Source organism: Lactuca virosa, chromosome 3, assembly GCF_052849685.1.
Source record: "Lactuca virosa cultivar CGN04683 chromosome 3, Lactuca_virosa_CGN04683_v6, whole genome shotgun sequence".
Lineage (NCBI taxonomy): Eukaryota > Viridiplantae > Streptophyta > Magnoliopsida > Asterales > Asteraceae > Lactuca > Lactuca virosa.
Genome location: NC_136428.1, coordinates 61,676,070 through 61,748,158, shown reverse-complemented (window position 1 = coordinate 61,748,158; position 72,089 = coordinate 61,676,070). Strand labels below are relative to the sequence as shown.

The 72,089-nt window shown below is 37.6% G+C and overlaps 1 protein-coding gene across 1 annotated transcript; it reads left to right on the top strand.

Moving 5' to 3' along the window:
• Positions 1–61,826: 61,826 nt before the first annotated feature.
• On the top strand, positions 61,827–65,121 carry LOC145163582 (uncharacterized). The gene is made up of 6 exons (XM_079082406.1): positions 61,827–62,825; positions 62,892–63,016; positions 63,889–64,088; positions 64,350–64,493; positions 64,581–64,793; positions 64,895–65,121. Exons 1-6 carry the CDS (start codon positions 61,827–61,829, stop codon positions 65,119–65,121), a joined length of 1,908 nt encoding a protein of 635 aa, XP_078938532.1.
• The last annotated feature ends 6,968 nt before the right edge of the window (positions 65,122–72,089 follow it).

Here is a 72,089-nt window from a genome sequence, read left to right as displayed (position 1 = left end):
ATTGATTTCTAGAAGTCCAACTGATTTCTGGATACATGTCAAAGCTAGTGGGAGCATAAGTGTTATGCTAATAATTATCATGTTAGTGGGAGCATGATTATTATGTTAGGTGTTGCGAGTTAGCAATGTTAATTATAGAAAACAAAAGTTTCAATTTGCAAAATGTGCTTTGCAGGGTTTGAAAAGTTATCTTGCTATAATTAAGGGAGAGGAAATTATACTTCATTTCAATTCTAAAAGCTTAGATTGAGATTTTAATCATCTTTAGTGAAGGATATATATATAAATTTTATGTATAAGGAAATTCTATATATATTGTGTTCTCAAAATTCGATTATGATTACGACATCCCTCTTCATAGTCGTTGAAAACATGGCAAATAAAAAATATTGTAGCAAAAGACTGATCTAGGATCATGTCTTTATGTGAGACATCATGAATTGTGTCCCATATGCGTCGGATATAGGATCAATTACATGTGCTAGAATATTTATCCTTTCTAAAATTTCCAAATGCCTAGGGCATTAAGAGGGGAAAAGGTCTAGAATTGGATATGACTAAAATGATTAAGCAATTGTCGAGGACAATCTGAGGTTTACCAAAGATTGGTTGCTCATGGACAATTGGAAGTATAGTGTTAATTTTGGAAGGACCATATTGACATATTTTGAAAGGAGGCAACTCTTGTTTAGAAGTGATAGTCAAAATGGAATATGGAAATGTTTCCATAAGTGGAAGTTATTTATTAAATCTGTGTAATATTAGAAAACTTAATACAGGAAGGATGTTCAAAGGAATGTACTTTGAATGTGAGACTTCGTTTCCATGGAATTGCTCTCCATTGGAATACTTTGTAAATGTCTGTTGCCAAGTCTTTGTGACTTTTGTGCATAGTCATTACAAGAGGATCAATGCATATAAGTTTAGAATCTAATAGACTTCAGTAAATGGCAAAGAATCTTGTATTCTTACATTTGCGGTAAGGATTTTGGATTGTGAAATGAGCATCATTGGAATCATGTTTAATTGGTCTATTTGACAAAGTAAGGATCATAGGCAAACATAGTGAGCATACTTGGAGTATGACATAACTATCGTTTGGACAAACATAGTGTGCATGCTTGGAGCATGGCATGACTATTGTTTTGATTCAAGTATAAAGTTGATTATTCGAAACATTATACAATGAATAATGAGTAATCAATATGGTGTTTAAATAAAATGTGTTTTATTTACTCTCAAAGGTGCTTGGGGCCATATAGGATTATTATTATTCTTGTGTTTCACTTTGCATGTTTTGACTTCCCGAATAACTAGGTTATTCAAATTCTCCACAGTCAGTCATATGTTGGAAGTAGATACGAATCAATACTGTCATGAAGTTGGCTTGTAGATGTCTAAGGTGTTGGACATAGCAAGAGTTGCTACAACATTCATGAGTGCTCCTGGAATGAGATTCGAGTATTGGATTAAACCCACGCTCATTTGACTCACTTCATGGATTTTATCACGAGTGATCATGAGACGATAATATTTTATATTCTTCAAACCAAGATATATGACTTGCAGTCTACAAGTCGGTTACACATTGATTATGTGAAAACGCACCAGCAACTTGGTGTTATAAAACGCATTTTTGTGTGTGATTTGATAAGTATATAGAGCAAGCATATGAGTCGAAGTTTATCCATTCCTTTTACCCTTGGAGGGATAAAAGCGATATCTGTGGGCCCCTCGATGATTTGGTGATGACAAACGTAAGTGCTCGGCTGGGGCTGGACTGATTTGATTTGTTCAATTAGTCAGTCGTCATAAATCAGAAATCGGGAAACAACAGATTGACAGAGAGAATGATTATAATCCATGTCTCAGTCTATATGATATCTAGAATGGAGGAATATATGATCTCTTATATAATGGACGCGTCATTGATTTGTTAAGAGTTCGACAACAGCTTTTAAGAGCTACGATTGTAGTCGGCTTTTGGAGTCATACTTGCAATAATAGTTTTAGACTTATCCAAGTGGGAGACTGTTGGATTAGTGTCTAAGTCCATAACTATAATTGGTATGTACTTGACCCGATTTGGCATGGTCCATTTGGGTTGCATGGCTTCGGAACGATTTGGATAGACTTTTGTGAGAAAAGGATATTTATGATTTATTAATATATCATAAGTTCTAATATATTAATATGAAATCATATTATCTAATTAGTATTGATCAAGAATTAATTTGGAATTAATTATGTGATCAAAAGACACTAATTAAATATATGGGGATTGATTGTGTAAATCATTCATTCTTATATATGTGAGTTTATGATCCATAGTTCTCCATGTTGGGCTAAACCCATGGAGTAACCCATGGATACTCCATGGAGGTTTTAACCCATGGAGCATGAAGAATATGGAAAGACATGAGTTACACGATGCCGAATGACGTAAAAAGTGAGTTTTTGATAAACTACTTTTTAGCCTTAGTGATCTAAACGAAAGTAGTAGTGTTCGTTAAACCGAGAGTATGTATAAAAAGAACGCCCAAATATGACTTCGTATGAGGAAGTTATGATTTTTCTAAGTTTTAGCTTAGCAGTAGACAACTAAAAACTCGAATTTTAGATCGAGTGATTTTTATTCGACACGACCTAAACGAGAATCGAAGGTCTCATCAATAGTAGTACAACGGTAAAAAGACAGACGAAAACGGACGTCGGATGAAGAAGTTATGAATTTTTAACGGATTTCCTGTCCCAATCGGTTAAAAATAATAATATAAAAATTAAAGTCAAAATTAGTCAACGAAGTCTAAACGAAAGTTGTAGAGCGTAATTTTACCTACGCGTTCATATAAAGAACGTCAAAAATGGAGCTCGTATGCGAAAGTTATAAATTTTAGAAGATTTTGGCACAAAATTCGAGAAATTTATAAGCTTCACGCGGAAAAGCCACGTCACCCTCGCCGCATGCGTGCCACGTGTCCGAATTGCTGAGTCACCCGAGGCCACCTGGCGAGGTGTGTCGCTTCTTCTCGAGTCCGAGGTTCGGTCCAATCGGAGGCTGCCCCGTGTCCGATCTCGGTGTGTCATCAGACGCGTGTCCGAATCCGGAGAGCCGTCCGAAGCCGCCTCACCTCGCACCGACGCGTGCCCTCCTGACGTGTCCGACCCTCGCACGTGCGCGCCACCTCTCCCCTCGCATCTGCTGCCGCATGTTCGCTTCTCATCCCTCAGATCCGAAGCTCGCACCCTATAAAAGGGAGGGCTGCGAGACTTTCCGAGTAATTTTGGGATTTTGCCCTTTTTCACCCCTAAACTCATATTTTTACTATTTCGACTTCCCCCGAAGCCCCGAGATCATTTCCAACACCTGAAATACGCCCCGAAGTGCCCGGAGACCCGGAAAATTTTATCTTTTCGGTTTCGAAGCCCGACCCTCGCAGAGCCCGGTTTCTCAATAAAACTCCCGGTTTTATTAGAAACGATCGTTTTAGGAAACGAAGTGCTGCCCGATTATCATTAAATCAAGTGAGTGTATAGTTACTTTCATCTTACACATATATATGAAGTATTTTATATAAAATACGTGCTATGTGAATATATATTGTTTGTTTATTTGAGATAGATGTTGAAGGAATGATTTATACAGGTTTTTAAATAATTTAAACTGTATATGAATTTTTATCTACAAAAAATGTTGGGTAAAACATGGGTAGATGAAATAGTGGGTGTGTGATGAAAGGTGAGTTGGATAAATGAGATGATCAGTGATGTAGATCATGAGTTGAGGGCGAGTGGTGAAATATGAGAGAATCACTTACCCAAACGCGGGCCCCGTCATTCAGCAGAGTATGAATGACAACCATGGACTATTCTAGATGATCTGTGGAACACTAGCAGGCTCGCAACCTGTAAGTGTGTGAACTATATGTTCATCAGCTGTACTCTAAAAACCCATTGGCATGTATTGCAGGGGGGGATTCCTGTGAATAATACTGTCGATAAATAAGAGCTATGGACTTAGCACATGTTGTATAAACCCTGGCAGCTATGGACTTAGTGCCTGTTGTATAAACCCCGGGCGACGATGTGACTTCGTGCCTATTCCTTAGGATGAATCCTTAGGAGTGAGTGATAGTTGAATCTTAGGGTAAATCCTTAAGAAATAAATAAGATATTGGGGTTGGGGTAAATTGGTTGATTGTTTGATGTTTAAGTATAATAAATTTATTTATTGTGGGTTGAAAACCCTATATGCTCACCAGGCTTCCAAGCCTGATTCACTCAGCTTTTTATATTACATGTAGTGGACCCCGAGCATAGTCGGATGATGATGATGAGTGATTTTAGATTATATGCCAGTAGTTGTAAATAATTGTTGTAAGGCTTATAATGTATTGTTTATGCTTTTGATCTGTATCGGAACATGACATCCCGAGGTTTTGATATGAAATAAAAATATATATTTCTTAAAGAAAGGTTTTGATAAAATTTTATCATGTTTGGTTTTGGGAACAAATTCCGCAACATCTTTTAAAAGAATTACTCTGATTTTATTTTAAAAAGCATAAAATAAATCGGTCTTTTCTGGCCGAGAAATTAGGGGATGTCACAGTTGGTATCAGAGCATTAGTTTAAGCGAACTAGGAATTTGTAGGATTTCTAGACTTAAACTTAGAATGCTAAGTGATGATTGTGAGATGAGTGTCTACCATATTTTAGACACGAGCACTAGTCTATTTTAGGAAAGATGCCTAAAATGCTTTTATGTGCTAAATGCTATATGTTTGCCATATATGCCATTATTTGTTCGGATCTATGGTCTGTTGCCGACCGGATCTGGAAACCTTATGTGTGTAGGATTCTAAACATATGACTACGATATTAGAACTAATATATAAACGTTTCGGAGTAATAACGAAGATTTAACGTCTATCGAAAATAAAGATCTAAATTCACCTACGATTGGTGTATAGATCGAAATGGCGAGTACTCAAAGTGGATTCGGAAACGATAATCCGCAGCCTGAGCCAATCACGATGGCTAGGGTATAGGCAATGGTGCGTACGATGTTGGATCAACAGATGGAAGAGACAAAACGTTTACTTCAACAAAGTAAGGATGAACTTACTGTGCCAGTACGTCAGGCATCTGCTCTTGAGGCAACTATCTGGGTTGCTAAGTCTATTGAAGAAATGATCAAAGACAGGACCGCCAACAAGGTTGAAGTTGGCAAGAAGAGGAAATTTGAGGAGTCTTCAAGGTCCAACAAGAGCAACATATTCTCAAAGTCTGGCAAAAGAGGAGGTAAAGCAAAATGGTGTGAGAAGTGAAAAAAGAAGCACTTCGGGAAATGTAGCGAAAAGGTGACCTGCTTCAAGTGTGGAGAAATTGGACATTAAGCCAATGAGTGTACGATTCCCAAGGGGGTGTGTTACGGATGTAAGGAAGAAGGCCATATTTCTAAGGACTGTCTGAAGAAAAATGAAGTAACAAGGCCAAGCGCACCGCCAACGCCAAGGGAATTTCAGAATATCCTTGACGAAGCACATAACAAACGCTAGGAATTAGAAGTAAAGACTTGATACCCGAAGATTAAGTTATGAAGTAGTAATGTGAATAGTAACAAGTGGTTTAGCCTATTAGAGGCATAATATAGGGTAAACTTGAACCTCTGTGTAATCATTTCAAGGAAATAATATAAACCCTGGTTTTGTCATCTGATGAATTGAATGATTATGTGAAATTCTTGTATGGTGATTTGGAGAACTGAGAGACAATACTTGGGAGGAGTATGAGTAGGTGTGAATGGTAGTAGAGGCCTATACTACCGGAAGCACAGGACTCGTACTTAGATCAGGGAAAGTCACAAGGTTACCAAGGAGCTAGTAATTGATTCCGTCTTATTCTAGTCTGTCGTTACCATCGTTTCGGTAATTCAATGACGAGCTTCAATCTCAATTCAATGGCGAGCTTCAATCTCAATTCAATGACCTCGTTTTCTCATCTGTTAGGATCATCGACCAAAATTCCAATGCTAATCCCTGAATATTATGATCAGTGGGCTGATCGTATGCAGGATTATCTAAATGGTCTTGATGAAGAATTATGGTCATGTATTACTGGAAATGTCAATGTTCCAGTGAATGTTCAAGCAATTGGATCATCTTCTGCAAGTTCTGGTGTTGAAAATCAAACTGATCGTCTGAAGAAACTGGAGAAGAGATGTATGAGGGAATTGCGAGGAGCTTTACCTCAAATTGTGTACAATTACGTAAGGAGTTGTACAACTGCTAAGGAATTCTGGAACAATCTGAAAGATAAGTTTCAAGGAAGTGAGAAGACGAAAATCAATTCAGTCAAACAGTGTTTGGCCGAGCTGAAAGATTTCAGACAAAAAGAAGGTGAAACAATTGAAGTTTACTATGATCCTCTGAACGAGTTAATCTATCGATGCAACCGCTATGGAATTACCAGGACTTCAATGGAATTCAATCTCATCTTTGTGACGGGTCTTCGAAAAGATTGGAGAAGCGTGAGTATGATGGTGAAGAATCAACAAAGTTTTGATACATCAACTCACAATGATTTGTACAATCAGTTGAAGACACACGAAATTGAGGTTAATGAAACAGCTGAGGAATTGAAGCTAAATTTGGGAGGTCCATTGGCACTTGTGTCCAAGATATCTGAGAAAGAACCTGAAAATGGTGATTCAGAGGAAGAAGAGGGATTCATCATGAATTCGGATGATGAGGCAATAGCATTTTACTCGAATAATCGTGTTAAGAAGTTTTTCAAAAATCCGTTCAATCCGAAGGCTAAGCTTGCTGAGGTAAAAGGAAGTGATGTGAGTAAAACTGTTGTTGAGGAGAAAAAGAAGGTTGAGAAGAAATATTTGAAGGTGTCTGAAGGAAAGAGTGAGAAGAAACTGAAAGGTGATGCTGGAATAGATTGTCATTATTGCAATGGAGCCAATCATCTTGCGAATGATTGTATGCTTCGGAAGAAGGATGAGAGGAAGAATAAAGTAAAAGATGAGGATTATTATGCAGAGAGGCTTGAGGAGGTTCGTGCGAAAGCTAAGAATTTGTCACTGGTCGCAAAGGGTGAACAGGAGGAGGATGGAACTTATCAAATCTGGTCATCCGGATCAGACGATGAAGAAATGAGGAATCCAACACATGGAGCAATGTATGCGAAGATGGTGGAGGACTCAGATGAAGAGGAATTCGAAGTGAAAGGAAGATGCTTCGTATCCAAGGCAGCAGACAAATCTCCAATGACAACAAAGGTACATAATATTCTCGAATCTTTTAATATTCCTACACATGCTTATGACTCTGAACTAATATCTTTTGATGAGACTGTTACTTATTTTGATTCAATTGTTGTGTCTGCTAGCAATGAGGCCAACAAGTTGTCCATGGAGTTATTAGAGACCAAAAAGAGATTAGACATGAAAATAAGTAAACTTGATTGTTTGGAATTACATATAACGAATATTATGTGTGATAGGGATACTTTATCAAATGAAGTCAAACTTTTACTAGCACAAAGAAACATATACTGTAATTCTGCTAAGAGACTTTATGGCAAATTAACTGATTTACATCATTCATGTGAAATAAGTAAAGAGCAACATAGAAAATTACTACCTTTTCTAGCATACGAAAGAGCTAAGGTAGATAATATTTCGTATGATTGTGAGAAGATAATAGCTGAATTTCACAAAGTTCCTGATGACAGATATAAATATGGAATTGTCAAAATTGATGAATGTCTTGATACGAATGAATTAGTTAACATAGTGAATGATACTCTGACTAAATCTGAACAAATTCAAATTTTGAAAAAGACTGAGAATTCAACATCTGATTCTCAATCTAATTTTGCCGATATTGAAGATAATTCTAACAATATTAGTGAAATTAGTGATCTTGAGGATGTTGATTGTTCCCAATTGTCTATTGTTAATGTTGCATCAACATTTAAAGGGAAAGAAAAAGTTAAGGACTTGATGGTTACGAAAGAAACTGATATACCCTCAACTTCGAAAGTTTGTGATTTGGACTTCGTGGATATCAGAGATAGTCAAACTGATGATAGCGGCGATGAAAATGAAGAGAAAATTTCAAAGAAAAAGAAATCTTCAAAGGAAGAAGAAATTCCTCGAATTGTGGTTGATCAAGTGTATGGTGATACACAAAAGTTCGAAAAAGTAATGAATGAACAAGGTGTTCACTATCTTGAAATGAATACTATGGTTTATCCAAATTTCAAGTGTACAGATGATGTCATTTTTCCAAATCAAGTATTCGTAACTACGGGAAATTTTGAGAATATCAAACCAGAATTAAAGAAGTTAGTTGAAGAAGATAATTTGAAAACAAATGATGAAGGTTTGTTTGCAAATCAAAGCACAGTTGAAAACAATCTAACAAAGAATTCGTATGTTTTTCAACGTCAAAAACCACAAAGAAAATGGGTGGAAAAATCAAAAATTGAAAAAGAGATTTCAAAACAAGTTGTAATGGAAAATGAAAATGTTGTCAAATTAAACTCCAAGGAATTCAAAGATCAAATTGACAAATTTTCGAAGGAAAATAACATTTCAAAAAGACAAGCTAGGAAGAAAATATTTTGGCAGATTATTGAGTCTCAAAAGATGTCAGATGAAATGACAAAAACAGATTCAGCAACTTTTTCAAACAAAAAGAAAAATCCCGCTCAAACAAATAAATACTTGTCTGAATCACAATCACCCAAAAATGTTTTCAAAGCTAAAAATTCCTCTTTTTCAACAAATAATCAACCTTCATCACAATCAAATCATTCAAGGTCTGAAGTGAATAAACAACCAAAGTTTTCGAAAGTTTCAGAAACTAATCTTCCAAGAAAATTTTCAAATAAATCAAAGACAACTCAAAAATTATCTCAACGTCAACATTTTAAATCAATTGTTGATACATCTTATGCTCACTCTTTTCTAACCAATCCAAAAGTTGATTTTGTTCCTCAAAAGCCAAATTTTCCTAATCATACGAAGAAACAAACTTTGAAAATTTCACATGAAAAAGGGATAACTTCAAGGAAGTACATTGATCATTGGCTTGAAGGCAAAGGAAAAATGTATCAATCGAGTACATTTTCAAAGGAGCAAATTCACGAAGCCTATGAGAAGTATGTGAATACTTCATCAAACGACAGTTCATCTTCTAAGGATTGAAACATATCAGTCAAAGCATGGAAACCAGTAATGAAAGCAAAGAATGTACAATCACAAACTCAGAATACGAAGGGTAATGTCTGTGAACATCCGAAACCATCAAAATCTTATGTTTTGGTTCCTATAAATGATGATGTGAACTTAATTGATATTCTCAAAACCAAAGTTTGTGATTGGATTAAAAGTTCTTCATTACATTCGAAATTGAAGTCGAATTTCCAAGGACCCAAAAAGCCTTCGGTACCTAAATTTTTTCACTGATTGTAGGTACTATGTGACGAGAAATATGATAATAAATGGTACATTGATAGTGGTTGCTCTCGTCACATGACTGGAAAGAAGGAGAATTTACGTGATTTTCGAAGCCTAAAGAATGCTGGAGTAGTGAAGTTTGGTAACAATAAAAAATGTCAAGTCAAAGGATATGGGAAGATCACGAACGGACAATTCGCAGTGAATCGTGTTGCTTATGTTGAAGGTCTTCAACATAACTTGATAAGTGTTTCACAACTTGTTGTGGGCACTGGCAATCAAGTTCTTTTTAATGAAGAAGGAAGCATTATTTCGAATGTCAACACTAAAGAAGTTTTGCTTAAATCAAAAAGGAAAGGTGACATGTTCACTTTGGACATCAATCCGATAGTAGGCAAACCTACTATATGTCTTCTTTCGAAAGCATCATCAGACTTAAGTTGGCTTTGGCATCGACGACTTTCTCATCTCAACTTTCGAAACATTAACAAACTTGTTGTACAAGATCTGGTAAGAGGTTTACCTGTACTTAAATTTGATAATGATTCTTTATGTGCAACTTGTGAAGTTGGCAAACAACATAAACAAGGTCATCCGATTACTATAGATTCAAAAATTGTCGCACCTCTGGAGCTCTTACATATTGATTTGTGTGGTCCATCAACAGTTTCAACACTCAAGAAGAAATGGTACATTTTAGTAATTGTTGATGAATTTTCAAGATTTACGTGGGTTTATTTTCTCAGGCTTAAATTCGACGTTGCACAAATCATGATTGACTTTATCAAAAAGATGGAAACAACATTGAAGAGGATTGTTCGAAAAATTAAGAGTGATCATGGAACTGAATTTAAGAACATTGTTCTTGATTCATTTTTGGTGGACCAAGGGATTTCGCATAATTTCTCATCTCCATACACACCACAACAAAATGGTGTCGTTGAACGAAGAAATAGATCTCTATGCGAAGCAGCAAGGACTATGCTGGCATATGCGAATCTTCCACAATACCTTTGGGCTGAAGCAGTATCCACCGCATGTTTTACTCAAAACAGATCTTTCATCCATCGTCGTTTTAACATCACTCCATATGAAATTCTCAACAATCGAAAACCTAACGTCAAATTTTTCCATGTTTTCGGATGCAGGTGCTTCATTATGAATCTCAAGGATAATCTTACAAAATTTCAAGCTAAAGCAGATGAAGGGATTTTCTTGAGATATTCACATAATTCAGTTGCATATCGTGTGTTGAACAAAAGAACACGAAAAGTTGAAGAAACTTTTAATCTTACATTCGATGATTACTATATTAAACAAACTGAAACGCATTTTGAAAATCATCCTATTCTAAAAGAAATACAAGATGAATCTGAACCTTCACAAACATTGAATATTGATTATGATTTAATTTTTGGTATTTCAGATCATGCTGTTGATGCTGAAATTAATGCAAAAGATAATCATCTCTCTGAATTAACGAAGTTTACTGATGATTCAACATCCACTTCTCAAGAAATAGGTGAAAGTATGCAAAATAATTCAGTGGAGGGGAAGCACTTGGATTCGAACACTCTAGTTGAGGGGAGCATTCTTTCGAGGGGGAGAATGAGAGATTGCATGCTGATGTTGAGGGGGAGCATAATGTTGAGGGGGAGCATTTAGAAAACATTGAGAATAATAATGATTTTGATGATGTTTGTTCGATTGCAGGTTCAGAGAATGATGATTTATACGAAGATGCACCTTTGGAATTTGATCCAACTTATCCGCCAATGGAAAAGTGGACAAGAGATCATCCGAAGGATCAAGTAATTGGGAATCCACAAGAGGGTGTTTTAACAAGAGCTCAAATTCGTGCAAAGAATGAGGTATTGAATACTCATCAAGAATTTTGCATGTTTAATGTTTTCATCTCTAAAATTGAACCAAAAACAGTTAAGGTTGCAATGGAACACTCAGATTAGGTTGTTGCGATGCAATCTGAATTGTCTGAATTTGAAAGAAACAAGGTTTGGAGATTAATTCCTAAACCTGAAAATGTTTCGATTGTCGGGTTAAAATGGATTTTCAAAAACAAAACCGACAAAGATGGAAATATCGTTCGAAACAAAGCCAGACTTGTTGTTAAAGGATATTCACAACAAGAAGGTATTGACTATGAAGAAACTTTTGCCCCTGTCGCAAGACTCGAGGCTGTTCGTATATTCCTGGCTTATGCAGCTCACAAAGACTTTGATGTTTATCAAATGGACGTGAAGTGTGCATTTTTAAATGGAGAGCTTGAAGAAACAGTTTACGTGGAACAACCCCCAGTTTTTATTAACGAAGAACATCCTGATCATGTTTATATTTTAGATAAGGCAGTTTATGGTTTAAAACAAGCACCACGAGCATGGTATGCAACTCTTACTTCATTTTTGAAGCAATCTAAATTTAAACAAGGATCTGTTGACCCCACATTATTTCGAAAGAAAGTTGGGAATCATCTCTTGCTTGTTCAAATTTATGTTGATGATATTATTTTTGGCTCAACTGACCCTGTATTGTCTAGAGAATTCGAAGATCTGATGAAAAGTAAGTTCGAAATAAGCATGATGGGAAAAATCAATAATTTTCTTGGAGTGGATATTTGTCAAAGCAGAGAAGGAATTTTTATTAATCAAGAAAAATATACGAAGAATCTGCTAGAGAAGTTTGGATTGACGAATAGCACAAAATTACGAGTTCCTATGGCAACTGGCATAAAGTTGACACCTTCGTTAGATAAACCTGCAGTTGACCTAACTCTTTACAGGAGCATGATTGGTTCATTACTTTATCTAACAACAAGTAGACCTGATATCATGTTCTCTGTGTGTAATTGTGCTAGGTATCAGTCAAATCCACGAGAACCACATCTCACTGCTGTGAAAGAATATATTTCGTTATCTTAAAGGAACAATTTCGTTATGATTGTGGTATCCTTCGAAAACTGGGTTCTTTGTACAAGCGTATTCGGATGCAGACTTGGGTGGTTGTAATCTTGATAGAAAAAGCACAAGTGGCGGATGTCAATTTCTCGATGGCAAATTGGTGAGCTGGTAGTCGAAAAAGCAAACATGTGTATCAATTTCAATAGCTGAAGCAGAATATGTGGCTGCTGCTGCTTGCACATCACAAATTATATGGATTCAAAGTCAATTGCGTGATTATGCAATTAATATGAAAAAGATTCCATTATATTGTGATTCTCAAAGTGCAATAAGAATTTGTCATAATCCAGTGCAGCATTCGAAGACTAAACATATAGCTCTTCGTTATCATTTCATCAAGGATCACGTGGAGGATGGAAATATTGAAGTGCATTTCGTGAAAACAACTGATCAGTTAGCTGATATTTTCACGAAACCTTTAGATGAAAAATCATTTGTAAAAATTTTAGAAGGACTTGGAATGATTGATGGAAATTCTGTTCCATGCGAAAAAGGAGAATGATGGTTGACCAGGAATGATTCAGAGGCGCTGAATAAAAGACAATGCAAGGTCATTCATCGTTCAGAGGTTACTGTTCATAGTCAACGCTTCGACTCCTTCGAATTCGTAGATTTATCATTTTTCAAGGGTTGATAAAATTTCGTCTATTTGCAACAAGTACATTTCGTTTGTCATTTTATTTTCGAAAAATTAAAAATCCAAAAAGATTTTCGTTTATTTTGTCTTAATTTTCGAAAAATCAAAAAACATCAAAAAGATTTTCTCTTTATTTCGTTCTTTATTTTCGAAAAATCAAAATAACAAAAATATATTGTTTCTTATTTCTTTTTAGTACTTTGTTGCAGATATTCATGATGATAAACAGTGGATAATGCCTGCAGTACTAGGGTCAGGTAAATTTATATTACAAATCTTTAAATTTTTGAACTAGTTAAGTTGTCCCTAGAAGCATGCTGCTGCATGTTGTCCAAAGCCTCCAATGACTCAATGTGTATGTACGAAAGCCTTAATGAAATATTTCATACGAAAATTTCTTCCAAATCAGGCTTGTATTCACATTAGTCTCCTAAGCTACCTGACTCTTCTCACAATGAGTTAAGAGTTTACTGTTTTGTCCAAATATAACAGAGGTACATTTCATGTCTTTTATCCATCTTTTTCATCCAAAAAGTTCTTACACGATCACACACGAAGTCATATGTCCGAGAGGTCTCTGAACACACCAATCGAGACTTAGACATATCAAAAATTTGTGTTCATGATTTGATATAATGAGACCGTGATGAAGGTGAAACCCAATAATCTAAACTTTTAAGAAATTGACGGGGAACTATGTTCCAGATTTTCATGAAACCTTTGTTTCAGTACCCACATTCGAAACTCAAAATCATATTCTGTTCATATGAGTGGTCTTGATCAAACATTCGAAACCCATGATGTTTGTTACCCAACAAGATCCAGCACAAATTTTTTTTCTCGTGAATATGCTTTCCGTGTGAGTTTCATTCGAAATCCAAAGTCACTTAAATTTTTTTTCAAAGCAAACTTGTCACTGATTACAATGGTCAAACAAGTAATTTCTGTTACAATTTATCACCTTATGTTTAGGATGATATGTAACGAAATTTTTATAGCTACCCATGAAGCCTTATAAAAGCAGCCCTTCGATACTTCTGTTCAAGTATTCGATTGTATTTCACGGGAACACACACAAGCTGTTGATCATCTCTCTTGGTGATTAACGAAGAAATCTTTTCCCGGGGTTATATCAGGCTTCGTGTCAAATTGATATTTTGACATCACAGTATCCCAAAATTTTCTTTTTATTGCTTCTCGTCTAAATTTTTTTTGGAACACTGCACTCACGAAATCCTTGAGGTTCTGAGTAATACCAACTCATGCTAATGATTTCAAACATCTGGCATATGACTTCGCTTTTCATCCCAAAAGTGAAAGAGCCTTTCCTCCATCCGAAGGATGCTGACGGTTACTATTCCTTGACGAGACACGAACAGACTGTGGGAGGAGACGTTTCCTTGTTTCAAGGCGATGTGACAGTTACTTTTTGACACCTGGACATTTTTTGGCAGACTGATGCGACTTTTAAGGTGCCACGTCGGATATCATTAATTGCACATGCCGCTTCAAATTCAAATTCTAGGGTTACATATAAAAGGGGATTCCAAGGTCTCTTATCAGTTTACGCGTTCAAAGTAAAAAAAAAAATTGTAGTGGTGTTGATTATGATGGCATGTGCGGAGTTAGAAAAGATCTAGTGAATCAAAATGTAAAATCAAGAACACAAGGAGTAAATAAATCTGTGTAAGCTCATATTAGATCTAGAAAGGATATACAAATGGGTTTGTACACAATTTCTCTCTCTAGTCTAACACTCCAAATCGTTCCTTAGATAAAATGAGTGCCACTCACTTCCTTATAAAGGAAAAGCAACTCATTACACACACAAGTGGGTAAAGCCTCATCCAAGCGTGACTTTGCACCCTAACATTCTCCCCCTCAAAGTTAGTATTGGATGCCCGGCTTCAATATCCAATGAGCTAGCGCGATCAAGACCAAACTCCCCCTCGAGTTATCACCGGTCTTCAAGATCCGCAAACGAATATCCGAGAAACCCGCTTCGAATACCCATCATTCTCCCCCTTTTTATAATCAAAAAATGATTATAAAACCCATTAAGGATGAGAAGCGCCCGAGGAATGAACAATACCATACTCCCCCTTGATGTGTACCAAAAATGAATCACCAAAAATCTTGCACGAAAAAACAATCACGAAAAAGCCTCAAAAAATTTCCAAATTCGTGAAATTTTTTGACTTTTGGGTGAGAGTTGCAAGATTTTCCAAAAACCGGGTAAAAACCGTCAATAATAAAATTATGCAGGGACCCGTTACGCCAAAAACAGCCAAATATGCGAAACTCTAACCCATTTGTGAAACTGGGCATAAAGCGTAAATTTGCACAAACTGCAGGGATTAAACATGAAACTTTTGCATTCTTCACCATTTTTGCTCAATATTCGAAACTGGACCATTTATGCCATATGTCCGAAACTTCAGGGACCAATTTCAAAACATTTTCCATTTTACTTCAAAACATACGAAAGGTTGCTCATATTTACGAAATTTCCTCGGGTGAAAAGTAACAAACATACGAAGTGTCAAGGGCCATATACGAAACTTGATGTTTCTTCTTCCCCAACTAATTTTAACGAATACAACTCACAGACAACATACGAAACTTCATCTTCAAAACATACGAAAAAAATTCACAGCCCTTCGTATGAAATTTTGTTACCCCTTTGTTAACAATAACCCAAACACACCCTTCGTACATGATTCAAACACACCCTTCGTGAATTGATTCCTGATTCTCATACCAAACGTTCGAAAGTTACCAACACCAAAACCTTCATCTATTGACTCTCATACCCAATATCCAAACACACCCTTCGTTTTTCAATAACCAAAACCATCGATATCAGTCCGTCTGTGTGAAACGAGTCGGAGATGAGTTCGACTCCAAGCGAAGGATTTTCAATTTCGTTTTGCAAAACATTTGTTTCCAAAAAATCGCCATCGACCTGTAATAAATTGATTGTTTACTCTTCGTTCTTCACTTTTCATTCAACCACAGTCTTCGAACATCGACTATCATCAATCCATCCCTTTGTTAACGATTCCAAACGATTATCAACATCAATCGATTCGAATCAACACTGGTCAACAATGATATCGACTATAAGCCAATTATCGACTATTCGTCAATCGACATCAAAACCATCAATCATTAAAAACGAATTCAGACTCATCGAGCATCGAACCTTCATTCGCTTTTTGGTGTTAACCCAAAAACTGTTCGTCCTCAATATCGACTTCAAAATCATGATTCGAACCAAATACTCAGTTGTGAATATTTATTCAAACACAAATCGAATTCACAACCATTGTTCAACATCTAACAATCAATTTATACCTTCAATCCCTTGAATCAACACTTGAAAGTCTGATTTTGACTTTTTCAAGTTTGACTTTTCTTTTGAATCGATTCCAAGAGAACGATCCCAGATCGATCCTAATGTGAACAAGTATTATCATTCAAAACTCAATACTCGACTTGAACTCAATACCATTGATAACAGCTTCAATTTCGAATCAGACTCAAATTAAGATTCAACAATAATCCAAGCAATATGAACTTTCAAAATCGAAATCGACATCAGTCAAATTAATTCGACTCAAAAATGCCAATCAAACACGTGAGACTCAAATCAAACGATTGAGAAGAGAAAAAAAATATCGATCGACTAGAATCGATTTTGAACTTCAACTGTGAGATTGGAAGAACAAAGTATGAAGCTAAGTATCAGGAAGACAAGAATGATCAGTATCAAAAATTGTGAATAGTAACAGATCAAACAAATTGGGCTGAAGTAATTCAATGAACAGTGATTTTATCAAAACTGGATTTCGATGTGGGCCTAACGAATGGTAACTTTCTGATGAACAGTGAAATTCAAATAAAAAAAATTGATAGAATATGATTTTGATTTTTGAAATTTGATCTATACAAAAATAATTGGATCAATCAATGGGGTATGAAACAGATTTGATCCAATGAGACAAATCGATCAAAAATGAAAAACGCAAAATGCGACTTGAAATCATGAACGTTTTGGAACCCATTTGAGAATTTGAGATACCTTTTTGACGAATCGAGTTCCATTTTCAACGAACGAATCAAGTTTAAAAGATCTTGGTTCTTTTGTTGGAACGAGAAAATCTCCAATTTGAACATTGTACCACCCACTATGCGAGATGTACAACTCGTTCTTCGTGTTCTTCGTGTTCTTCATCAAACCAAGAACATCTTCAAAAGAACCACCAACACTTTTGAGTTTTGACTTCAAATTCAATGCAACATTTGGTGATTGTTGCTTTGGAACCCAAATTTGCTTCACGGATTTCGGATTCACAACAACATTCGTCGATTTTTGTGAGTAAACCCGCTTGTTATTCCGTTTAATCTTCTTCTTCTTTTTCTTTCTCATCTTTTTGCATCTTGAAGACTTGATTTCATGAACAAACCCACTTTCCATAACTTCTTGAGTTTGAATCAAATCTTTTGGAGTTTGATATTTGTGAATTTCTTGGATCACCGGCTTCCGATAAGGAATCATTCCTTCAAACGAATCACAAGAACACAAAATATCATCAGTTTGAACTCCAATCGAGCAAAAAACTTTTTCATCATGAGAATCAACTTGAACTCCTTTTTGTTGAACATCAAGAACATCACATTGAACTCCATTGTCAAGAACTTCAACAAACTTAAGAGCACGAAGATCATTTGGGTCTTCAATAAGAGAAACATATTTCTTTTTGAACAAATATTTTTCTTCTCCATTCTTATCACTACTACGTGTTGATATGGACCGTGTAATATCAGCCAACCATTTGATCTCACAAAGTGGTTGAAATATCAAGCTTCCATGATCATCCTTCAATCCTCCATAAGAAACCATAGTTTCCCAATAAATCAAATTGTTTAACACTAACCCATAATATTGCTCTTTATTGACTTTGTATTTGATACCTTCAACGATCACAATCCAAGAATTGTATGGCAAATTCACCATGATCACAAAAACTTAAAGATTTCTAGAGAGAGAAAGTGATTTTGAATGGGTTTTCTAGAGAGAGAAAGTAAAAATCACTTGAATTCTAGTGAAGAAAATCGAATTATGAATAGAATCAAAGATGAATTCGATTTCTAGAATCCAAAAACTCTCTAAATCATGAAGATCATAGATCAAAAAATGAATCACCAAATCAAGAAAGCCATCAAGGATCAATTCTTGATCCAATCAATAACACCTGCTCTGATACCAATTTTAGAGACATAAAGAACATGGTTTGGCATGCTGAATTAAAGTTTGCACAATGAACATGGTGATTTGGGTGTTCAAGAGATGTATTGATTGTATATGGTGTTACACAAAAAGGATCTAGATCTAGACTACATAAATAACACACACTTACACACTCAGTTTTACATCTCTCAAGCACACCTCTACAAGTGGACTAAACCCACCTTATATAGAGGTGTTTACATGTCTCTCTCTCACTCTTTATCTCTCATGTGTCATAAGGCTAATACTCCACATGCAAGTGGGTTTTACAAAAGTCAAACATTACAAATTCATTCATGGAAAACTTTGTACCCCAACACTAAGAAGATAATTGTTATTCCGACCTTAGAGGTCATATCGAATTGAGTCCGACTAAGATGAGTAAGTCACGTGGTTCAGAGAACCAAGTTTGATGTAGCGTTTGACTTAAGCCAGAAGATTGAAGTGAAAGATGATCAAAGCGATCAATAGAAGTATCGCACTCATTGTTAAAGAAGTTGGTAGTTAGAAATGATACATTTTGAACTGTGATTGTATCACATTAGAACATGAAGGAAGGTATAGTTTGTTCCGAAATTTGTCACTAGGAGATCTAAGTATAAGTAGTGCATTATACGATGAGAGATCATTAGAACATGATCCATCGTTCTGTTACAATAAATGAAGGAAAGTACTTACTCTAAGAAGAAGAAGGAGTCCTCAATAAGGATTTATTTTGTAACTTGAAGGTTACGATTGAAAGTCATACGGAGATCTGAAGCTTTTTAGGATTAGCTGGATATTACCGAAGGTTTATCCAAGGCTTTTCTTCGATCGCTACTCCATTAACAGCTTTGACCCACAAAGGAGCTGTTTATACTTGGAATGAGAAGCATAAGGAAGCTTTTAAGAAATTAAAGAAGAGATTGTGTGAAGCACCGATTCTTTCGTTACCTGAAGGAGTTGATGACTTCACAGTTTACAGTGATGCCTCTGAAGTTGGGTTAGGTTGTGTTCTGACCCAAAGGGATAAAGTGATAGCGTATGCATCGAGGCAATTGAAAGAGCATGAAAAGAACTACCCCACTCATGATTTGGAGTTGGCAGATGTAGTATTTGCATTAAAGATATGGAAGCACTATCTTTATGGTACTAAACACAAACTTTTCACTGATCATAAGAGTTTTTAATATCTCTTTAATCAGAAGGAATTGAACATGAGGCAACGACGCTGGCTAGAGTTACTCAAGGACTACGATTGTGAGATACTTTACCACCCTGGTAAAGCAAATGTTGTTGCTAATGCTCTCAGTCGGAAGGTGAAACTTGAAAAGAAAAGGCCAAGAGCGTTGAGAATTGAAGTTGTCTCTACAATTGTGGAAAGTATAAAGAAAGCTCAGGAGGAAGCTTTAGAGAAAAATGACCGAAAGGAGGAACGTTTGGGCAAAACGTTGGTGTTGGATACAAACGGTCAAGGACTGAAGGTATTTAAAGATAGGATTTGGGTACCTGAGACGGGAGGAGTAAGAGATCTTCTGATGGAAGAAGCTCACAAGACCATGTACTCGATTCATCCCGTCAGTACAAAAATGTATAGGTACCTAAAACCCTATTACTGGTGGCCGACGATGAAGATCGATGTTGCTAAGTATGTGGCCGAGTGTGTAACTTGTGCTAGGGTTAAGGCACAACATCAGAAACGTATGGGAGTTTAGAACCTTTACCTGTACCCATGGGTAAATGGGAAGACATCACCATGGATTTTGTGACTAAACTGCCCAGAACAAGGAACGGTCACGACATGATTTGGGTGGTTGTTGATCGCTTCACTACGAGTGTGCATTTCATAGCAACCAACGAGAAATGGTCTATGGATAAACTTGCGAATTCTTATGTGAAGGAAATTGTGAGGCTTCACGGTGTTTCGTTAACGATTGTATCCGATCATGACAGCCGTTTTGTCTCAAGGTTTTTGGAGGAGTCTATAAGAGGAATTGGGTACCAAGTTGTGTTTGAGTACAGCTTACCATCTGCAAACCGATGGTCAGAGCGAACGAACGATTCAAACACTGGAGGATATGCTGAGAGCATGTACCCTGGAATTCCAAGGTAACTGGGATGAACATTTACCTTTAGTAGAATTTTCCTATAATAATAGTTTCCACTCAAGCATCAAGATGGCACCTTATCACGCTTTGTATGGGGAAAAGTGTCGAACGCCGTCATGTTGGCTGGAAGCTGGGGAAAAGCAGTTTATGGGACTTGAAATAGTCCATCAGACTGCTGAAAAGTTGAAAGTGATTAGGGAAAGGATGTTAGCTGCTCAAGATCGTCAAAAGAGCTATGCTGACAAGAAAAGACAACCGATATCATTCGAAGTTGGAGATTCGGTTTTACTTAAAGTCTCGCCGTGGAAGGGACTTATAAGGTTTGGTAGAAGGGGAAAGTTGAGTCCAAGGTTTATTGGACCATTTAAAGTTCTTCAGAGGATCAGGAATCAAGCTTACAAGCTAGAATTACCGGAAGAATTGGAGGGTATTAATAATACCTTTCATGTGTGTTAATTGAGAAAGTTCACGGGAGATGTGCCCGACATAATTCCCATTTCTGAATTGAGGTTGGATGAAAACAAGAGGTTGATTGAAGAACCTGAAGCAATCGTTGACCGTAAGACTAAGAAGTTGCGACGCAAGATGGTCGATTTAGTGCTTGTGCGATGGAAACATATGAATGTGCCAAATCTCACCTGGGAAACGGAGAGTGACATGATGAGTCGCTACACGTATTTGTTTGCTGATGTGTGATTCCGGGGATGGAATCATTCTAAGGGGGAGAGAATTGTAACGCCCGTGTTTGTAGGCCAGACATTAATATTGACATGGTAGTCTAGGTTAACCTTTGAAACTCATTTTGAAGAAAGGAAAAGGAATTATGTGAATATTATGTGTTTTATGCTTAATTATTAGGATTTAATTAATTAAGAATAAAAATGAGCGTCGAAAATAAATATTAGATAAAGCCAATATCTATTAAGAAAGTTGTAGTGGTCGTGACAAGGATTACATATATATATATATAAAGAATACCAAAATCCGAGTTATAATGAAGAAGTTATGACATGTCGAAGTTTCGCGACAAAACCGGCACGGTGCCGAATGACGTAAAAAGTGAGTTTTTGATAAACTACTTTTTAGCCTTAGTGATCTAAATGAAAGAAGTAGTGTTTGTTAAACCGAGAGTATGTATAAAAAGAACGCCCAAATCTGACTTCGTATGAGGAAGTTATGATTTTTCTAAGTTTTAGCTTAGCAGTAGACAGCTAAAAACTCGAATTTTAGATCGAGTGATTTTTAGCCGACACGACCTAAACGAGAATCGAAGTTCTCGTCAATAGTAGTACAACGGTAAAAAGACAGACGAAAACGGACGTCGGATGAAGACGTTATGAATTTTTAACGGATTTCCTGTCCCGATCTGTTAAAAATAATAATATAAAAATTAAAGTCAAAATTAGCCGACGAAGTCTAAACGAAAGTTGTAGAGCATAATGTTACCTACGTGTGCATATAAAGAACGTCAAAAACGGAGCTTGTATGCGAAAGTTATGAATTTTAGAAGATTTTGGCACAAAATTCGAGAAATTTCGCATATATAAGTTTCACCCGGAAAAGCCACGTCACCCTCGCTGCATGCGTGCCACGTGTCCGAATTGCTGAGTCACCCGAGGCCACCTGGCGAGGTGTGTCGCTTCTTCTCGAGTCCGAGGTTCGGTCCAATCGGAGGCTGCCCCGTGTCCGATCTCAGTGTGTCATCAGACGCATGTCCGAATCCGGAGAGCCGTCCGAAGCCGCCTCACCTCGCACCGACGCGTGCCCTCCTGACGTGTCCGACCCTCGCACGTGCGCGCCACCTGCCCCTCGCATCTGCTGCCGCATGTTCGCTTCTCATCCCTCAGATCCGAAGCTCGCACCCTATAAAAGGGAGGGCTGCGAGACTTTCCGAGTAATTTTGGGATTTTGCCCTTTTTCACCCCTAAACTCATATTTTTACTATTTCGACTTCCCCCGAAGCCCCGAGATCATTTCCAACACCCGAAATACGCCCCGAAGTGCCCGAAGACCCAGGAAATTTTATCTTTTCGATTTCGAAGCCCGACCCTCGCAGAGCCCGGTTTCTCAATAAAACTCCCGGTTTTATTAGAAACGATCGTTTTAGGAAACGAAGTGCTGCCCGATTATCATTAAATCAAGTGAGTGTATAGTTACTTTCATCTTACACATAGATATGAAGTATTTTATATAAAATACGTGCTATGTGAATATATATTGTTTGTTTATTTGAGATAGATGTTGAAGGAATGATTTATACAGGTTTTTAAATAATTTAAACTGTATATATATTTTTATCTACAAAAAATGTTGTGTAAAACATGGGTAGTTGAAATAGTGGGTGTGTGATGGAAGGTTAGTTGGATAAATGAGATGATCAGTGATGTAGATGATGAGTTGAGGGTGAGTGGTGAAATATGAGAGAATCACTTACCCAAACGTGGCCCCCGTCATTCAGCAGAGTATGAATGACAACCATGGACTATTCTAGATGATCTGTGGAACACTAGCAGGCTCGCAACCTGTAAGTGTGTGAACTATATGTTCATCAGCTGTACTCTAAAAACCCATTGGCATGTATTGCAGGGGGGGATTCCCGTGAATAATATTGTCGATAAATAAGAGCTATGGACTTAGCACATGTTGTATAAACCCTGGCAGCTATGGACTTAGTGCCTGTTGTATAAACCCCGGGCGACGATGTGACTTCGTGCCTATTCCTTAGGATGAATCCTTAGGAGTGAGTGATAGTTGAATCTTAGGGTAAATCCTTAAGAAATAAATAAGATATTGGGGTTGGGGTAAATTGGTTGATTGTTTGATGTTTAAGTATAATAAATTTATTTATTGTGCGTTGAAAACCCTATATGCTCACCAGGCGTCCAAGCCTGACCCACTCAGCTTTTTATATTACAGGTAGTGGACCCCGAGCATAGTCGGATGATGATGATGAGTGATTTTGGATTATAGGTCAGTAGTTGTAAATAACTGTTGTAAGGCTTATAATGTCTTGTTTATGATTTTGATCTGTATCGGAACATGACATCCCGAGGTTTTGATATGAAATAAAAATATATATTTCTTAAAGAAAGGTTTTGATAAAATTTTATGATGTTTGGTTTTGGGAACAAATTCCGCAACATCTTTTTAAAGGATTACTCTGATTTTATTTTAAAAAGCATAAAATAAATCGGTCTTTTCTGGCCGAGAAATTAGGGGATGTCACACATGGTGTAACCCTAATAGCCATAGTATATAAATACCTCATAGCTCAACAAATCGGCCCTAAGGTTTTCATATGAGAGGGCTAGCCGATTTTGAGCATAAGGAATTTTCTCTCACGTTATTCCAAGTTGTTGTTGGTGTTGTGTGAACCATTTGAGGTGTCACACTTGGGGCACTAGGCTCGTAAGCTCCATGGAATTAAGCTACAACAAAAAGGTATGTTATCCTAACTAGTATCTTGTTTTGTTTATGTCAATTGTATGCTAGTTATAGGTTTAATATCTTGGAAACCATTTGCATGTATAATTAGTGAAAACATAGATCCAAGGTATTTAGGGTTGTATGTGCACCATAGGATGTTGTAGTATACTAAAACCCATCAAAAACTAGACCAAACATTCAACGGATACAATCATTTTTTAAGCAGGATGGTGAAGCACAAGATAAAACGTGAAGTGATAGAGCAGAAGGTCACGTTCATGAATGGGTTGAAATCTGAGTGGAAAGTTGTGGTGTCGATGGTTAAAGCACACGAACAGTTCAAAAATTACTCCTTGGCAAAGCTCATTGGTATTCTGAGGTCACATGAGGACGAAGTGACCAGTGAAGGAAAAGTCGTTTCTAGCATGGGTTCGTTAGCTCTTGTGGCAAAATGAAAGAAGGTTGCTGATGATGGTTCGGAGTCTGATCTCTTCGATTGCAAACTCTCAAAAAAAGAGTTTGCTATGATGGTGTCCAATCCAAAAAGGTTCTCCAAGAAGAACTATGGACGCAACAACAACCAAAACTGGCAGGGTAGTTACAGTTCAAAGAAGGTGAAGGATGAGAGTGTGAACAACTCTCAAAAGGAAGAAGCAAAGAAAGAAAAGAAGCTTATAGGGGACTCAGGCTATGACTGTAATTATTGTCATAGCAAAAATCATCTAGCAAAGGAGTGCATGCTGAAAAGAATGAAAGAGAAGAAAGAAGAGGAGGATTATGAGGCTTATTTCCTCAAAAAGCTGGAGGAAATCAAGAAGAAGAAAAATGCTGATGACGCTAAACCCACTCTAATTATGCAGGAACAGGATGATGAGTTTGGTAGAGTTGAAGTGTGGTCGACTGAATCTGAGGACAAAGAGGTTCGTAGACCAACTCATTGGAGAAGGTTCGTGGCGAAAGAAGATAGTTCGCATCTCAGTGGAAGATGCTTAATGGTGAGAAATGAAGCTTCGAAGCAAAGAGGATATGCTACAGATGGCGGCCGTGTCTCCGACAGTTGTTTCGCTGCGAAACTTGTCCCTAAGCAGATTTGCGAGTGTGAGAAGGTGATAAACAAGGTACACACTATTCTTAAATCTTTAAATATTCCCGTGTCTCAATATGAAACTGAATTAGATGATCTAAAGTATACAGTATCTATTTTCAGTGAATCGTCTCATCTGACGAAGTCTCGGATGAAATCGATGCAGATTGTTACAGGTGCGAATGAATCGTCTCATCTGACGAAGTCTCGGATGCTTACAGAATAAGACTGGACAAAATTGAATCTTACATACAGTCCAAAGATCATAAAAATATGTTGAAATAGCTTTTGGATGAAAATGACAAAGAGAAAATTAAATCTGATACTGTACAGAAGTTTAACTTATTAAACACTAAGTTGAGTTCAAAAAATAAAATTAATGTTGAAAATACATCTGAATTCGATGATGATAGTGATATGAGTGAAAACTCTGTGGAGGATGAGGTTGATTGCTCTGAATTTATTAAAAGCGAACCTGAACCTGTGAAAGTCTTAATTTCTGAAAATTCAGTTGAGTTTGCATGTTTTTCTGAAGTTAAATCAAAAGTTTTAAAAGAAAAAGCAACTGTTTTCCCAAAGGTTCAAACTGTTCATAATCAAGTTTTCGCAACCAAGGGACTGAATAAAAATCAAACTGTAGAACTAACGTCCATGGTCGAAGAATACAATAAAGACGGTTGTGATGAATTTTTCTGGTCAGCTCCTATCGACAATGCAGATGAAACCAAAGGTCTATTTGAGATGACCTCTTGGAAAACGAAGAGCAGATATGTGGCAGAACCGTTGAACATAGTCAACTCAAGCTACAAAAAAGGGAGTCCAAGTGGAACCAAGAATGCTCCAAGTGATACCTTATCCATACAGATCGAAACCACCCTTAGAAAGCCAAAATCTAGGCCAAATATTCATAAATCCTCTGAGCAGTTTGCAGCTCAAAAACGTCAAAGAAATGCGAGATATAAAAAAATCTGAAGGATTGAAAGTTTCATTTGATGATGAGGGATCTGAGATTATCGAAAAGGAGAACAAAACAGTACTCCTTAAGTCAAAGCGCAAAGGCGAGATGTATCCTCTTAATATGAACCCCATAAAAGGGAAGCCTGCGATCTGCCTACTTACGAAAACTTCTACAGATGATAGTTGGTTGTGGCATCAAAGACTCTCGCACCTCAATTTTAAAGACATCAGTAAACTTGTTCTTGGTGATCACGTGCGAGGGCTTCCTCTCTTGCAGTTTGATGAAGAACATATTTGTGCAACCTGCGAAATGGGGAAGCAGAGCAGGAAGAGTCATCCAACAGTCGTGAATACGAAAGTCATAGAACCACTTGAACTCTTGCATATAGACCTTTGTGGTCCTTCTGCAATTGAAAGCATTGGTGGTAACAAATATATTTTTGTAATTGTTGATGATTTTTCTAGATTTACCTGGGTACATTTTCTTAAGCAGAAATCAGAAGCCACTGCCAAGCTCAAGGATTTCATAAAGCAGATTGAGATACAACTGCGATAGCTAGTTTGTAACATTCGCAGTGACAACGGTTTGGAATTCAAAAACCAAGCGTTTGAAGAATTCCTAACTGCTAAAGGAGTAACTCACAACTTTTCGGCTCCTTACACTCCTCAACAGAACGAGGTTGTTGAAAGACGAAACTGGTCTTTGTGCGAAGCTGCGAGAACCATGTTATCATTCACGAATCTGCCACTTTACTTCTAGGCGGATGCTATTGGAACAATTTGCTTTACCCAAAATCGATCAATCCTTAATAAGCGATTTTCTGTTACTCCCTATGAGATTATAATTAATCACAAACCTAATTTCAAGTTCTTTCATGTATTTGGTTCCAGGTGCTTTATTTTCAATTCTAAAGAGCAAAGGAACAAGTTCGATGTAAAGGCTGATGAATGTATTTTCTTGGGGTATTCTCTGACTTCTAAGGCGTATAGGGTTCTCAACAAAAGGTACAAAAATATAGAATAAACCTACTATGTCACATTCGATGACAATTATTTAAAGAAGTATCAGAAGAATGACAGTCAATCAAAGGAGATCTTTCCCAAGCCGAATCCAACTACAATTCCACTCTCCACTCTCTACGAGGAGTTCATGAACTTATTCGACGAGCCAGAAAAGGCAGTCTCCTCAGAATCCAAAGCAACATACAATAAGGAAGACAAACAGAAGAAAATCATTGATGACGCTCCGAGAAATATAGAACAAGAGCGATCAAGTACGAAAGATCCAAAAGCTACGAGTACACCATTTCAGGGGGAGGGTTCTACTTCAACCTCCACACCTGATACAGTTTTTTAGGGGGAGCATTCAACTTCTCAAGTGACCCACAAAAGTCCTCTCCAGGGGGAGAATCCGATTCCAGAAAAAGAGATACATACATCAATTGAGGGGGAGAATGAAAATACAAATGATGATTCAGATGTGCAGTCAGAGTTTGAGGATGAAAATGCTGAATTGGATCCAACCTACGATCCTAATTACCTTTTGTTGGCCAAATGGACCAAAGATCATCTAAAAACTCAAGTAATAGGAGATTCTTCTTCAGGAGTTCTTACGAGAGCACAACAAAAAGCGAAGCGGACTGCATTATTTTCTAATGTGGAATATTGCATGTTTAACTCGTTTATCTCCAAAAATGAACCTAAAAATGTTCAAGTTGATATTGATCATTCTAATTGGGTGCAAGCAATGCAGGAGGAGCTCAATGAATTCGAACGAAACAAGGTTTGGAGACTTATTCCCACTCTAAAGAATACATCTGTTGTTGGTCTAAAATGGGTGTTTCGTAACAAGCTAGACAAAGAGGGAAATGTGATTCGAAACAAGGCGCAGTTAGTTGTTAAGGGGTATTGCCTGGAAGAAGGCATAGATTACGAAGAAACATTCGCACAAGTTGCAAGACTAGAATCAGCTCGCATCTTCTTGGCATATGCAGCGCACAAGAACTTTGAAGTCTTTCAAATGGACGTTAAGTGTGATTTTCTGAACGGGGAACTAGAAGAAACAATGAATGTGGAACAACCACCAGGGTTCATAAACGAAGCAAGCTCCAAGAGCCTGTACGAAACTCATACTCGTTTTTTAAAACATGCTAAATTTAAACAAGGATCGGTCGAACCAACCTTCTTTCGCAAGAAAGATGGTGACCACTTGAAGATCGTCTAAATTTACGTTGATGACATCATCTTCAGATCAACTAACCCCAGCTTAACTGTTGAGTTCCGAAAGTTGATGGAAACTAAGTTTGAGATGAGCTCCATGAGTCTGATTAACTTTTTCCTTGGTTTGAATATAAGACAGAGTCAGGAAGGTATCTTTATCAATCAGGAGGCTTATACAAAGACCTTACTTGCTAAGTTTGGAATGGTGGGAGATTCGAAGGCGAAGGTTCCAATGGCATTCGGAACGAAACTAACACTGTCTCTGGATAAACCAGCTGCAGATATGACACTCTATCGTCAAATGATAGGTTCATTGATGTATCTAACTGCTAGTCGTCCAGAAATCATGTTTTCTGTTTGCTATTGTGCCAGGTTTCAAACGAATCCTCACTAGGAATATAGTACCCTTCAATTTTAGGTTTCTTTGTGCAAGCGTTTTTGGATGCTGATCTCGGACGTTGCGGTTTGGATCGAAAAAGTACAACGGGAGGATGTCAATTTCTTGATAGCAAACTCGTGAGTTGGCCATCCAAAAACAAACTTGTGTCTCCCTATCAACTGATGAAACAGAGTACATAGCCACTGCCTCTTGTACTTCACAAGTTATCTGGATTCAAAGTCAGCTGCGTGACTATGGTATCGATATGAAGCTGTCACACCCCCGAACCAGACGGCGGAAACGTCCAAGGGCTCATGTGATTTAAATTGAAATATCATCACAATGAATATACATGAAGCATAACATAAACATCACCATGCATTAATACATTACAACTGACCTTGTTCACATCAAGTACATTGTTTACATTACAACATCACAGAACATAAATTGTTTAACGATTGACATTGTACAAAAGAAATTTCAGAAACACGCTTGATGATTCTTCATTCTAGCGGTTACCTGAGAATACAAGTTATTTTGAAAACGGTCAACATATATAATGTTGGTGAGTTCATAAGCATGTTTGATATAAAAATAGTTTGTATTGTTTGTAAAACCCAGAAAATCCGATATTTTCTATAACAAAAACTGTTTACGAAAAAGATGTGATGATCCCATAAGTGTATATGTATGTGATTTCAAAACATGTAAGAGTGAATGCCTTTCATAATTGTTCCTTGTATTGTAGTTGTTATATATAGAAGTGAATAATGTCGTTCCCCGGAAAACCCGATGTTTTCCAAATTAAATAGTATGATAGTTTTGTATTACTGTATAAATCACTTTGCATCGTCACGGTGTATGAATATGATTTCCCATGAGTACTTAGATGGTAATGGATCTCTATGTGAGTCGTTATAACCATGCATAATAGTGACTAATTCGCCTGTCTTGGCATTTTTCCTAACGCCGGTTTTTATCAAGATTTTGTCACCCTTGACTGGCCGAGTCTAACTATAGCGAACAGCTCAGGTGTGGGGGAGTCACCCCCGTATAGATCTATACACAAACTCTCGCTCTCCCTCCAGGAGACTCTGATTATAACTGCAGGCTACGGCCGACACTTATTGGTGCCACCCGTTATTTCTCACTAAATCCTAATGAAATTGAATAACCTTGTTTTACAACCCGAATGATGTTTACGTGAATATGAAGTAAGCCTAACAGACATGAAAGAGGACAACGGTGGCCGACTAATCATGTATGTTATTATAGGCTGTCGAGTATGCTACGGACACATTATAGCCCATTAAGCATATGATGAATGTTTAGGTCCATATTAGCAATGCAAATGGGCCACTAAGGCCCAATAGCATGTTAAAGCTGATAAAGGTCCATTGGACATGTAATTGGGTCACCAAGGCCCAATAAACATGTTTTGATTATATTGGGCCCAACAATCGTATAATTGGGTCACGAAGGCCCAATAAGCACGAGTAGGAAATATTGGGCCCAACCATTGAATCGTTTTTCTGTTTATCGCCATAAGTTGTAGTATGGAATTTGGTTTACACTTAGTGTTTACTTTCGATGTTAAAATACTCAATGTTGGTTTATAACGATATTCTTAGTTTTTATAAAAATACCATTTTTAAACCTTCATGTTGTAAAAATTTATATCTTTGATCCAATTGTTTAGAAATTTACATATTTGGCCCAAAATGTTTATTTGACCATTTCAGTCCCTTTTTCATACATAATTTACATTTTCAGCCCTTAATGGTGCAAAATGACACTTTTAGTCCTTTTTGATGAAAAATGACATTTTAGTCCATTAGATTATTTAACTTGGCATTTTCGGCCCAAATAAAATCTTAAATTATAATTTCAGCCAAAAATACAACTTTTGACATTTTCAGCCCTTATTTGCTAAAAATTTACATTTTTTTGGCCAATTTGCCGTAAGTTTTACAATTTTGGCCCAAAATCTAAAAACTTTGCATTATTAGTCTAATTTAGCAAAAAGGGTCATTTTCAGCCCCTGAAATAGTTTAATTATGTTTTTGACTCATACTTTTATGAATTTATAATTTCAGTCCCTAAAACTCTTCATTTTCGCAAGTTTGGGCCCAAAAATCCGTGAGGCCCAAATATAAGCCCATTAAGTAAAATTTTATATTTTTGGTCCTTTGAAAAGTATTATTTTCATAAAAATCAGCTTTTATATAAATAAATACTTTATAACCCTCATAAAACCGAAAATTATCAACTTTCAACCCAATCTTTGTTATTTTTGCAAAAATGACACTTGTAAAGATCTTTGGCTTTGTTTTTCACTTATTAAACTTAAGGACTCTTAGATCTATGATGTATGTTGTTTATTATATTTTTGTTTATGAATCTTTCACATTTTAGGTATAGATCTCGAAATATAATAAGTATTAACACATTATCACAACATAAACCAAAGAAATCACATATAACATGCAAACACACATAGATCAACACATAACACTTGTATTCTCCCCCCAAAAACAAGTGAAAACCGAAAACAAGGGGGTATGAACTCACATTGAAGATTTGGATTCAGTTTTGAAGAAGATAAGAAGAAGATGGTGTGGTTTTCGGTTCTAACTAGCTCCTTGAGTAGGTCTTGAGCCTTAAGATGTTCTAAGTATCACATTTATGAAAACAAGAGTGTAAGAGGAATAAAGATGTTTTAAAATAAAGTTATACACTTGAGTTTTCAAGATCATACCACAAGGGGTGAGTTTTTGATGGAGTAATTTTCTTGGAAACACCTTGAAGCTTCGAAATTTTTAGAGAAGGAAGGAGGAGTTTTTGAGATGGTATTGAAAGAGTTTGGAAGTGGAATGGTGTGTGTGTATGTTGATATTCTCAGCCATAGTTAAAGAAGTAGGAAGAGAGGGGATCAAAGGTTAATGCATGATGGTTAAGGATGACTTACCTTGTTACATGTGAGTTCTTTTTCCTAGATTACCACTAAGCAAAAGTGAGGTGTCAAGGTCTTATATTATATTGATTAAACCCCCTTTTTTTTTAAAACATGGGCCGAGAATTTGGATTTAGGAAAGAATGAGTTTATTAATTTAGGCATTTTCTTGATTTTTGCTCGAAAATATGAAGCCCATTAAATAGGCTTTCGGCCCATTGGGCTTTTAGGAGTGTTCACGGCCCAATCGCATAAAAGAATGGGTTTATGGTCCATTAAAGCTAATTGAATCAATTATGGCCCAATAAGGCCCATTAAGGTAAACCAATTCATTTTGGATCCATTATGGCCCAAAATGTTAAGTTTCTTGAAAATGGGTCCAATTAGAGCCCATTTAAGGGTTCTAAGCCCAGAATACTCAAATTGGAGACTTATTGGTTCATTAGGCCCAATAAGGAAATCCTAGTCCATAATGGACTTAAACCGGGATTTTCAGGGTTTCCAATCTTTCGTTGACTATTTGGAGTGTTTGTATAGAGTGTTTGATTTAATTTTGTTGTCATTGAATAAACATCATGCATGCTTCCAGATTTTGTTTACTTTTTTGTCTTTGTTAATGTTTACAAAAGCATAGAAGTTCCTGGTTGTGACATCATCCCCCCGTTAGAGGGAATTTCGTCCCGAAATTCTTTTTGACGCTAGATTTGAGAATAAGAGAATAAGTGAGGGTACTTTTGCTTCATCTGGTATTCGCGTTCCCATGGGAATTCCGGTCCACGCTTTGTGTTCCATCGAACTTTCACAATCGGAATGCGACTTTGCTTAGTACGCTTCACTTTCCTGTCCATGATTTCAACTGGTTCCTCGATGAACAGGAGATTCTCGTTGATTTCGATTTCTTCTAATGGGATGACAAGAGTTTCATCGGATAAGCACTTTTTCAGATTGGAAACATGGAACACAGGGTGTACGCTGCTGAGCTCGGCAGGTAGCTGCAGCCTATAGGCCACTGGACCGATTCGGGCTAGAATATCGAATGAACCAATGTATCGTGGGTTTAGTTTACCCCGTTTCCCAAAACGAATCACCCCTTTCCAGGGAGAGACCTTCAATAACACCCGATCCCCGACTTGAAATTCTAGGGGCTTTTTTCGTTTATCAGCAAAGCTCTTCTGTCGGTCTCGTGATGCATGAATTCGAGCTCTGATTTGAACTATCTTTTCTGTTGTTTCACGTATGATTTCTGGCCCTGTTAAAGTATTGTTTGGTGTATGTCCTCTTGCTAGCTGAGTGTCACCTACCTCAGCCCAGCACAACGGTGATCTACGTTTACGACCATATAATGCTTCAAAAGGAGCAACTTTGATGCTTGTGTGATAACTGTTATTGTACGAAAATTCAATTAAAGGTAAGTGGGTATCCCACGACCTTCGAAAGTCTATCACACATGCTCGAAGCATATCTTCAAGCGTTTGAATGGTTCGCTCACTTTGACCATCCGTCTGTGGGTGGTAAGCAGTGCTCATGTCGAGTTGTGTTCCCATAGCCTTTTGAAGTGATTGCCAAAAGCGTGAAGTGAATCTACTATCTCGATCCGAGATGATAGATATTGGCACTCCGTGAAGTCTCACTACCTCCTTGATGTATATCCTGGTTAATCTTTCCATTTTATAGGACTCTTTTATTGGTAGGAAATGGGCGGATTTCGTCAATCTGTCGACTATCACTCATATGGCATCCAATTCATCAGTTGTTTTGGGTAATTTGGTCACAAAGTTCATGGTAATCCTTTCCCATTTCCACTCGGGTATTACTGGTTGTTGTAATAGTCCCGATGGCTTTTGATATTCCACTTTCACTTTAGCGCAAGTGAGGCACTTTCTAACAAAAGTAGCAATTTCTGCCTTCATATTAGGCCACCAATAATGTTGCTTGATATCCAGGTACATTTTATCTGAACCGGGATGGATGGAGTATCGTGTCTTATGGGCCTCGTTCATGACTACCGCTCTGAATTCCCCAAGTTTAGGGACCCAAATTCAGTTCATGAAGTAATAGGCTCCATCCTCCTTGACCTCAATGTTCTTTTCCATTCCACGTAATGCTTCACTCATTATGTTTTCTGACTTCATCGCCTCCAACTGAGCTTCTTTAATTTGTGACGATAAATGGGATTGAATGGTTATTGAGAGAGTTTTCACACGACGATTTGAGTATTCTTTTCAGCTCAGGGCATCAGCCACCACGTTAGATTTGCCAGAATGATACTTGATTTCGCACTCATAATCGTTTAGCAGTTCGACCCATCTCCGCTGCCTCATATTTAATTCCTTCTGGTTCAGGATGTGCTGTAGGCTTTTGTGGTCGATGAAGATGGTACACTTCGTACCATAAAGGTAGTGCCTCCAAATCTTCAATGCGAAGACCACTGCTCCCAATTCGAGATCATGAGTGGTATAGTTCACTTCGTGCGTTTTCAGTTGTATGGATGCATAGGCTATCACCTTTCCTCGTTGCATAAGTACACATCCCAAACCTTGGTTCGAGGCATCGCAGTAGACTATAAAGTCTTTGGTTCCTTTTGGCAAGGATAGCACAGGTGCACTGCAGAGGGCTTTCTTCAGGGTTTGGAAGGCAACTTCCTGTTTCTCTGTCCATTCGAATGATACGCCGTTTTGTGTAAGCGTGGTAAGAGGCTTGGCTGTCCTGCAGAAGTTCTGGATGAATCTTCTGTAATAGCATGCGAGACCCAGAAATTGATGAATTTCTGTGGGTGTCGGTGGGACTGCCCATCCTTCAATGGCTTTAACCTTGGAAGGGTCCACATGTATCCCTTCTTGGCTGACAACATGACCTAAAAAGTTTACGCTACGGAGCCAGAACTCACACTTAGAGAGTTTCTGTTGGGTTTTAGTATACTACAACATCCTATGGTGCACATACAACCCTAAATACCTTGGATCTATGTTTTCTCTATTATACATGCAAATGGTTTCCAAGGCATTAAACCTATAACTAGCATGCATTTGACATAAACCATATAATATACTAGTTAGGGAAACATACCTTTTATGTGGCTTGAAGTCTTGATGTATTTGGCCTTAAGAGCTTAGCACCAATAGTATGAAATGCCTCAAATGGAATCACAACACACCTAGGACAAAGGTGGCTCTTGAGAGAGAATTTCATGCACCAAAACACCTCCATATTTCTCTAAGAAAAGAAGTGGTGATTTTGGCTATAGAGTAACCTATTTATATGTAGGATTCCAAGGGTCATGGGTATAACCCATAATCCATATCCATGAGTTTTATGATCCATGGTTCATGTGGCCCAACTCTTTATGTATCCATACATAAACTTGGTCCAACATGGATCATAAGTCCAACACATATAAATATAACTAATTATCATAATTAGTCCCCATAGATTTAATTAGTCTCTTTTGATCACTAAATTAATTCCAAATTAATTCTTGATCGCTACTAATTAAAACATATGATTTCATATTAATATATTATAACTTATAATATATTAATAAACCATAAATAACCTTCTCTCAAAAGTCCATCCTAACAAATTGTCTTGATGATATGCAACCCAAATGGACCATGCTACTCTCGGGTCAAGTACATACTAATAATAGTTATGGGCTTAGACATCTAATCCAACAGTCTCCCACTTGGATAAGTCGAAAACTATTATTGCAAGTACGACTTCATAACCCGACTAGCAATCGTAGCTCTTAAAGCCGCTGTCGAACTCTGATCAAATCAATGATGTGTCCATTAGATAAGGGATCATATATTCCTCCATTCTAGATATCATATGGACTGAGACATGGATTATAATCATTCTCTCTGTCCATTTGTTGTTTCCCGATTTTCGATTTATGATGACTGACTGATTGAACAAATCAAATCAGTCCTGGCTTGGCCAAGCACTCACATGTGTCATCGCTAAATCATCGAGGGGCCCACATATATCGTTTTTATCCCGAAGGTAAAAGGAATGGATAAACTTTGACTCATATGGCTTGTTCTACTACTTGTTGAATCATACACAAAGGCACGTTTTATAACATCGAGTTACCAAATGCGTTTCGTGCAATCAGTGTATAACCAACTCATAGTAACAACTCATATCTCTAGGTTTGAAGAATATATGATATTATCGTCTCATGATCACTCGTGATAAAATCCATGAAGTGATTCAAATGAGCGCGTGTTGAATCCAATACTCAGAAGTTATGACCACTCATGAGTGTTGTAGCACCACTTTGTCCACCAACTTGGACCTCTACAAACCAACCCATGACAGTCTTGATTCATATCTACTTCCAACATATGACCGACTGTGGATGGTTTGAATAACTTAATCATTCAGGAAGAGCGACTTAGTTATTCTGGAAGTCAAAACATGCAAAGTGAAACACAAGAATAAATGAATCAAATATGGTATCAAACCCTATGAATATGAATAAACACTTTTATTTATCACCATACTGATCACTCATTATTCATTGTTTCGGTTTTATCAACTTTATACTTGAATTAAAAACACTAGTTGTCCCATGCTCCAAGCATGTACACTATGTTTTTCTTAAACAATAGCTTTGCCATACACCAAGTATGCACTCTATGTTTGTCTATGATCCTTACTTTGTGAAATAAATCAATTGAACATAATTTCAATGATTCTAATTTCACACTCCCAAATCCTTATCGAAAAATGTGAGAATTTCAAATTCCTATCATTTATCGAAATCTGTTTAGATTTTAAACTTATATGCACTGACCCTCCTGTAATGAATATGTACAAAGTCACAAAGACTTGTCAACAGTCATTATAAGGTATTCCAATGGAGATCAACTCCATGGAAACTAAGTCTCATATTCAAAGTACATTGCTTTGGACATGCTTCTTGCATTAAGTTTTCTAATCTTACAAAGATAACTTCCACCTATGGAGACAACTCCATATTCTCATTTTGACTATCATTTCTGAATAAGAGATGCCTCTTTTCAGAATATGTCAATATGGTCCTTCCAAAATTAGCACTATACTTCCAACTGTCCCTGAGCAACCAATCTTTGGTAAACCTCAGATTATCCTCATCAATTGCTTAATCATTTTAGTCATGTCCAATTCTAGACCTTTTCCCTTCTTAATAGCTCTGGGCATTTGGAAAAATTTAGAAATGACAAATATTATAGCACATGCAATCGATCCTGTACCCAAAGCAAATGGTACACGATTCATGATGTCTCACATAAAGACATGATTCTAGACCAGTCTTTTGCTACAATATTTTTATTTGCCATGTTTTCAAAATTTGACTATGAAGAGGGATGCCGTAATCATAATCGAATTTTGAGAACGCAATATATAGAATTTCCTTAAGTTGAACCAATCCAACATGAAATTCATATATATATATTCTTGACTAAAGATGATTAAGGTCTCAATCTAAGCCTTTAGAACTGAAATGAAGTATATCCTCTACCTTAATTATAGCAAAACAACTTTTTCAATCCCTGCAGCCTCACGAATTGAAACTTTTGTTTTCTATAATTAACATTGCTAACTTGCAACACTAACAATAATTATCATGCTCCCACTTACATGATGATTATTAGCATAACACTTATGCTCCCACTAGCTTTGACATGTACTCAGAAATCAGCTGGACTTCTAGAAATCAATACTTTATTGACTTTCTTACCAAAGTTCAGATTTCTGATACGAGATGCTTTGATAAAACTTTATCAAAATCATACACCTTTCCTTAGATAGCATGCATGTGTGTCTAAACAATTTCAGAACTATGAAAAGGGATGCCGTAATCATAGTCTCAATTGTTTAGACCTTTTGCCATCTGCTTCAAATCTACTTGGTGGAAGTGTTTCCTCACCATCATTTTCATGAATCGGAGAGAAACCTTATGACCCTTAGATTTTATGGTGTATGTGTTCTTATCCATGTGAATCGTCAAAACCATAGTCATAAGACAAGGATAATGACAAATCCAAACTCATATGGACTGAACTTATGCAATCTTAACTTCTTGCCACCTGGCAGTACAGGGTCTGCCATTGCTTCCAAGTTGTTATGCAACCAATTGAGAACTTTCAGAACTCCTATGCAAAGCCAACTTTAACTGGAATGGGCACAGAATATGTCAACACGATAGGTTATAAACCTCAAGTCGTGTGCTAGTGAAGAACCTCAGGTTTTATTCTTTATTAGTTCTTGAAATTCTTTTTAGGATCTTTAAGAGTCCCACTATCCTCTTGACATATAAGACTATCTTGCCAAATATTCAAGAGATAGTGCGGATTCTTTATCAAGACAAACACTTCACACAATTGGCCTTAGTTGGTCTTTGTTTTATCCAAAACATCACAACTTACCAATTTCAAATGTACAAGAGTAGGACACTTTTACTCTTACATTTGACAAGTGTTTTAAACCTTTCTTTAAGATATGTCACTCAAGTTACAATCTTGGAGTATGACTCTAAGAATTGTTTTGGAACGAAGTATGACTCATCTTCCTGATCTAACCATTTCAACAATTCATGACTCCTCTTCTTAGTCATAAGAATGCACTAAGATGACCTTTAGAGGACTAATTATGATATGATTTCTAAATCATTAAGATGATCACAAACATGATACTAAAGTACTCTCCCATCTTTTCAGATTTGAGAAACTTTTATCTTTCTGCCTAATTTGATTCTTCCCATTCGTTCTGCCATACATTGAGACTTTTCCAATGTTTCAGAATTATACTTAAACTTGTAAGTATAACCATATTTACTAAATTTAGTAAATCAAATAGTCTTAACGAGCTTTGTGGTGGACATGACCAGTGCACAAGAATGTGTACTCGATCCATTTAGTCCTTCACTTGACTCACACATCCATGTGAACAAGTAATTAGTCTTGATTTTCCAATGCTTGAAAGTTCTCATTCATCATACTATTCAACTTGCATGATTCCAAGTTTCGGTCCAATTGAAACTTGGGTGATGAGGAACTTTCCTGATTTGGTAAATTTAGACACTACCACAAATGAAAGAATCAAATCCATTTTCCAATATTGCTGTCAGTGGAATCATATAAGCAACAATTTTCCACAAATGCCATTGTAAGGATACTTCAAATAAATAAAATTAAACAATTTTCTTTTATTTTAAAACTTTACGGAAAAACTTATCCTTACAATCCACATGGAAAATTGTTGTTATCTATTCCTTAGCAATATATCATAACTTCTTAAGCAACTGCTCAAAATTCTGATGCGATCGAAATCCACCTTCGCGATCAAAATCATCATATACTTCCTTTAAGATTTCTCTCTATTCTTTGATTCTTAAAACATCAACATGTGACCCAGTCACATCATGTAATGAGGATCTCAGAATAGAACTTAACAGAGTTAGATAATGGGCTCTACCTGATGTAGAGTCAAACTTATTGACTTTAACATCCTTAGGTAAATTTGGCAGCTTTGCAATCAACGCCCCTTCCTTTGGCAAAATAAACATATGGACCCTTTGGTAATGGGACTATCTCAGACTTAGCCTTTCTCTTTACCATTTGGTCAACCGGGTTGACTATGGCCAATCCTTTTCCATTGGGAAGAGAATGCTTTTTCTGGATTTCCAGTGTCACCATTGTCATTGTCCATAAATTTTTTTTGGAAGTTGATCTTCTAATCAAATTTGCTTTACTATCGTTCCAAATCATTGCTGATTCAGCAGCACCAAGATAATAGATATGATCATTAAGGTTCATGTCATAGTCTGTTTCATAGTAGTCCCAAAGGAACTCACTATGTGACTTAGAAAGTGATTGAACATCCAACTTTCTCAAGACTTTGACACCCAACTCTCCCAGCTTGTCAATATGTGACTTCATCTCTAAGATGTGATCACATATAGACCTTGCTTACCATTAGGGCTTGAGTGACCTTGAACTTGTGGGTTAGGGAGAATAATTGGAGGAGGTGGAGGAAGAGAAGTATGACTTCCATGAGCCAAACTCGGGAAGTCATATTCATTAGGAAAGCTTGGTTTGGGAAGATCATTGTTGTCTAAACCAGACATCAACAATGGGAGAAATTCATGTAAAGTTGATTTAAGTCCTTAATATAACACCCAATATGATATATTAAGGCTAGGACCCAATAAACTATTTTATAACTTGGAAGAGGGATGTCGTAATCCAAGCTATAAAATATTTGAAGGTAGGTGAATGACGATTCACCAATTTCCACCAAGATAAACGAAATGTATTATTAGGTTTTAATTGGTTTTGAAACTCCTAGATTCTTTTGAGATTCATTGAACTTTTCAATGGCATGTTTCAATCTCGAGTGTGCCCTTCAGGTTTTGTGACTGGGATGCCGAGGATCACAAAACAAGGTGTGAAGTAACCATGCAAATATACTTGGTACCCTTAATATTTACCCCTCAATCGATGTGCCGGTTAACCACACACGCTCCAACGATACTATGATAAACATTAAGTTACCCTTTCCCTACCTTGTTAAGTCCAGGTTAGTGTGCCGGTTAACCACACACGCTCCACTAACAGCTTAAACAAAGTGCAAAGTGTAATTTCATGGATTAGCACCTTATTCACATTTTCCTAAGTAACTAAGATTGGGAATTTATAAGTGTTTAGTTACTTAGTATTTATCATTATACCTATAATGAAGGGAGAATTATAGTCCTTGTCCTACCTGTTCGGCTAACGACCCTCCACCGGTCAAGGAAGCGGTGAGTGAGAGTGGACACCCATTAAACTGCCATTTTATAGGCAGTAACCTTATACCCCCTTATAGACCGGCTTCGTGAATGAGGCCTACTAATGGTAAGACGACTTTATCTTATACATATCTATATAATTAAAATTATAATAATAGTATAAGGGTTGAATTTTAAACTTTTAAAATTCTAAGGTCTAGTTTGGAATTAAAGTATACATGGGGGGTAACTTTACAAATTCCAAAACTTGAGGACAAGTTTTGAAACCTTTCAAAACTCTTGGATTTTTCATAACTTATGAGTTTAATTAAGGTTTAATGAAAAAAAATTCAAGTTCCATAACTTGAGGACAAGTTATGGAAGACATTAAATCATTTAATGATGACATTAAAAATAGTGACTCTTCTATTTTCATAACCTATGAGACTTAATGACACTTTAAAAAGAAAAACTCTTCTCTTTCCATAACTTGAGGACAAGTTATGGAGTTCATAAAAACCATTAAGATCAAATATTCCAATTAACACAATAATCAAATAATTTTTCTATGATCTAGATTAAACTCATAAGTAAAGATAATTCACATCAACAATTTTCAAGAAATTAGATAATCATATAAACTAATACAAATCTTGAAACTTTGACAATTATCCTTTGAAGACTCTTGGAATTCATATCCTAAAGAGTTAATAAATGAGACATTTCACATCCATAACTTATGGAAGTTTCAAAACTCTTAAGATCATAACTTTAAAAAAAACTTTTGAGTTCCAAAATTTTATGACAAAATTTGTAACTCCTTAAAACCATTTAGATCAAACTTTTAAAACAAATAAAATAATCATATCATTCTATCTTTTAATAAATTGACCTAATTCAACTCTTGTAGTAAAGTGACTCAAAATTTTATAAATAATTAGTTTTTCATAAAATCAAGTAATTATCATAAAATTTGACAAACTTCATGTTTTTTTTTTTTCCTTCAACTTGAAAAAAAAATACATTTGCATCAAATATAATAGAAAACAACCCATGGCTCTGATACCACTGTTGGGTTTTAGTATACTACAACATCCTATGGTGCACATACAACCCTAAAGACCTTGGATCTATGTTTTCTCTATTATACATGCAAATGGTTTCCAAGGCATTAAACCTATAACTAGCATGCATTTGACATAAACCATATAATATACTAGTTAGGGAAACATACCTTTTATGTGGCTTGAAGTCTTGATGTATTTGGCCTTAAGAGCTTAGCACCAATAGTATGAAATGCCTCAAATGGAATCACAACACACCTAGGACAAAGGTGGCTCTTGAGAGAGAATTACATGCACCAAAACACCTCCATATTTCTTTAAGAAAAGAAGTGGTGATTTTGGCTATGGAGTAACCTATTTATATGTAGGATTCCAAGGGTCATGGGTATAACCCATAATCCATACCCATGGGTTTTATGATCCATGGTTCATGTGGCCCAACTTTTTATGTATCCATACATAAACTTGGTCCAACATGGATCATAAGCCCAACACATATAAATATAACTAATTATCATAATTAGTCCCCATAGATTTAATTAGTCTCTTTTGATCACTAAATTAATTCCAAATTAATTCTTGATCGATACTAATTAAAACATATGATTTCATATTAATATATTATAACTTATAATATATTAATAAACCATAAATAACCTTCTCTCAAAAGTCCATCCTAACAAATTGTCCATCCTAACAAATTGTCCTGATGATATGCAACCCAAATGGACCATGCTACTCTCGGGTCAAGTACATACCAATAATAGTTATGGGCTTAAACATCTAATCCAACAGTTTCGCGTACTACTTTTTGGCTCGCAGGGTTTCCAAGATTTTTCGGAGATGTCGACTATGTTCTTCCTCGATTCGAGAATATACCATGATATCGTCGATGAAAACGATCACAAAGTTGTCAAGGAATGGACGACATACTCGAATCATCAGGTCCATAAATGCGGAAGGGGCATCCGTTAGACCGAAGGGCATTACAACAAATTCATAATGTCCATAGCGAGTTCGGAAAGCGGTATTGGAAATATCCTCCTCTCGGACCTTGAGTTGATGATAGCCGGATCGCAGATCTATCTTAGAGAAGTAATTTGCTCCTTGAAGTTGGTCGAATAGATCTTCGATTCGTGGAAGTGGGTAGCGATTCTTGATAATGAGCTTATTCAGTTCTCTATAGTCGATGCACATTCTAAATGACCTGTCTTTCTTTTTAACGAAAAGAACCGGAGCTCCCCATGGTGAGAAGTTGGGTCTGATGAATCCTTTGTCCAAAAGTTCGCTGAGTTGGCTTGACAATTCCTGCATTTCTGCAGGAGCCAACCTATAGGGCGATTTGGCGATGGGAGTAGCTCCTGGAACATGGTCGATCCGAAATTCGACCTGCCTATCGGGGGGTATTCCCGGAAGATCCTCGGGAAATACGTCTGGAAAGTCACACGTCACTGGGATATCTCGAATGTTTATTTCTTCCTTCGACTTGTCCACGATGTGAGCAAGGAAGGCGTAGTTCCTTTTGTGCAGACATTTTTGTGCCTTGATGCATGAAATAAGGCGAAGGTTGACTCCGGGTTTATCTCCATAGATGATTAGGGTTTCATGATTAGGAAGATGAAGGCGAACGACCTTCTCGTGGCACATAATATCAGCATGATGGGGGCTCAACCAATCTATGCCGACGATCACATCGAAACTCCTAATATTTACGGGCATCAAATTTATTTGGAAAGTTTGGTGGTTAAATGTTAACGTGCACCCTACATAGATATACCTAGTTGACTCTGTTTTCCCATTAGCCATTTCCACAGTGAAGGCTTCATTGAGCTTCTGGGGTTTTTGATTTAGTAAGTGTTTAAACTTCTTACTAACGAAGCTTCGCTCCGCTCCACTATCGAATAAGATGCATGCATATGTGTTGTTAAGTAGGAACGTACCGGTGACAACGGTAGGGTCTTGGACTGCGTCGCCTTGTCCCAGAGTCAAAACCCTTCCTGATCCTCCATTTTCTTGATTGTTGACATTGGGGCAGTTTCGCCGGAAATGCCCAGTCCGTCCACATCCATAACAAGTGTGGCTAGCCCCAGCGTTGTTGTTGTTGTTGTTGTTGGTGTTGTTGTTGTTGTTGTGGTTATTGTTGTTGTTGTTTCCCTGTTGTTGGTTCTGGGGAGGATAGGTCCTACAGTATCTTGCCGTATGACCCTTTCGGTTGCAACTGGTACAATGCCTCTCCCTGCATTCACCATTGTGATGGAGATTGCATTTGTTGCACTTTGGGAGATTTCCGGAATACTAATTAGGGGCACTTGGGGTGGATGAGGCTGGAGCATGTGGTGTGGAGGGGACTTGGGTGGTTGCAGCATGAACTATCACTGTTTGTTGTTTCTTTGACGACTCTGAGCCTTGTCGTCCCTTCCGCCTATTATTCTTTCCCTTCTTGTTATCGCTCTCCTTCTTGTTTTCAGTTTCCCCTGCTTTTTCGCCCTTCTTGGTGTTGTGGTCGTACAACTTCTTGGCCAACCTCTTGGCGCTGTCAAAGGTTTCAGGGTTTGTGGATATCACGTTTCCTTGAATTGGGGAGGTTAATCCCCAGATGAATCGTTCGATTTCTTTCCTTTCGAGGTAATCATGCCAGGGCACAACAGAGACAATTCACTAAACCTTGATATGTAGGCATCGATGTCGGAGTTTCGGACTGTGAGGTTCCATAACTCTTGCTCCATTTTCTGAACTTCGCCACGCGGGCAGTATTCAGCCATTAGCATTTCTTTCAATTCCGCCCATGGCATGACATTAGCCACCGGAATAGTCATAGCTTCCACATGTCCATTCCACCAGGTGAGGGCTTGATCAACAAATATACATGCTGCAAACATCACCTTGAATTCTTCAGGGCACCCGCATATCTCGAACACCGATTCCACCATTTCAATCCATCTTTTCAGGGTTATTACTCCCCCTGTACCATTAAAGGTTCGCGGTTTGGCGTTGGTGAAATCTTTATAGGAGCATGTCTTGGTAGGCCCCTGGTTCATTCCGTTGTTTGAACTTCTGGCCCCATGTCCATTGCCTCCACCATTGTTTCCATCGTGAAACTGCGCCAGTGCTGCTGTGACTGCAACAGATACAGCCGCTTGAAATGCAACTGAGTTGATTTCTGGTGGCGGCGGTGGTTGATTGTTTCCACGGTTTGGTCTTTGCGGCATCTTGCTGTCATGAAACAGAAAGATGTTGGGTACGCATCGTATTTAAGTTGGGAATTCCGTGAATCGATTGTGCATCTAAGTGGTTCCATATATTTACACCAAATAATAAGAATATAAAACACATAGCAGATAACAACATCACGATAAAACACATAATATTTTCCACTAATAATATCCGCCTTTGATACATGAAAATTTGCCCGAAAGGGCATACATAAGGGTACAAAATTTGGCAGCATAACGACTCTATGAGTAGTGTGATCACTTAAACATAAAGTCGTCAATACATAATGTAGTGCGCATAAAAGAAACAAAACACTAGCAGGGGGTCTACTGATTCTAAACACACTAGGAGGTCTCTAACGGTGGTAGCGAAATCATATCCCAAAATGTTGTGCCAATAACTGAGCCATCTCGGTCATTTCCCCAATGACCTCATCCCTTTCCTACTCAGCCTGCACGGCTCGTGCCTCAATGGCAAATAGTTGTTGCCGAAGTGTGGCAGCCTCTGCCTCCAGAGAACGATCCTCACCAACGGGATTTCCTGGTGGAGCAGGGTGGTCCTGGTGTGCCTCGTCTGTAGGTGGTTTGACAGGGGCTTCGTCTGTGTCTCTTTCCTCCTCCATGTCGTCATCTGTCCCATCAAACTCGTAGTCCGTATCAGTGTACTCTTCGGGCTCAATGTCGGGTGCTGCCCCTTGTCCTTCCTCGGGGTCGTCTTCAATCATTCTGTGGGCCACCAGGGCCTGGTGAAACTGAATGCCTTGATGCTCCTCCTCCATGGTGACTGTGCGAGAAATTTGTGATGAGGAACGCGTAAAGAGGGTAAATTTTGTAGAAATGAAATTTTCTTCTTCTGGGTATTAAGTTTTTGTTTTATCGATCATTACAATCACACCCGGGCACATGACAGTCGTACCTTGGGTGAATGTAGTTGATCAGGCTACATTTACCCTCATTACGACTTCATAACTGTCCGAGCACAATTGAAAATGTTCGAATCCTCCCAAGACTTTTAAATGTTGCTATATTGTTGTTTTTAATATAAGCATATAAGTATGAAATTTTATTTTTGTTCAGAGTTATTTATTCCCATTATGTTTATCGTTGCATATCATGTATGGTTAGATATGCTAGTTCACTATAAACAAAGCTCTGATACCAACCTGTCACACCCCCGAACCAGACGGCGGAAACGTCCGAGGGCTCGTGTGACTTAAATTGAAATATCATCACAATGAATATACATGAAACATAACATAAACATCACCATGCATTAATACATTACAACTGACCTTGTTCACATCAAGTACATTGTTTACATTACAACATCACATAACATAAATTGTTTAACGATTGACATTGCACAAAAGAAATTTCAGAAACACGCTTGATGATTCTTCATTCTAACGGTTACCTGAGAATACAAGTTATTTTGAAAACGGTCAACATATATAATGTTGGTGAGTTCATAAGCATGTTTGATATAAAAATAGTTTGTATTGTTTGTAAAACCCAAAAAATCCGATATTTTCTGTAACAAAAACTGTTTACGAAAAAAGATGTGATGATCCCATAAGTGTATATGTATGTGATTTCAAAACATGTAAGAGTGAATGCCTTTCATAATTGTTCCTTGTATTGTAGTTGTTGTATGTAGAAGCGAATAATGTCGTTCCCCGGAAAACCCGATGTTTTCCAATTTAAATAGTATGATAGTTTTGTATTATTGTATAAATCGCTTTGCATCGTCACGGTGTATGAATATGATTTCCCATGAGTACTTAGATGGTAATGGATCTCTATGTGAGTCGTTATAACCATGCATAATAGTGACTAATTCGTCTGTCTTGGCATTTTTCCTAACGCCGGTTTTGATCAAGATTTTGTCACCCTAGACTGGCCGAGTCTAACTGTAGCGAACAACTCAGGTGTGGGGGAGTCACCCCCGTATAGATCTATACACAAACTCTCGCTCTCCTTCCAGGAGACTCTGATTATAACTACAGGCTACGGCCGACACTTATTGGTGCCACCCGTTATTTCTCACTAAATACCAATGAAATTGAATAACCTTGTTTTACAACCCGAATGATGTTTACGTGAATATGAAGTAAGCCTAACAGACATGAAAGAGGACAACGGTGGCCGACTAATCATGTATGTTATTATAGGCTGTCGAGTATGCTACGGACACATTATAGCCCATTAAGCATATGATGAATGTTTAGGTCCATATTAGCAATGCAAATGGGCCACTAAGGCCCAATAGCATGTTAAAGCTGATAAAGGTCCATTGGACATGTAATTGGGTCACCAAGGCCCAATAAACATGTTTTGATTATATTGGGCCCAACAATCGTATAATTGGGTCACGAAGGCCCAATAAGCACGAGTAGGAAATATTGGGCCCAACCATTGAATCGTTTTTCTGTTTATCGCCATAAGTTGTAGTATGGAATTTGGTTTACACTTAGTGTTTACTTTCGATGTTAAAATACTCAATGTTGGTTTATAACGATATTCTTAGTTTTTATAAAAATACCATTTTTAAACCTTCATGTTGTAAAAATTTATATCTTTGATCCAATTGTTTAGAAATTTACATATTTGGCCCAAAATGTTTATTTGACCATTTCAGTCCCTTTTTCATACATAATTTACATTTTCAGCCCTTAATGGTGCAAAATGACACTTTTAGTCCTTTTTGATGAAAAATGACATTTTAGTCCATTAGATTATTTAACTTGGCATTTTCGGCCCAAATAAAATCTTAAATTATAATTTCAACCAAAAATACAACTTTTGACATTTTCAGCCCTTATTTGCTAAAAATTTACATTTTTTTTGGCCAATTTGTCGTAAGTTTTACAATTTTGGCCCAAAATCTAAAAACTTTGCATTATTAGTCTAATTTAGCAAAAAGGGTCATTTTCAGCCCCTGAAATAGTTTAATTATGTTTTTGACTCATACTTTTATGAATTTATAATTTCAGTCCCTAAAACTCTTCATTTTCGCAAGTTTGGGCCCAAAAATCCGTGAGGCCCAAATATAAGCCCATTAAGTAAAATTTTATATTTTTGGTCCTTTGAAAAGTATTATTTTCATAAAAATCAGCTTTTATATAAATAAATACTTTATAACCCTCATAAAACCGAAAATTATCAACTTTCAACCCAATCTTTGTTATTTTTGCAAAAATGACACTTGTAAAGATCTTTGGCTTTGTTTTTCACTTATTAAACTTAAGGACTCTTAGATCTATGATGTATGTTGTTTATTATGTTTTTGTTTATGAATCTTTCACATTTTAGCTATAGATCTCGAAATATAATAAGTATTAACACATTATCACAACATAAACCAAAGAAATCACATATAACATGCAAACACACATAGATCAACACAAAACACTTGTATTATCCCCCCAAAAACAAGTAAAAGCCGAAAAAAAAGGGGTATGAACTCACCTTGAAGATTTGGATTCGGTTTTGAAGAAGATAAGAAGAAGATGGTGTGGTTTTCGGTTCTAACTAGCTCCTTGAGTAGATCTTGAGCCTTAAGATGTTCTAAGTACCACATTTATGAAAACAAGAGTGTAAGAGGAATAAAGATGTTTTAAAATGAAGTTATACACTTGAGTTTGCAAGATCATACCACAATGAGTGAGTTTTTGATGAAGTAATTTTCTTGGAAACACCTTGAAGCTTCGAAATTTTTAGAGAAGGAAGGAGGAGTTTTTGAGGTGGTATTGAAAGAGTTTAGAAGTGGAATTGTGTGTGTGTATGTTGATATTCTCAGCCATAGTTAAAGAAGTAGGAAGAGAGGGGATCAAAGGTTAATGCATGATGGTTAAGGATGACTTACCTTGTTACATGTGAGTTCTTTTTCCTAGATTACCACTAAGCAAAAGTGAGGTGTCAAGGTCTTATATTATATTGATTAAACCCCCTTTTTTTTTAAAACATGGGCTGAGAATTTGGATTTAGGAAAGAATGAGTTTATTAATTTAGGCATTTTCTTGATTTTTGCTCGAAAATATGAAGCCCATTAAATAGGTTTTCGGCCCATTGGGCTTTTAGGAGTGTTCACGGCCCAATTGCATAAAAGAATGGGTTTATGGTCCATTAAAGCTAATTGAATCAATTATGGCCCAATAAGGCCCATTAACGTAAACCAATTCATTTTGGATCCATTATGGCCCAAAATGTTAAGTTTCATGAAAGTGAGTCCAATTAGAGCCCATTTAAGGGTTCTAAGCCCAAAATAGTCAAATTGGAGACTTATTGGTCCATTAGGCCCAATAAGGAAATCCTAGTCCATAATGGACTTAAACCGGGATTTTCAGGGTTTCCAATCTTTCGTTGACCATTTGGAGTGTTTGTATAGAGTGTTTGATGTAATTTTGTTGTCATTGAATAAACATCATGCATGCTTCCAGATTTTGTTTACAATTTTGTCTTTGTTAATGTTTACAAAAGCATAGAATTTCCTGGTTGTGACAGAAGCAAATCCCATTGTATTGCGATTCTGAAAGCGCTATTCGCATTTGTCACAACCCAGTGCAACATTCAAAGACCAAACACATCGCACTGAGGTATCACTTCATCAAAGATCATGTGGAAGATGGAAATGTCGAGATACACTTTGTTAAATCCGCTGATTAGATGGCTGACATCTTCACGACAGCCTTGCCTGAACAAACCTTTAATCATATTCTTTAAGGCTTAGGAATGATTGAGGCTGAATCAGTTCCGAAACTACCTTCACATTAGAAAAGTATTGTTTTGAGCTGCAAATCGGTGCGAACGTTCGTAATAATTCACATTCAACAGTTCATCCGCGAACGCTCGCAGTGGCTCGTAGACCATTGTTCATATGAAGTTTCGAAGCTTTTTGTATACTTTTGTATACTACGTGTGTTTTTACTTATTTTTCTATTTTTATTTATTTTCAGAAAATCAAAACTATAAAATATCTTTATTTAATTTTTGTTTTTATTTCTTTTTCAGAAAATCAAAAATCCAAAAATATTTTATGTCTTTCTGTTTTTATTTTTTTTTTCAGAAAACCAAAAATAGAAAAATATTTTTCTTTATTTTCATTACTTATTTCTTTTAATAAAACATTCAAAAATACCAAAAATATTAGATATTTGAGCAGGTTTGAAGGCACATATCTTGGTGATCTCAGTTATGAATGATGGGGCAGGTATAAAATTTCTAATCTATGCACTAGTTAAGTGTCCGTAGAAGCATGTTGTTGCATGTAGTCTGAAGCCTCAAAGACTCTATATAGAAGCCTTAATGAATCGATAACACCAATCGTTTCTTCCCTATTAGGCTATTCATTCAAATAAGTCATGAGCTACCTTACTCTTCTCACATTGAGTTAAGAGTTGACTGCTTAGTTACTTTCTCATAACGGAGGTACATTTCTCTTTGGAACCACCTCCAACTATTTCTCCATCACTTTCACATTCATAAATGTAACCCTTGAGACTCTTAGAAAATACCACTAAGGTTTATGGTCACACAACATCTGTGTTTTTGATCTTAAATTCGCTATAACCACGAATTGAGTGAAACCCAAAATCCAACACATATTTACGAATTGACGGTGAACAATTTAATTGTTCTAGCTTATTAACCAACGAATTAACGAATGTCCATCTTCGTGGCTTGTACCTTGAAATCTCTTTTTATTTTTGCGAGATCTTAATGAAATGCTCTAGACCTAAGACATTTCTACCCATAAGATCCATTTTTTATTTTTCTTGAGATTTCTATATTTATCCAGTCACATAAAATGATTCCAAAGCATACCAGTTCTTATAGCTACACTGGTCAGACAAGTACTTCATACTTGATGGGTTTTGAGCATTCTAACACTTCCTAAGTGTACATGCAACCCTAATAATCTTGGATCTATGTTTGTCTAATAATCATGCAAAGTTGAATTCCAAGGTTATATTCCTATCTAGCATACATGGGGAACATTTTTAACTTGAATGAAAGATAGAATAACTTACCTTGTTGTTGATTATGATCCTTGAAACCTTGTGAGCCTAGCACCCCAAGTGTGATGCCTCAAATGCTTCACACAACAACAAATGCAAAGGAGTAAACTTTGAGAGAATCTTACACTTGCAAAATCGGCTCTAGCCCTCTTGTTTCTTAGTGTAGCCTATTTTGGTGGAGAATGGGTTTCTTATATAGTGTTGACACATCTAGGGTTACACCATGTAAACCCTAATGTGTCATGACTCTTCATTTCCATGACCCATGGGTTTGTAACTCCCATGGAGCATCCATGGAGCATCCTATGGGTGGAACCCAACTTGATAATCCATGGAGCCTCTTAGCCCACTATATAAGATATGGAAGATTTACATAATCTACCCATATATTTAATTAGTTATCTTTTGATCACTTAATTAATTCTAAATTAATTCTTGATCAAACTAATTAAATAATATTATTAATATATTAGAACTTATAATATATTAATACACCATAAGTGTTATTTCTCTCATTTTAGTTTATCCAATTGCATGGTGCCATGCAATCCAAATGGACCATGCCGGGTCGGGTCAAGTACATACCAGAAATAGTTATGGACTTAGACACCTTATCCAACAGTCTCCCACTTGGATAAGTGTAATAACTATAACTGCAATACTTCAGGAACCGATCGGCAATCGTAGCTCTTTCAAGGTCTCTCGGAACTGAGAAGATGATGATACGCCATTTAAGATAAGTGATCATATAATCCTCTGTTCTAGATATCAGCCGGACAAATACATGGAACAGTGTCTTACTTTGTGTCCAGCTGTTTGTTTCCCGATTTCCGATTTGTTTGACAAAGAACTTAATTGAACACATCAACTTAGTTCTGACCGGGCCCGGTACATAGGTCAAAACAAAATCATCGAGGGGCCCAGATATCAGCTTCTAATCCAAGAAGGAACAGATAAACTTCGACTCATATGTTTGTTCTACCACTCATTGAATTATACACAAAAGCACGTTTTATAACATCGAGTTACCAATGCGTTAACGTACAATCAATGCATAACCAACTCATAAGTAACAAATCATATCTCTAGGTTTGAAGACTTATATGATATTACCGTCTCACGATCACTCGAGATAAATTCCATGAAGTGATTCCAGTGAGCGTGGGTTGAGTCCAATGCTCAGAACTTATGAGCACTCATGAGTGTTGTAGCCATGTCCAACAACTTAGACCTCTGCAACCAATCATGACAGTCTTGATTCATACCTACTTCCGACATATGACCGACTGTGGAGGTTCGAATAATATGATATACCAAACATAATTATTCTGGAAGTCAAAACATGCAAAAGAAATATAGTAAACGATCGACAAGAGATAGCAACACTTTACTCATAAATAAAACACCTTTTATTCATCATCTAATGTCAATTACACTTTACAAATTTCAAGGTTATCTAACTACTAAATCTAATATCATCCTTCAGCCCTATGCTCCGAGCATGCTGGAGATGCTTAACCCGAGTCAGTCCCTTCGTGAGGGGTCTGCTGGATTCTCATCCGATGATACCCTCTTTGCCACGAGGAGTCCTTCTTCTATTCGATGTCTGATGAAATGGGATTTTCTGTCGATGTGTCTGGATCTCCCGTGATCCCTTGGTTCCTTGGCTAAGGCAACTGCACTTTCACTATCATAGAAAATTTCGATTGGCTCTTTAATAGCTGGTACAACTCCAAGGTCTCCAATGAAGTTCTTCAGCCATATCGCCTCCTTTGTTGCCTTGCTAGCTGCTATATATTCTGATTCGCAAGTTGAATCAGCCACTGTCTCTTGCTTGGAACTCTTCCAAGAAATTGCTCCTCCATTTAAGGTAAAGACCCAGCCTGACTGAGAGCGGAAATTATCCCTATCAGTCTGAAAGCTAGCATCACTATACCCTACAACTCTCAAGTCTTCACTCCCACCGAGGGTAAGGACCCAGTCCTTAGTCCTCCGTAGGTACTTGAGGATATTCTTTACCGCAGTCCAGTGTGCCTTGCCAGGGTTCCCCTGATACCTGCTAACCATGCTCAAAGCAAAGGCTACATCAGGTCGAGTACACGTCATAGCATACATAATCGATCCTACAGTCGAAGCATAAGGTATTCGACTCATTTCTGCTATCTCAGCCTCAGTACTAGGGCTTTGTGTCTTACTCAATCTGGCATTACTCTGGATGGGTAACTCTCCTTTCTTGGAGTCCTGCATGCCGAATCTCTTCAACACCTTATCCAAGTAAGTACTCTGACTAAGTCCAATTAGTCTTTTACTCCGGTCTCTCAAGATCCTTATCCCTAGAATATAGGCAGCTTCTCCTAGGTCCTTCATAGAGAAACACTTCCCAAGCCAGGACTTAACTTCCTGCAGAGTTGGGATGTCATTTCCTATGAGTAGTATGTCATCCACATACAATACCAAAAAGCTAACTATACTCCCACTAGCCTTGACATATACACAAGATTCATCTTCACTCCTAGAAAAGCCAAATTCTTTGACTTTCTCATCAAAGCAAAGATTCCATCTGCGAGGTGCTTGCTTTAACCCATAAATGGATTTCTCAAGCTTACACACTTTATTAGGGTACTCTGTATTGACAAAACCCTCTGGCTGACTCATGTTAACATCCTCAGCCAACTTTCCATTAAGGAAAGCGGTTTTGACATCCATTTGCCATATTTCATAATCATGAAATGCAGCAATGGCTAACAGAACCCTAATAGACTTAATCTTGGCCACTGGTGAAAAGCTCTCATCATAATCAACTCCCGGAGTTTGAGAATAACCCTTTGCAACCAGTCGTGCCTTATAAGTGTGTACATTACCATCCATGTCGGTCTTCTTCTTGAAGATCCATTTGCACCCAACTATCTTACGATCAGGTACATTGTCAACCAAGTTCCAAAATTGATTGTCATACATGGACTGTATCTCGCTATCCATAGCGTCTTTCCATTTAGCAGCCTCAGGGCCTGCCATGGCTTCCGTGTAGCTGTTAGGCTCATCCAGATTTACCAGTGTGTTATCACTGATAAGTGTCTCACCTTCTGCAGTAATATGAAAACCATAATAATGCTCAGGTGCATTCCTAACTCTGGTGGAACGCCTCAGAGGTATAGATTCTTCAGTCGGCTCAACAGGAGTTTCCTCCTCAGGTTGAGGGCTAGGGTTTGAGGTTCCTTCACCAATTGACTCTTGAATTTCCTCAAGGTCAATTTGCCTCCCACTGTCTCCTTGGCTCATGAATTCTATCTCTCGAAAGAATCCTCTTCTTGCTACAAAGACCACATTATCACTGGGTCTGTAGAAGATGTAACCAAAGGATTTATGTGGGTAGCCGATGAAAATACACCTTTCGCTTCGGGGTTCGAGCTTATCGTGAGTCTCGCGTCTCACGAAAGCCTCGCAACCCCAAATCTTGATGTGGTCTAGATTGGGAACTTTTCCAGTCCACACCTCGTGAGGTGTTTTGGTAACCTTCTTTGTAGGGACTAGATTAAGGATATGGGCGGCAGTCTCTAAGGCATACCCCCAAAATGAGATTGGTAGCGAAGCTCGACTCATCATGGAACGAACCATGTCCAACAAGGTCCGATTGCGCCTCTCAGCTACACCATTCAACTGTGGTGTCCTGGGAGGTGTCAATTGTGAGACAATCCCACATTCCCTAAGATAGTCGAGGAACTCTGAACTAAGATACTCACCACCTCGATCGGATCGAAGCATCTTAATGTTCCTGCCCAATTGATTCTCGATTTCCTGTTTAAACTCTTTAAACCTCTCAAAAGTCTCTGACTTATGCTTGATTAAGTAGACATATCCATATCTACTGTAATCATCAGTAAAAGTCAAATAATAACGATTAGCATCCCTTGTGGCATGTTTGAAGGGCCCACACACATCCGTGTGTATAAGATCCAACAAACCTTCACCCCTCTCACAAGAACCTGTGAAGGGTGACTTTGTCATTTTTCCAAGTAAGCATGATTCGCAACTATCATCTGACTTTAGGTGAAATGACTCCAATACTCCATCCTTTTGGAGTTCGCCTATGCTTTTCTTGCTTATATGTCCAAGACGACAATGCCATAATGATGCTTTATCCAAGTTATTATCATTAACAGAATCAATACACAATACATTATTTCCTAAGTTATCAACCACAGATACAGTTTCATACACACCATCACAAGGTAATGCTTTAAAATAAAGAACATTATTAAAGAAAGCATTAATCGAACCAACTTCATTATCAAATGAAAAGGTGAAACCTTGTTTATACAATGCATGAAAGGAAATAATGTTTCTTGCCATTTCTGGCGAATAACAACATTTATTCAAATCTAAACTAAACCCACTACTTAGCGATAAAGTATAAAATCCAATCTTGGTGACAGGTAAAGCTTTCCTATTCCCCATGATTAAGTTTATTCTTCCATGCTCCACATTCTCACTTCTTCTTAGTCCCTGCAAATCAGAACAAATATGAATACCACAACCGGTATCAAGGACCCAAGAGTTAGAATGGGGTGAGTTATTAGATAAGATAGTGTAAATACCTGCATGGTTGGGTTTAACTTTCCCATCCTTCACATCTTGCTGGTACTTTGGGCAGTTCCGCTTCCAATGTGACTTTTCATGGCAATAGAAGCATTCAGCCTCTTTAGGGTCAGAAGAAGGAGTGACAAAACCTTTCTTGGTTCCACTTGAAGAAGAGCCATCAAGGGTCCTAGCCTTGGTACCCTTCGAAGAGCTCTTCCTCTTCTTCCCTCTACCTTTCCCGATTGCCAAAACCGGGGCGGAGTTTGGAGTAGGAGTGTTAACAACCGACTTACCCTTAAGACCTGTTTCTGCGGTCTTGAGGAGTCCCTGAAGTTTGCTGAGTGTGACCTCTTCCTTATTCATGTGATATGTCATGCGGAATTGATCATAGCACGATGGTAAGGAGTGCAAAATGATATCTATTGCAAGCTCCTCAGGGAAGTTCACATTAAGCTTCAGCAACCGATCCACATACCTTTGCATTTTCTGCATGTGGCTCATGACGGATTCCCCGTCCTTCATCATGGTTGTTATGATAGAGCATATGATTTCATACCTCTCTTGTGGTGCACTTTGATGGTATCTTTCCATCAGATCTTGGTGCATTTCATAAGGGTAGAAGTCCTCATAGGACTTTTGGAGTTCCGCTGTCATGGTGGCCAACATGATGCATGCCACTTTTGTAGCATCCCTTTCATGTGCCCGGAAGTCAGCGATCTCCTGGGGAGTTGCAGTGGTCTCATCAATCTCCTTAAGCTCCTTGTCAAGGACATATTCTTTGTCCTCGTAGAGGGTAATCATCCTGATGTTTCTGATCCATTCATTGAAGTTGGATCCATCAAAAGTGACTTTCCCACATAAGTTCATAAGGGTAAAGGAGCCATTAGGATTAGAGCCAGAAGCAACATTGTTTGAAGACATCTGAAAGAAGAGAACAAGATTAGTTTAGATATTAAGAGAGTCCTTAATAAAACACTCAAATGTAATATTAAAGCTAGAATCCAATCACAATATATTATAACTTAGAAGAGGTATGTCGTAATCCAAGCTATAACATATTTGAAAGGTAGGTGAATGACGATTCACCAATTTCCACCATGAAAAACGAAATATAAATATTAGGTTTTTAATTGGTTCTTAGAAATTCCTAGATTCTTTTGAGATTCAATGAACTTTTCAAAGGCATGTTTCAATCTCGAGTGTGCCCTCCAAGTTTTGTGACTGGGATACCGAGGATCACAAAACGAGGTGTGAAGTAACCATGCAAATCACTTGGTACACTCAATGTTTATTACTCAATCGATGTGCCGGTTAACCACACGAGCTCTACCGACCTATAATAAACTTTAAGTCACCCTTTACCTACCTTGTTAAGTCCAAGTTAGTGTGCCGGTTAACCACACGAGCTCCACTAACGACTTAAACAAAGTGTAAAGTGTAATTTCATGGATTAGCACCTTATTCACATTTTCCTAAAGTAACTAAGATTGGGAATTTAATAAAAGCATTTAGTTACTTTATAATATTCATCATACTTTTAATGAGAATTTATAAGTCCTTGTCTTACCCGTTCGGCTAACGACCCTCCACCGATCAAGGAAGCGGTGGGTGAGAGTGGACACCCATTAAGTTGCCATTTTATAGGCAACAACCTTATACCCCCCTTATAGACCGGCTTCATGAATAAGGCGTACTAGCGGTAAGACGACTTGACGTTATACATATATATATTAGTAACTTATAATATTATAAAGTATAAGGGTTCAATTTTAACTTTTAAAATTCTAAGGGTTGGAACTAAAGTTTTAATCAAGACTTTACATGTTCCAAAACTTGAGGGCAAGTTTTGTAAACTTCCAAAATTTTTCATTTCTTATAACTTATGAATTAATTGAGTAATAAAAATGAAGACTCTTCATTTTTATAACTCTTGTGTTCTTTTAATGGCTTTAATAAAAGTGAGACTTTTGGTTTTCCATAACTTGAGGACAAGTTATGGACTCCATTAAAACACATTATGATCATGAATTAAACTACCATGAAGGTTACAAACAATTCCTATGATCATCTAATCTTCATAAGTTCAAGAACATGAATATGAACACTTTCAAGAATCAAAAAATTACACTTAAAAAAATTGTAATTTTAATAATTGTCATTGTAAATGGATTAGCATAAACATTACACCATCTAAAACAAGCTTTAAAACATCAAAACAGTTTAGGGTAATGTTTCTAGTCCATTTCCAGCAACAAATGTGCAAACTTTCATACGAGCAGAAAACAGAAAAACGATTTTTTTTCAAGCTGTTTGCACACAAAAAAAAACAACAAACAAACCTAAGCTCTGATACCACTGATGGGTTTTGAGCATTCTAACACTTCCTAAGTGTACATGCAACCCTAATAACCTTGGATCTATGTTTGTCTAATAATCATGCAAAGTTGAATTCCAAGGTTATATTCCTATCTAGCATACATGGGGAACATTTTTAACTTGAATGAAAGATAGAATAACTTACCTTGTTGTTGATTATGATCCTTGAAACCTTGTGAGCCTAGCACCCCAAGTGTGATGCCTCAAATGCTTCACACAACACCAAATGCAAAGGAGTAAACTTTGAGAGAATCTTACACTTGCAAAATCGGCTCTAGCCCTCTTGTTTCTTAGTGTAGCATATTTTGGTGGAGAATGGGTTTCTTATATAGTGTTATTTCTCTCATTTTAGTTTATCCAATTGCGTGGTGCCATGCAACCCAAATGGACCATGCCGGGTCAGGTCAAGTACATACCAGAAATAGTTATGGACTTATACACCTTATCCAACAACTTTATGACCCTCAGTGATTGGACCTAGATATGTGTTTGTACAAAAGGACTTAAGGTATTAAGCCCTTAATAGAAAGTTTGGGGATTCAGCGGGAACGCCCCGCGTAAGTGGGAGGAATGCAGCACGTTCCGGTCCGGGTTTGTGATTCTGGTCAAGGGCTTGAACGCCCCGCATTCAAGCATGGAACCCCCCGTGTTCAAAGTGGGTCAGCTCGGTTGACTCGTTTGACCAAGTTTGACTAAAAGGGTATTTTGGGTATTTTGTGATATTGATTGGGTTTTGGTCTACGTCTAGTATTCATGAAGACATGTAGATCTGGTGTTGGAGCAGTGTTTTGTTCAGCTATTCGTCAGTCTGTGAGGTGAGTCTTCTCACCATGTCCACGGGTCGAAAGCACCAAGGCCGACCCATTATGTGGTTACGTAGTAAGCTAGTTGTTGTGTGTTACACGCTGTAATTGGGTTGAAATACACCCAGGGCGGGGCCCAATAGAGCATGACGGGTTGAAATATACCCAGGGTGGGGCCCACTGTGATATGTTCGGGTTAAAATATACCCCAGGGAGAGGCCCCATGGCGGGCCCCATACTTGGTTGTTGTGAGAACAAGGATGATCTTATGTGCAGGGACAAGGTTTGAAAATTCAAACCTTGAATGAATGCTTAAGATGAATGTCTGCTTGCTAATGAATGTACCAGTCAAGTCTGTCAAGACCAGTCAAGACTGAGTTAATGTAATCAACAAAGTATTTGAGATATTAATGAAGAGTGAGGAAGATGATCAAGGTAAAGACAATAAATGAAGAATAAGAAGAATGTTTTTAGAGAGAAAGTGAAGTAAACTGGAATATTGCTAGATATGTTTGAATGCTCCGTCATTTGATTTAACATTTAAAGCTCCTATAAATAGAAGAACAAGATATATGGTACTAACTGATTACATATATAGGACTGGATCAAAGAGTTACATCTTACACTCTGAATATCCGTGTTTGACAAAAGAGACTAAGTCCAATGATAAGTTAAATCAAGCTATATGACAAATATAATAAATGCACATGGACAAAACACTGATTCAGACAAGATAACATTCTGGACATAACATCCATTCCGGAATGCCTTCATATGGTTCGGAACATCTTCTTTTCTTCTGCACATCTTCATATTCCGGAGATCATCACTTCCGGAGCAAGGCTTCAAGTCCGGACACCAACTTATTCATTTCGGAAACTGACTGACTTCGGATCTTCAGAGGTGATTGAGATTGCTAGAGGATCACTTTTAGGTTCCAACAGTTGTTTTGGGTTGGAATGAACCCCAGGGTTGGGCCCATTTGTATGATTGGTATGTGGTATTTTGGGAAACTCACTAAGCTTTGTGCTTATGGTTTTCAGTTTATGTTTCAAGTACTTCTGTTTTCAAATGGAAGAGCTCAGTATGATTGCAGAGCACACACCACATGTTTCCGCATTCCGTGATTTACTCTGATTTGATGATGTTTTTCTAAATATTGATTACCTTGGTTTTATGGAAATGATATGTATTAACGATTTATTAATCTAAAAACGAAAATTTTATGTCATTATTTTGGGACGTTACAACCAGGAAAGGGTTTGTTTTCACCAAAAAAACGGGTTATCACAAAGACGGTCACTAAGACGTTCACATTAGGTTTTCACCCTAATGTATAATATATATATATATATATATATATATATATATATATATATATATATACACACACACACACACACACTAAACTATACAAGTATATCCCTTGATTGAAGGGATTATATCTAATCTATACTAAGAACCGATCCTCATCACAAAGATATCAGATCTGATATCTATTCTATACATATATGTATCATTACCTAATATACAAAGATTATATAAGATAAGTATCTACACGCTGAAACTGATACGACATGAGGCGCTGACGTTGATGTTGATGTTGGCGTTGACGGTCAGCATATAGAGTGTTTGACTCATCAGATCATAAGGTGTTACCTTACACAACCCACTCACCTGCTGACACTTTTGCAAAACTTGATGATACCGATCCCCCAGTTGCTGATCCGACTCTCTATCGTATTTTTGCGGGTGGTCTTCGGTACTTGACTTTCACCCGCCCGAATATTTCATATGTTGTTCAACTAGTTTGTCTATATATGTATGATCCTTTTGAGTTGTACTTCTCTGCCATCAAACGTGTTCTTAGATATGTTCGGGGCACTCTGGATCATGGTTTACAACTTTATGATTCCCCTTCTCATGGTCCGATGGCATACTCTGATGTTTGCTGGGCTGGGTGTCAGACTACCTGACATTCCACCTCTGGTTATTGTGTTATTCTTAGCAAGAGTCTTCTCTCCTGGTCTTCCAAACGATAGGGAACGATCTCTCATTCTAGTGTCGAGGTTGAATATCGAGGAGTTGTGAATGTTGTTGCCGACACATGTTGGTTTCGCAACCTGTTACGTGAGTTGTTTTATCTGCCTTTTACTGCCACTCTCATTTATTGTGACAACGTAAGTGTCGTGTACTTGTCACAACAAAGTTGTTATAGGACTGATTTGTGTGCTTCATGTTCCCTCATCTTCACAGTATGTTGATATCTTCACCAAAGGACTTTTGTCATCATTGTTTCTTAACTTCAGATCCCGTATGAACGTCCGTTCGAGACCTCCCGTTCCGACTGTGGGGTGGCGGGGGGGGGGGGGGTGTATTAGCGTACATTTATGTATACTTGTATTTATTAAGTATATCCCATTTGTTTTGTATAGGATAGTCCATCTATTGTATTCAGCCCATTACTCATGTTTTGTGTATTTATTTGAATGATAAGGCATGCAGCTGAACAAAAAGAATTCAAAAATCATTATATTTGTGGCTGGAAAACAATTTAACATCACTAGTTCACAATTAGGTGTTTTCGTTTCCTTTACTTGTTTTTTTCATTATTTTATAAGTTTAAATAATAATATGTTATCTAAAAAATATTTATCTGGTAGCGAGAAAAATAAAAAATAAAAAACCAAACAACCAATACTATTACAAAAACAGTGTAAAGATACATTTATAACAAGAGCCTCATTTAAAAATCAAATACAAAAAAGCCACCCTTGTTCGTTATTATTTTTTTACTGTAAGGGACTTATTTTTTTATTTACCCAATGCATTAAATCGGCTTGAACTGGTCGTGACCATATATTATCCCTTTTTTAAAATCGGATTTTTAGTTTGTTACCAAACCATTTCTTTTACTTTCTTAAATTTAAAATGGTACCATTTTTATTTCTATCTTGAAATTAGATCATCCTTATTGGTATTGAATCACTTGTAACCAAAATCTGAAGAAAATTGTTTTTATCCACTTGTTTATCTTGTTATGTTTATCTAATTAGTTCCTAGTTTCCTAGAAGAACTCTACCTTATCTCTTTATTTGATAAATGTATATATACTCTCCTGATTGGAATTATGAATACGTTCTGGGTTCCAGTTAGCCTTAATACTCGTTTTCTATATGGTATCAGAGCGGGTCCTCTGATCCGCTAAAATCACAGTTCGAAGGCCACCATGGCTGGACCGACAGATGGTGTTGAAGGAAGTGGCAAAGACAAAGCCAAAACCCTCTCCTCTGATCCAGATTCACCATATTATGTTCACCCCACTGATTATCCCCATCATATGCATGTGAATGACAGCTTAAATGACAATAACTATGCTGATTGGTCTCGTGAGATGAGTGATTTTCTCATCGCCAAGAATAGGGCTGGTTTCATCCACGGGACCATTCCAAAACCTGCAGAAGATTCGCAAGAGTACAAGGCATGGCTGTGTAGTGATGTCATCATCAAATGATGGATCATTACAAACATGGAAAAGGAGATTAGGAACAACGTTAAATACGCAACAACCGCTAGACAAATATGGGAAGACCTTGAAGAAAGATTTGGAAAAGAAAGTGCCCCAAGGGCTTATGAGTTAAAACGAACCCTAACAGCCATGAGGCAAGAAAATCACTCTGTTTCATCTTACTTCACCATGATGAGGGGCATATGGGATGAGATTGAATCTGTCTCACCTTTACCAACATGCACATGCAACAACTGCTCTTGCAACCGAGGAAAAAGGCTTGTGGAGTCAAAGGAGAAGGAACAAATATATGAGTTCTTGATGGGTCTCGATGACGACTTCGGAACTATTAAAACCCAGATTCTCAGCACCAAACCTTTGCCAAGTCTTGGCACTGTGTATCATCTGGTCGCAGAAGACGAGCAACAGAGCAACATCAGCACTGCAAGAAAATCGGTGGTAGAAGCGGTGGCCTATCAAATACGAACACCATCAAATCTTGAAACTAATTATTCTGATAAGCGAGTTAGTCGTGAAAGCTTGAAGTGCAAACATTGCAACAAAACTGGTCATACAATCGACAGCTGCTTCAAAAATATTAGGCATCCAGATTGGTGGGAGAATCGACAACGAAAGACAACTAATGACCAAAAGAAAACATTAAAACCAAAACCCAAAGCTGCTGCTGTAGGGATCGAAGTCAGTCCAATACCCGGACTAAATGCTGAACAATATAAGAAGTTGTTTCAACAGATAAGCAGCAACACAAAACCTGAAGTAAACATGGCCGGTAAGATTAACTTTCATCGGCCATGGGTCATCGACTCAGTTGCCACTGAGCATATCTCTTGTGACAAATCCATTCTATCTGACTTGAAGGAATCGTCTGATGGTGTTCCTATTAAAATTCCAAACGGCGATAGTGTTCATGTCCAAGGAATAGGGAGTTCTTTCTTGCCAAATAATTTGAATGTCGATAATGTTCTTTACATACCGAACTTTAAATGCAATCTTTTGTCGGTTAGTAAAATCACCAAAGATCACAACTGTTTTGTAACCTTTTTCCCAGATTTTTGTTACATACAGGACTTACATTCAAGGAGGCTGATTGGCACGGGGAGGTGTAGGAATGGTCTCTACAACATGGAAGAAGAGGATTCAAGCATCAAAGCAATGGCGGTTAAAGTTGATACTGAAGTTTGGCGCAGAAGGTTGGGACATGCTTCAAATTCTAGACTTCAACATATTAGTTTTTTGAATAATTTAGGAGAAATAGATCATTGTGATTCCTGTATTAAGGCAAAGCAAACCAGATTACCTTTTCAAGTTAGTTCTATTAAAACTACTACTCGTTTTGATCTTATTCATTGTGATATATGGGGGAGTTATCGTGTTCCTTCACTTTCTGGAGCACGATACTTCTTAACGATTGTTGATGATTATAGCCATTCTACTTGGGTCTATTTATTAAAACATAAGTCTGATGCAAGCTCTAACCTTGTCTTTTTTTATAAGATGATTGAGACACAGTTTGAAAAGAAAATCAAAAGGATTAGGAGTGATAACCGGGGGGGGGGGGGGGGGGATTTGTCTCAAATAATATGCTAAAATTCTATGATGAACATGGAATTCTACTTGAGACTACATGTGTGCATACCCCACAAAAAAATGGGGTTGTTGAGAGAAAACACAGACACCTTTTGGAAATTGCTAGAGCTTTGAGGTTTCAAGCTAGCCTCCCCATCGAATTCTGGGGAGAATGTGTTCTCACTGCCACCTATATTGTAAATAGGTTACCTTCTCGATCCATACAAAATAAGACCTCATATGAAATACTCTTTGGAAGTAAACCTCGATATGATCACATGAGGGTTCTCGGTTGTTTGGGATATGTAAAAGAAAATAAAGTTGTAAAGGATAAGTTTGAAGAAAGGGGGAGGCCTTGTGTTTTCATCGGATATCCACAAGGGCAAAAATGATACCGTTTTCTTGATATCGAGGACAAAAGAATAATTGTCTCACGAGATGTGAAATTCATGGAATGTGTCTTTCCCTTCCAAAATAATGATGAAAATAACACCAGAAATGGTGTTCAAACCACGAACTACATGAACCATAGTCCACTCGATATTAGTGACACAACCATTGCTACTTCCAACGAGGCTGGTCACACGACTAACAACAACCACCAGATCCCTAGTAACGAGCATGGTACTCCTGTTAGCTCACAACTTAGCCCTAATCGAGGAAATCTCCCTGATGAACCCGGATCAGCTCAAACAGGTGAGACTAATGATGATCTAACTCATTGCCACCCTCAAAACGGTCGACCTACTCGGGTTCGAACAAAGCCAACATATCTGCAAGAGTTTGAAGTCGATTTACCTCCTTCCATTGACCATTCCTACTCCAGTGACAATATAGCTTCCTCGACAGTACATCCTTTATCTCATTTTGTATGTTATAAAAACTTTACTAACTCACATAAAGCCTTTTTAGTCGCCATCTCTTCATAAGATGAGCCTAAACACTTCTCTCAAGCAGTTAAAAGTCCACACTGGAAAGATGCTATGCAGAAGGAAATTCAGGCTCTTGAAAACAACAATACGTGGACGTTGACTGAGTTACCTCCTGGGAAGAAAGCCATCGACTCAAAGTGGGTTTACAAGATAAAATACAGGCCAACGGGTGAAGTAGAGCGTTACAAAGCAAGATTAGTCTCGAAAGCTTTTACCTAGGTAGAAGGTGTTGATTTCCATGAAACATTTGCAACAGTCGCTAAACTTGTCACTATAAGGACCATTTTAGCTGTTGCTGTTCAAACGAATTGGGCTATTCATCAACTTGATGTGAACAACGCCTTTTTACATGGTGACTTGGACGAGGAAGTATATATGAAAATCCCGCAAGGATTTGCAAAGGAAGGAAACACACGGGTTTTCGACTTCAAAAGTCGTTGTATGGCTTACGCCAAGCATCGAGAAACTGGTACAATAAGTTTACTAAAGCTCTTCTCCAGCTTGGATTCAAACATTCCAAGGTTGATCATTCCCTTTTTGTCTTCAAACATAAAGACATTTATGTATCAGCTCTTATTTATGTTGATGACGTCATTCTTCTGGGAAATAATGACCGCCATATTACTAAACTCAAGGCTTTTCTTGATAGCAAGTTCAGTATCAAAGATTTGGGACCGTTAAAGTACTTCCTTGGCATTGAGGTCGCTAGAACGACAAACGGAATGGTTCTCAGTCAACGAAAATATACCTTTGATATATTGGTTGATAGTGGTCTTGAAGGTTGTTGTCACAACTAGTATTTTTGCTAGGAAGATTTACTCTCATGAAATCATTCACCTAGTGTAATAACTTGTACTCTAAGAGAATATCATACTCTATGCTCATTCCAATACATCTCATGTGTTCAACTAAGGGCTGAAAACCCAAAAGATCCAGGTTCAAGTTCATTATGGACTAGGATTTCCTTATTGGGCCTAATAGACCAATAAGCATTCAATTCAACTATATTGGGCTTAGAAACCCTATCTGGATTCTAAATGGACCCAATTCATAAATCTATAACGTTTTGGACCATTTGGGCCTAGAATGATTCATTCTAACTCTAATGGGCCTTATTGGGCCATAAATAAATTAATTACCTTAATGGACCAAAAACCCATCCCTTATCTTATGTTGGGCCGTAAGTACTTCCAAGGGCCTAATGGGCCGAAAAATTTATGATTAGGTCCCCAAAAATCCTAACTAAAGTTTAATGGGCTCAAACTATCCCATTCCTATTTTCTTGGCCCAAACTCTCGGCCCAACATCATTTAACAAAAAAAAAAGAGATTAGGAGAAGATTAAGGAGGGATTGACAACTCACAGTTAACCATCAAACATCAAGAAAATTCTCATGCATCAAGGAGATCCATTGCCCTCCATGCAAAAACTCTTTTTCCCCCTCTTTTTCTTCCTCTCGGCCGAGAGCAATTACACACACACACCTCCAAAAATTTTCTCCAAGTTTTCTCTAATCTCTCAAGGACACTCTCTCCTTTTCCCCAAAAATTCCAAGACTTATGTGTATGGCTTAAGAGATTTCCATCTAGATCATCAAAACTTGGTAAGCCGTTACATCTCCTAAATGGATAAACTCCATTCCTATGATAAGATCATTCCTTCTAAGCATCTTATTTCATGATCCATACTCTAGAACTTCTTAGAACTCAAGATCAACCCAAGGAAAGCTTGATAGGGCCAAAGATCACATCACCTTCTTCCATTCTTCTTCAAAACCGAAACATCAAAGCAAAGGTGAGTTCATACCCCCTTGTTTTCGGTTTTTACATGATTTTTGGGGGAGAATACAAGTAAAATGTGTAGATCTATGTGTTATATGCATGTCTTGTGTGATTTCAAAGTTTATTTTGTAAAAATGTGTTAGATCCTAACCAATCTCAACATCTTAAGTAACATTGAGTAAAGATCCATGAACTAAGACACCTTATACATCATATTATCAAGTTAAAAGTGTTTATATGTTGAAGATATAAAAATTTAAGGCAAAAACCTTGTTAAGGGTCAAAATTGTCAAGAAAACAAAAGAAAAGGGCAAAAAGTGACATTTATGTTTTTATAAGGATCAAACAGGTCCTAATTGTATAAAAATGGATTTTTATGATAAACATGCTTTCTAAAGGGCCAAAAATGTAAATTTTAGCTTAATGGGCCTAATATTTGGGCCTCAAGGTTTTGGGCCCAAATTTGCGAAAAAAAAATGAAAGTTTTGGGATTAAAAATGTTATTTGACCAAAGTTTGAGTCATAAATGTAAATAAATCAAATTTAGGGGTGAAAAATAACATTTATTTCTAAATTGGACCAAAAATGAAACTTTTATCAAAATTGGGCCGAAAGTGTCAATTTTACAAACAAGGGGCTGAAAAAGTAATTTTCTGCCAAATTGGGGCATAAATGTCAAAATATAAATTTTTGGACTAAATCCGTGAATTTCTAAACATTGGGACGAAATTACAAATTTTTATAAATTATGGACTAAAGTGTTATTTTTACAAAACTTTGGGCCTTAATTGAAAATTTGAAGCTTATTGACCACGAACGTCGTTTATACAAAAGAAGACTTTTTATAATCAATTTGGAAAACCTCGAGCCCAAATAAACAACGAAACAATAACGAATGGACTGAATACATCGATAACAATTTTATTGGGCCTAATATTCACATTACTTGGCTAATGGGCCTTAAGAGCCCATTCAAGTGTATATTGAGCCCAATATTTTCCATGACATGTTTATTGGGCCTTGCGACCCCTTTTACATGTTAATTTGGGCCTGAGTTATGGGTCACATGTTTGTTGGGCCTTGGTGGTCCATTTACATGCCTATTGGGCCCAAATTACCCTCTTACATGTTATTGAGCCTTTGTGGTCCATTTACATGCAATTGGGCTTGGACTGAAATTCACATGCTTAGTAGATCGTAACTATACATTTACATAATTATTGAACTTCGTATACTTATATATATATATATATATATATATATATATATATATATATATATATATATATATATATATATATATATATATATATATATGTACCTTTTGGATATGAAAACATACAACATACACATAAACATTAAACATGGTATGAAAGGTTGAGAATCTAGTGAGACTTGTCGGTTGGCACCTTTGAGTGTACAATCGTTGCATGTAGTTATAACCAGAGTTTCCCGGAGGGAGAGCGGGAGTTTGTGTATAGATCTATACGGGGTGACCCCCCACGCCTTAGTTGTTCGCTACAGCTAGACTAGGCCAGTCTAGGGCGACAAACGTTACCTACATCAAAACCGGCGCCTGAAAACGTCAACACAGGAGAATTAGTCATTTCAAGCATGGTTGTAACGGCTCACTTAGAGACTAACTTCATCAAAGATTTCAATATATTTATACAAATCTAGACGATACTAAAAACATACATACATCAATACTCGGTCATGGGATTTTATGATTACGATACTTTTATATGCAGAAAATGTCGGATTTTCTGGGATAAATACATTTATACATTACCTTCTACTTACAACAGAAAATACAGGGCTTTTATCTTGATTACATTTTTGTTTATTTATACATTCCAAAAGCAGCAAACACACATGCATAAATACTTGATTTGACACATTATTTTCAAACCACTTTACAGAAAATATCGGATTTTCTGGTGTTTTACGAACCCTACAAAACTTTTCAATCAAACATGCTTATGAACTCACCAACATTATATATGTTGACGTTTTCAAAATAACTTGTATTCTCAGAGACTCGTTAAGCAAAAGAATCAACAAGAATATGGGATTTTGTTTTTGTGTAATGTTAAACATCTTACATTAAATGTTTTGGTCATGTAATTTAAAAAGATTGTACTTGATGTAAACAATGACAGTTGTATTATATTATGCGTGGTGATGATGATGTTATGTTTCATTTATATTCACTGTAATGATATTTCAAGATGAAGTCACGCACAAGCCCCCAGACGTTTCCGCCGTCTGGTTCGGGGGTGTGACAGATTGGTATCAGAGCATTGTTTATAGTGAACTGACATATCTAACCATACAAGATATGCAACTAGAAATACAATGGGACTAAACTACTCTGAACATAATAATTAAAATACATACTTATGTGTGCATTTTAGAGTAATAACACAACAAGAATAGTAAAAGTCTTTGGAGGATTTGAACATCGCAATTAAACCCAGGCAGTTATGTAGTCGTATTGGGGGTGAATGTAACCTGATCAACTACATTCATTCAAAATATGACCAACATGTGTTCGGGAGTAATCGTGATGGACAATGAATCAAAAACTTACCATTAATTATCCAAAGAGCTTATAGAACCAAACCTAAACAAAATTAAAATACTATAGGAGTATTTGGTGTGCTATTTGTTTCTAGTATTTATACCCCTTCGTGCAATACACTATGGACGAACATCATTAGCCAGGAGATCCCTATCTCCCTAGTCAGGGGAATGCAGGGTGGTTTGACCCAGAAGAAGACTCAAAGGAAGAACCAGAGGAGGAACATGAAGTTGAACTTACAGATGAACCCACCGAGTCAGTAGTGAACCTCGAAGAGGAAGAGCTCGAGGGCAATGACGATGATGACTCGGATGCAAAGTCCAAAAGTCATCAATCTTCCATACATGGCCAGAGTATCGGCTTGTCGTAAGGGCCCCGATGGCCCCACGCCCCCATGGGCACACAATGTTAGGGGATGGAGTCATCAGCAGGGGATACGATCGCTTTACGATATAAACCGAGGTCTTTTCGATCTTAGTCATAGAGGACCAGCTGACCGGGCCCTCCCAGTCATGGCCCGGCACACCCGAGAGATTGGCAACCGAGCTCAAGACACCCCTAATCAAATGGACCAAATGCGGACTACTGTGGAAAGAGCTGAGAGACAAACACGGGGAGTGATCGGGGACTCCCAAGCAAGACAGTTAGTTGGGAGGTACGACTACGAGATACCGAGCGACAAGTAGCTCGTCTCCGGGGAGCATCCACTTCATCAGCACCACCACCAGACACTTTCCGCCATAATTAGGATCAGCTTTTCCCCCACTACTATCCGTTATGACTCTCTTTCGTGTACTAAGATGGTACTCACTAATGAAACAACTATTTGTTCTTCTTATATTGTGTTATTTCATAAATTCACTGGTATGCACAACCGAACCCCCAAAACCGCTAGATACTCAAGGATCTCGAAACCAAAACAACCTATATACTCTAAGGATAGACGTAATATTCGTGCCAAATCTACGATTTCCAACTACCATCAATGCGTCGTAGGGATGTAGATCGAAACATCGTGAATCATACGACAAAACGCAAAGTTATAGAGTACAACCAGAAATGACCATCGTTACTTACGATCTGGCTTATCATCATGCAGCAGGAAAATGTCATCCCACAGAAATAACAAGCACACCTGCGAGACACCACTCCTGCAAATGGACTCTGCTACATTTCAAGCTGCTGTAACAGCGGCAGTAACCGCTGCTATGGCACAACTCAACGCAAACAACGCCAATAGAGGTGGAAATAGCATCAACAACTCCAGCCGAAGGAACGAGCATGGAAACCAACAAGTGACAACTTATCAAGGCACTCCGAACCCCAAGCTTAAGAGCAGGAAGCGAAAGTCTGGAAGTAAGAGAAAGGGACAGCCAACTCAAGGGTTCTCGAAGAAGCAACATGTTGTTGCTGTCCATGCGACCATGACACCTACTATATCAACACCAGTGAGACCATATGCTGGAAGCCTTCCAAAATGCAACCAGTGCAATTTCCATCATAAGGGAGCCTGCCGGGAGCCGTATTGTAATAGATGCAACCGAAAGAGTCACACCGCCAAATACTGTAGAACTCGTCCACAACAAAATCGGCAGCCAAACAAAAACAACAATCGCAACAACAGTAACAGCAATAACAATGTTGGGGCCAGCCACACCTGCTATGGGTGTGGAGGATCAGAAAGGGTCCTAACCCTAGGTCAAGGCGAAGCAATTCAAGTCCCGACGGTTGTTACTGGTACGTTCCTACTTAACAACTCTTTCTCTTGCATCTCACTCGATAGTGGAGCTGAGCGAAGCTTCGTTAGTAACAAATTCGAGCACTTACTAAAACAACAACCCCAGAAGCTAAACGAAGCCTTCATAGTGGAGATGGCTAATGGGAAAAAACCGAATCAACCAAAGATATTTATGTAGGGTGCACCATAACATATAACAACCATTCATTTCAAATAGATTTGATGCCAGTAAATATTAGGAGTTTTGATGTGATAATGGGCATGGTCGGGTTAAGCCACCACCATACTGATACTATGTGTCGTGAGAAGGTCGTTTGCCTTCATCTCCCCAATCACGAAACCCTAATAATCTATGCTGATAAACCTGGCGCCAATCTTCGTCTTATCTCGTGCATCAAGGCACAGAGGTGCTTACACAAGAAGAACTACGCTTTCCTCGCTCACGTTGTGGACAAGACCAAGGAAGAAGTAAACATACAAGGTATTCCAGTAGCATGCGATTTTCCGGATGTATTTCCCGAAGAACTTTCGAGAATACCCCAGAGAGACAGGTCGAATTTCGAATCGACCTCATACCGGGAGCCACATCAATTACCAATTCACTCTATAGGTTAGCTTCCGCCAAAATTTAGGAGTTATCCCGTCAATTAAGAAATTTTTGAGCAAAGGATTCCTCGAATCAAGCTTCTCACCCTGGGGAGCTCCGGTCTTGTTCGTAAAGAAGACGGATCCTTCAGAATGTGCAGCGATTTTAGGGAATTGAATAAGCTCACTATAAAAAAACCGATACCCACTTCCTCGGATTGACGACCTATTTGACCAGCTTCAAGGAGCTAGTTGCTTCTCCAAAATAGATATAAGATCCGGTTACCATCAGCTCCGAGTCCGAGAAGAGGACATTCCAAAAACTGCTTTCCGAACTCGTCACGACCATTTCAAATTCGTTGTGATACCCTTCAGTCTAACGAATACACCCACGGTATTCATGAACCGTACGAACCGAGTTTTCCCAACCATTCCTAGTCAGCCTTTTCATTATTTTCGTCAATAACATACTCGTCTGCTCACGAAGCAATAACAAAACACTGTCAACATCTACGACCACCCTTGAAAGCATCAAAGCCGGAGAATATCGAGGAGGAAGCACTGCATGGATGGATAAAACTCTCAAAGTCAAAAGACGAAGCTGATCGTTATAAGAGTTGAGTTGGGCGTTATCTGGGTGATCGTCGATAGGTTAACCCAATCTGCCCATTTCCTGCTAATACAGAAATCAAACAAGATAGAAAGATTAGCTTGGATCTATATCAAGGAGCTCGTGAGACTCCATGAAATATCAGTATCTACTATCTCGGATTGGTATAACAAAATTACTTCAAGACTTTAACAGTCACTTCAGAGGGCTATGGGAACATAGTTAGGCATGAGCGTTGCTTACCACCCTCAAACCAATAGCCAAGGCGAGCGAACCATTCAACCACTCGAAGTCATGCTCCAAGCCTGGGTGTTTAAATTCAAAAAGTCATGGGATACCCGGTTGCCCTTAATTGAATTCTCACACAATAACAGTTATCGCACGAGCATCAAGGTTGCTCCTTTCGAGGCTCTTTATGGTCATCAATGCAGATCACCCGCCAGTACTCTCACGGGCTAAGAAACCAT

Coding starts and splice junctions, on each gene's coding strand:
- LOC145163582 (XM_079082406.1), top strand. CDS start 61,827: ATGGAAAAGGAGATTAGGAACAACGTTAAATACGCAACAACCGCTAGA. Junction 62,826..62,891: donor TTAAATGCAATCTTTTGTCG/GTTAGTAAAATC, acceptor TGTTACATACAG/GACTTACATTCAAGGAGGCT. Junction 64,089..64,349: donor ACCCGGATCAGCTCAAACAG/GTGAGACTAATG, acceptor TCTCTCAAGCAG/TTAAAAGTCCACACTGGAAA.